General features: G+C 44.9%; 4 protein-coding genes across 7 annotated transcripts in view; 2 read left to right on the top strand and 2 right to left on the bottom strand.

Annotated features, from left to right (window-relative positions):
* The window catches only part of DNAJA2 (DnaJ heat shock protein family (Hsp40) member A2), a 12,777-nt gene extending 8,404 nt beyond the window's left edge, over positions 1–4,373 (top strand). Inside the window, exons 5-9 of the mRNA XM_075838428.1 lie at positions 1,027–1,160; positions 1,702–1,898; positions 2,175–2,319; positions 3,050–3,177; positions 3,737–4,373. Of these exons, the coding sequence (XP_075694543.1) occupies positions 1,027–1,160; positions 1,702–1,898; positions 2,175–2,319; positions 3,050–3,177; positions 3,737–3,925 (793 nt within the window). The 3' untranslated portion in view covers positions 3,926–4,373. The remainder of the gene's footprint in view (positions 1–1,026; positions 1,161–1,701; positions 1,899–2,174; positions 2,320–3,049; positions 3,178–3,736) is intronic.
* Positions 4,374–15,055: 10,682 nt separating this feature from the next.
* Positions 15,056–24,356, bottom strand: LOC142660493 (borealin-2-like). The gene is made up of 10 exons (XM_075837109.1): positions 24,218–24,356; positions 21,501–21,629; positions 20,418–20,461; positions 20,273–20,333; positions 20,120–20,205; positions 19,573–19,640; positions 18,772–18,855; positions 18,550–18,667; positions 18,084–18,170; positions 15,056–15,220 (listed from the first exon to the last, which is right to left on the bottom strand). Exons 1-10 carry the CDS (start codon positions 24,354–24,356, stop codon positions 15,158–15,160), a joined length of 879 nt encoding a protein of 292 aa, XP_075693224.1. The 3' UTR covers positions 15,056–15,157.
* Positions 24,357–28,870: 4,514 nt separating this feature from the next.
* On the bottom strand, positions 28,871–45,718 carry GPT2 (glutamic--pyruvic transaminase 2). 2 transcript variants are annotated; one of them, XM_075838426.1, is made up of 11 exons: positions 45,431–45,718; positions 41,760–41,849; positions 41,577–41,685; positions 36,812–36,945; positions 36,404–36,647; positions 36,244–36,323; positions 34,251–34,387; positions 33,247–33,421; positions 33,011–33,166; positions 31,175–31,287; positions 28,871–30,506 (listed from the first exon to the last, which is right to left on the bottom strand). In XM_075838426.1, the coding sequence occupies exons 1-11, from the start codon at positions 45,644–45,646 to the stop codon at positions 30,416–30,418; spliced, it is 1,545 nt and encodes a 514-aa protein (XP_075694541.1). In that variant the 5' UTR covers positions 45,647–45,718; the 3' UTR covers positions 28,871–30,415. The 2 variants fall into 2 exon arrangements, with proteins under 2 accessions (XP_075694541.1, XP_075694542.1); XM_075838427.1 differs by lacking the exon at positions 45,431–45,718 and adding an exon at positions 42,519–43,033.
* A 2,704-nt stretch (positions 45,719–48,422) lies between these two features.
* On the top strand, positions 48,423–60,001 carry C9H16orf87 (chromosome 9 C16orf87 homolog). Of its 3 annotated transcripts, none has more exons than XM_075837107.1 (5): positions 48,423–48,571; positions 54,152–54,248; positions 55,003–55,185; positions 56,669–56,779; positions 59,509–60,001. In XM_075837107.1, exons 1-5 carry the CDS (start codon positions 48,428–48,430, stop codon positions 59,625–59,627), a joined length of 654 nt encoding a protein of 217 aa, XP_075693222.1. In that variant the 5' UTR covers positions 48,423–48,427; the 3' UTR covers positions 59,628–60,001. The 3 variants fall into 3 exon arrangements, with proteins under 3 accessions (XP_075693222.1, XP_075693221.1, XP_075693223.1); XM_075837106.1 differs by having other exon boundaries at positions 48,424–48,571; positions 56,666–56,779; XM_075837108.1 differs by lacking the exon at positions 56,669–56,779 and having other exon boundaries at positions 48,424–48,571.
* The last annotated feature ends 12,088 nt before the right edge of the window (positions 60,002–72,089 follow it).

Below are 72,089 nucleotides of genomic sequence, written 5' to 3'. Positions count from 1 at the left end.
CTGACGGCAATCAGAGATGTAATAAAATCGTAAAGGCTTTATTTACATAAGACTGGACGAACCTATCAAAGGGGTTGGCCACTTTGCAAAGAAATTTGCAAAATGCCCAGAGCTGCTCTGCAACTGTAAATACCCCCATAACTCACCCCTGCGCCTCATTTCTAGGCCCCCTTCTCCCCCTGGAAGGGCTTAGTAAACAGAGGACTGCGTGATTATCCCATTCATAGATTTCAAATATGGCGGCGGTCATAGTTCTGAGCCGGCCCCAGAAGGGGAGATGGTCACGTGGCCAAATGACCCGGTCGTCGCCTTTGAATTCTATGGATGGAATAATGGAGCCGACCTCGGTTTACTAATCGGAGAAGCAGACCCTGATATGAAGCTCCGCAGTGAGTGATGGGGGTGTTTGCCGCTTCTGTCCGAGTACAGCAACTTAGGGTGTTTTACGAATTGCATAAAAAATGACCAACCCCTTTTATCTTCTGTGTTATCCATAATAAATATCGGGTGGGCAGCTCTGTAAGAGAGTTGCATTTGGTTACTCTTGCTGTCTAAGGGAAACCGAAAGATGAGAACCCAGTGGGAAAAAGAGCGCAAAAATTATATCACTGGGCAGTGGAAAAATGTCGCCTGGTCGGATGAATCCAGATTTATGTTGCGCCATTCAGATTGGGGGGGAAGGAGGGGTCAGAATTTGTCGCAAGCAGCATGAATAGATGAACCCTTCCGGTCAGGTGTGAACAGTTCAGGCAGGTGGAGTAATGGTGTGGGGGATGTTTTCCTGGCACACCCCGGATCCTCTGATACCTGTGGATGGATGTTTGATCTGTAGGGCGTACCTTAGCATTGTGACCGACCAACTGCCTCCCTTCATGGCGATTGTTTACCCAATAGCGGAAGGAGACTTTAGCGGCAACTGCAAGAAGCGATCCTGTCCGCGTGTGTCCAATATTCCTGCAGAATGGTTTCAATACCCAGTGGTTTACTTTACCTGCAGGGTCTGATACGTGTCTTTTCTTTCTATAGACAAGGCGGTAAGAGTGGAGCAGTTCAGAAATGTACGGCTTGCCGAGGCCGGGGCGTGCGTATAATGATCAGACAGCTGGCGCCAGGCATGGTACAGCAGATGCAGTCCGTCTGTTCCGACTGTAACGGGGAAGGTAAGAACATGAGGGCTGAGGTTATAGTCTCCTCTGGGTCCTAGTGTCTTAGGGCGCTAATGACCCTTCTGCCACATAAGACCGCATTACCACATTAGTACCCGATTGTTGGGGCAGCGTGTTCTGTTGCCTATATGGTGCTGACCTATTCCGCAGTGCTGTATAGACGTTACCATTCACATCCGTTCCTGTTCCCCTATCCCGGACACACACACACGGGTCGATGTTATGGGAAGCTACGAGTATGGGAGAAAACCGGGGGAAATTCATGCCGCCATGTAGGACCATTAATGGAAATGGCGCCTCCTATATTAGCCAGTCCAGAGAAGGATCATGACAAACATCTCATCCATTACTATTTGACACCATTCTGCCTATATTATATACCCCTTGAGGGTAGCACTGGAACACTGGAGGGGGGGGGGGAGGAGTTGCCTGCAGCAGCCAGTCCGGTCACTCTCGTGTAGTAATTGGTGGCTATAGGCGCCGCTGTTCTTTATGTTGGCACGTGAATGATCTCTTTGTATTCTTTTGTATTTAGGGGAAGTAATTAATGAAAAAGACCGCTGTAAAAAATGTGAAGGCAAAAAAGTTATCAAAGAAGTGAAAATTCTGGAGGTTCATGTGGATAAAGGCATGAAGCACGGTCAGAGAATCACGTTCGCTGGAGAAGCAGATCAGGCCCCTGGAGTAGAGCCGGGAGATATCGTCCTGGTCCTGCAGGAGAAAGAGCATGAGGTAAGAGACGTGTTCAGCCTTCCTCCCGTTATCTGTCACAAGGCCCTGCCACAGAATGGTCACTCCTGAAATGCTCTGTACTGCTGTAGAACCCGGTGAGCTCCCATCCCGCTCACATGATCCTGTCCCTATCACATGCAGTCCTGTCCTTACTAACATTACATGAGCGGAGAAGCCATAAGATCAGGTATTCAAAGCGCCGCGATTGATCTTGAAGGGTAAGTGCCGTGCAATTTTTTTTCTATATTCACGTTGATATCCTGTTTGTGTCTTCAGTCTTTTCAGAGAGATGGCAACGACCTGCACATGACACACAAGATCGGGCTCGTTGAAGCTTTGTGTGGACTCCAGTTCAACTTCAAGCACCTCGATGCACGTCAGATTGTTGTGAAATATCCTCCAGGAAAAGTCATTGAACCAGGTGATAAAATGATCCGTGTGCGGTCGGGGCTCGCATTGGTTGCACTTTTTTTTTAACAGGTTTAGGGTAGGAACACACGACGTGTTCAGAGCGGATACGCTGCATAAAGCTGCGCCGTGTATCCGCCCTGAACAGGGAACGCTGTTCAAAAAAATCGCACCACTTTGTGGTTTCGTTTTTCCAGTGGGATTTCAGCTGTGTAAAGCAGCGCCGCAAAAAACTTTCATACTTTCCCCTCCTTTATCTGTGTGCAGTCCAGCATCCTGGGATGACGTTGCAGGCCATGCGACCGCTGCAGCCTGTGAGTGTCATCCCGGGCGCCTGGACTGGAGAAAAAGCAGGGAACTCTGAGTAAGTATAACTTTTATTTTTTTTCTTGCGGTTTTTGCAGCGGAATCGCTGTGATTCCACCGCAAATGTCGCAACACACACCACTTTGTGTGTTTAAGCCCCCCATTGAATTTAATAGGGAAAACTTGCATCCGAAGAGCTGCGATTCTGCAGCATTAATTGACATGAGGCGGTTGTTGCAATTTGTTTTGTGGTTTTGGTTTTTTTCGGCGGCTTTTTGGTGCTGTGTGGGGACGAGGTTTGTTGAAATCTCACCCACACTGCTGCTACTGTAATACGCTGCGGATTTTTCGCAATTAATCCGTTGCGGAAAATCCACAGTGTTTACGCCGTGTGTGTTCGTATCCTTAAGGTTTAACTCTGCGTTTTCATTGGCCAGGCTCTGTTCGTGTAGTCCGGGGTGAAGGCATGCCACAGTACCGCAATCCCTTTGAAAAAGGCGACCTCTTCATCAAGTTTGAAGTCCAGTTTCCAGAAAACAATTGGATTAACCCAGAAAAACTCACGGTCAGTTTAGTCACATGATCACTGCTTCTTGCCGGCCTATCACTATGGCTTATCCAGACACGTGTCCTTCAAGTAAATCTCCACCTGTCAACTCCACATTGGTCATAAGTCCAAATTTCTGTGCCTGTTATTCCTTAATATCTTTATAACGTATGGAGTTCAGTTTTTCTCTCCCAGAGCTCCAAAGCCCCTGCATAGATAAATGATAATTTTATCACTTCCTGCAGCCACCACTAGGGGGAGCTTATTACACATGGTTTATTATTGAGTTCAATGTACAAACCGTATGCCGTCCGCTCCCGCCAGCTTCATTTATTGGACAGGTTTTAGACTTTCATTATGCGATTCTCTCCAACCTTCAATGCTGCCGGCTGTCAGGGCATGCTGGGAGTTGTAGTTTTGCCGCAGCTTGAGCATCACAAGTTGGGGACAATTGCATTACAATCTATAGCCTTTACTTCTCCCAAACGCAGCCATAAGATGCAGCATGCCATTATCCGTATGTATGGACGTTCCCTTATAAGAGTACGAGGTCATAGAAATATCCATTTGTCTACAGGAACTTGAAGATCTCCTTCCCGCCAGACCAGAAACCACCAACATCACCGGAGAAACAGAGGAGGTAGACCTTCAAGAATTCGACAACACCCGCGGCACCGCCGGAGGACAGAGGCGCGAAGCCTACAATGATAGTTCAGATGACGAGAGCAGCCATCACGGGCCCGGCGTGCAGTGTGCGCACCAGTAACCATTTGTATACGGAATTGCACAACAAAAAAGGATTTTCTTTCAAATTTTGTTATTTTTGTTGCCTGTTTATTTTTTTTTTGCAACCCAACGAATTGCCCAACAATTGTTCTGATATGACGGACATATCTGTCGCTGTTTGTGTAACTTTTAAATTGGTTCTATAGTATTTTCAGAGTGTATAATTTAAACCGTAAAACTAACCACAAGGCTTTACCTGCAGTTTTGACTGTTCTATAGTGAAAAATAAAAAAATCCTCCAAAAAAGGAAGACGAGACCCGAATCTGCCGCTCTTTGTACCAACCGCTTGTTTTTTATCTGTCTGTAGATTTTACGTTGCCTCTTAAGTTCAGACCTGTAAATGTGTATGTTTTTTGTTCTGGAGCTGTGTATTTGGCTGCACTTACATGACCTGCTACGTATAGAATAAACAATTTCATGGTCTGTATCTCCTGTACTGATGATCTGATTACGGTCTACCCCTGGCGGCAGCGTGACAGCCTATACAGGTGAATGGTTAGGTTTGTGTATGCAGTTCAGCCAGGGTGACCAGGTATATGATGATAGTAGTCTTCAATGTAAAATTCCTTTAGACCAGAATCACACCGTTCTGATGCAGTTGGAGTAGACCCCAAAGAAAGGAGATAAATCCGTCTTTTTTTTTTTCCTTTTGCGTACGCTTCGGCTCAAATAACAGCCAAAAACTGCCTATGAGTCTGACCTTAAAGGGGTTGTCCACTACTTAACAACTGATGACCTATCCACCGGATAGGTCATCAGTACATGATCTGTGGGGGTCCGACACCCGGACCCTGCGCCGTTAAGCCGCTCCGAGCAACGGACGTACATGCCGGAAGCTGTTGGCTCCAACCACTAAATAGTGGCCGAGCTGCAGTACTGTTGAAGTGAATAGGAGCAGAGCTGTCGCACGGCCGCTACGCTATGTACGGAGCCAACTGCTTCCATACATGGCATAATGGGCCAAAACATCCAGTGCCCGAAGATAGCCAAAGCGGCTTAACGGTGCGGGGTCCGGGTGTCGGACCCGCACTGATATACTGGTGACCTATCTGGGGGCTAGTTCATCAGTTGTTCAGTAGCGGATAACCCCTCTAACCTTGCATTTTCAAACCTAAAGGCAGCCATATATCTTCAGTGCTGGCCAGATGCTCATTCGGGTGACATCTAATCTTCCCAACGCCCCCCTGACGTACACATGCACGCCTGGCACTCCATGTAGAGAGGGGAATAAACTGCAGGCAGACACCTCATAGGAAGAAATCCAACATGCCATCCATCTGTCCCCTGACATTACCATCAGGGCAGCATCGGACACCCCCCCCATACACATTAGATGGTCTGTCGAAATGCATGGTTCAGCTGACAATGTGTATGGGCACATTGACCAGTCCGATAATCCAGCAGCTGTTAATCTTGTGAGTTCAAGTTATTTCGGAGAGTCCTGTGCTGGATAAAAGGGGCTATATGTGGGGCACTATATACAAGGGAGTGATTTGTGGGATACATTCTATAGGGGAGGCTATATGTGGGGCACAATCTACAGGGAGCACTGTGTGTGGGACACAGTGTAAGGTGCTATTATAATTAGAGGTGCAGTGTATGGAGCGATTATATTTAGGGATACAGTATGTGTCACCATGAGAATTTTATCTGTGTTTATAGATGCAGAAATGTTTCAATAGTGAGAAGCTGAAGACATCTGAGCGGCAAACTGAAGAATTGGGCCGTGGCCACGTGAAGTCATCATAGAGGTCTGGACCGGATGGAGAAGAAAACAGAAAAAGAACTAGAATCTGAGAGAGTCACTTAAAGAGGCTCTGTCACCAGATTCTGAAACCCCTATCTCCTATTGCATGTGATCGGCGCTGCAATGTAGATAACAGTAACGTTTTTTGTTTTTTTTTAAACTTTCATTTTTGGCCAAGTTATGAGCTATTTTATATATATGCAAATGAGCTTTGAAATGGACAACTGGGCGTTTTTTTTTTTCGTTGTGTCCAACTGGGTGTGTATTGTTATTAACTGGGCGTGTTTATGTGTATGACGCTGACCAATCAGTGACCAGTCAGCGTCATACACTCCTCTACATTCATTTACACAGCAGCGATGTGCAGCCACATACACAGAGATTAACGTTAATCAAGTGTCCTGATAATGAATACACATGAAATCCAGCCTGGACGTCATGTGTATTCAGAATCCTGACACTTCTGACTCTTTTCTGTGAGATTTTCAGCAAGAGAAACGAAAGCTCGTGAGATTACGGAGGTAAACGAGATTTCGTTTCTCTTGCTGGAAATCTCAGAGAAAAGAGTCAGAATTCTGAATACACATCACGTCCAGGCTGGATTTCATGTGTATTCATTATCAGGACACTTGTGTATGTGCCTGCACATCGTTCTAGTAAGAACGCTGTGCTGCTTGTAAATGAATGGAGAGGAGTGTATGACGCTGACTGGTCACGGATTGGTCAGCGTCATACACATAAACACGCCCAGTTAAAAACAATACACGCCCAGTTGTCCATTTCAAAGCTCATTTGCATATATATAAAATAGCTCATAACTTGGCAAAAAATGAACGTTTTTTTTTAAAAAAAACGTTACTGTTATCTACATTGCAGCGCCGATCACATGCAATAGGAGATAGGGATTTGAGAATCTGGTGACAGCCTCTTTAAAGGCTCTGCCACCACATTATAAGTGCTTTATCTTGTACATGATGTGATTGGCGCCGTAACGTAGATTATAGCAGTGTTTTTTATTTAGAAAAATTATCATTTTTTACAGTTATTAGCATAAATCTAAAATAGGTCATGAGTTTCTTAATGAACAACTGGGCGTGTTTTACTTTTTGGCCAAGTGGGCGTTGTACAGAGGAGTGTATGAGGCTGACCAATCAGCGTCATACACTTCTCCCTATTCATTTACACTGCACTAGCTATATTGCTATGTGCAGCCACATAAACCCAATATAATGCTACTGCAGTGTCCTGACAGTGAATATACATCACCTCCAGCCAGGACGTGATGTGTATTCAGAATTCTGACACTTCGCTAACACAATCCCGACACTACAGCACAGCAAGCGTAATCTCACGAGATTACACTGTAAACTCATTTCAAACGAGATTATGGGGGCGCATGCGCGCAGCTGAACATGGTGGACGCGTTCTAACCAGGCTCCGCACCTCGTGAGGGCATTCCAGCATATATATCGCTAACAGCAGACATCGAGACCCATAAAAGAAAGGAGAAGTACCTTAGAGGTTCGGGCATCCACCTATGGCCAGAGGGAGTGGAAGAAGGGGTAAGCAAACCCAGGCTCAGAGGTCCGTGGCAGACATGCTGATGGCGGCGCCGAACATGGCGGAGCAAGGCCTGCTGCAGCAGCAGCAGGTGACACAGATAGGATCCAGCACATCGGTGTTATCACAGGATTACCCTGTGCTCTTGCGGGAAAATAGCAGCACATTACTATCGCAGGCACAGGAGGATTTACAAGGAGAGGGCCCGATCCCAGACCTGGGACTGCCGCAATCAGAGCCCGCTCACGTGTCACAGCACTCGCCAAGGCCGCCGGCCATTACTTCCGGATTGACAGAGGACGCCATCTTTTCCTGCATATCAAGAGCCATGCAAGCTCAGATGGGGGAAATCAGCTCCAAGATAGCCGCTGTACACCAAGATTTACACAAAGTGGGGGCGCATATGCAGGCTATTGAGACCAAAATGACCTCCGTCACTGCAAGAGTTAACCAGAATACGAGATTTTTGGAGGATCTGCAGGAGCAATTAGAGGAGGCAAACACCAGAATTGAGGATCTGGAAAACCGATCCCGACGCTATAACTTCAGGATCAGAGGGGTCCCGGAATCTCAGACGGAGGTACCGGCGGTGGTTCGTATGCTACTCACTACTTTGATACCTGATATATCGGAATCACATATGGAAATTGACCGGGCCCATAGAGCATTGACGGCCATGAGGAGGGATGGACTTCCCAGAGATATTATAGTGAAACTCCACTATTATTCGATTAAGGAGAAGGTGATGGAAAGAGCTAGGAAGCTTCCGGTGATCACCATTTGTAATACAGCGGTCCAGATATTTGCTGATTTGGCCCCCCAAACCATTCAAAAAAGGCGGATGCTTCGCCCTATCCTGCAGACCCTCGAACACCATGCTATTCCATACCGGTGGGCATTCCCATTTCGTCTCCTTTTCATGCGCAACAACAGGCAATATGGCTTCTCTACGCTACAGGAGGGAGAGGATCTGTTGAGGGACTTACATATTCTACCACCCCAGGATAAAGCTAGCTCCTCCCGACTCCCCATACAGGATCCCCCGTTGTCACCAATATGGCGTACCCAAGGAGGCCGTCCAGAGTTACCTCGGGAACAGAGGGTGGAATCTCGTCGGCAACAATTGAATCCGACATGACGGAAAGGAGGCCGAATATAGAAGCAGATAGTTTCTATTTCTTTCTTTCTTTTTTTCTTTATTCCTCATATCGGCCGGAGATGTCTTCAAGCAACACTGATGCTGAGTTTCAGCCGGAAACCGCCAGTTGCAGTTCTCAGTGGACTGGGAGCCGGGGATCCATACGTTGGGGCGGATGAGGGGATTTCCTTTGTTTCTCTGGACTCCCACTTATAGTAATGAAAATTTGTTTATAAGCTGACCCGAAAAAGGCGAGGAAGGTTCTTGATGGGTCAAGGTCGCAGTGAGTTGGTACTCTGGCTATAGATTTGTTTGTTTTTAAAAAAAAATATGAAAGTTTGCTTTACCGTATATTTAACATGTGAATGCCTATTATGCTCAGAGTTGATATAGGTTAAGGGGTTGAATGTCTGGGTATATATTTTCGGAAATGCTGTGCCTTCACGACGGTCTGCTGCACCCCCTTTTCGCAGTCTTTTCTTGACTGCCTAGTCGGTAGACTATGTTCGGTACTATTGATACTTTGTGTCTGTCCTATTTTTGTTCTGTCTTTTACCCCCTTCCCTTTCCCGTCTTTCCTATTTCTGACCTTTGTCTCTATGGCGGGATCCTAATACGCACATGGTTCTACCTCCTGATCTATGATGGCGGCCATGGAATCTGCTAAAACCTTTAGCTTACTCACACATAATGTGCAGGGCCTTAATTCCCCGATCAAGCGTCGAAAAGCTTTCTTGTATTATAAATCCTCTCATGTTGATATACTATTTTTACAGGAAACGCATTTTTCTACCTCCTCTGCTCCATCGTACTTTCATAGACATTACTCACAAACATTTTTGGCTAGTGCCTCTACTAAGCACAGGGGAGTGGGCATATGGTTGTCTCGGTCGGTCCCGTTTACACCTCACAAAACGATCTCTGACCCGGATGGCAGGTACATCCTGGTCTCGGGTCTGTTACATGAATCTCCAATAACCTTTATTAACTACTATGCCCCGAACTCTAATCAACCGGCGTTCTTCCAAGGCATGTGGCGCAAGCTCCACTCATCGATAGAGGGCCCGATAATTATGGGGGGGGATTCTAATATCGCCTTGGACGCGTCCATGGATAAATCCCACGCATCCAGGGTGCGACTTATACCTCCTACGTCAACCAGCATACAAGTAGCACGTTTCTTCCATTCGGTGGACGTCATAGATGTCTGGCGGGATTTTAACCCCACAGCGAGGGATTATACTTATTTCTCCTCAGCCCATAATATTCACACCCGTATTGATCATGTTATGATGTCAACTAGCTTACTCCCTAAGGTCACGGATACTAGGATTTTGGCTACACCCTGGTCTGATCATGACCCGATTGTGGTTCGGCTGTCAGATTTATGTGGGAGACCGCCTATCTCCTATAGGAGATTGAATGAGTCACTACTATCGGATCAGGAGATAGTTAAAGAAATCCAAAGGGATTTGGACACATATTTTCTACTTAATAAGGCACCAGACACCTCAATTATGTCCAATTGGGCGGCTCACAAAGCAGTGATTAGGGGGAAATTCATCCAGATAGCCTCGCGTAACAAGAAACGGTTGAAGGAGGTTCTGGCGTTAAAGGAGAGGAAGTTTGCGGATCTGTCTAAGCAATTTAAAATAAACCCCTCAGCAGATATTAAAGCAAAATTAGCGGAAGCTAGAACAGAATTAAATTTATGTCTGACAAGTTGGGCGGAAAAAAGTCTGCGTTGGTCACAACATAAGTTTTTTTCACAAGGGGATAAAACTGGAACATTACTCTCTAGACGCCTCACGCCCCGATTTAACACTTCAACACCACCGAAATTGCGATTGGCGGATGGATCTTTATCACAGAATCCCACAAAAGTGGTAAAAGCCTTTCAGGATTTTTACTCAGCTTTATACGCAGCACCACCTCAGTTTGATAAAAATAAGGCTAGGGTCTTGCTGGAAAAAACATTCCCTACTAAACTTTCCCAAGGGGATAGAGAAACACTGGATGCTGAATTTAGACTGGAGGAGGTATTGGATGTTATTAAAAATCTGAAGGCTCTCAAAGCCCCGGGGCCAGATGGGTTTTCCTCAGGTTATTACAAACACTTTAGGGAGGTCCTGGCCCCGCACATGGTTGAACTGTTCAATGCTTATCGGGAGGGTAATAATTTGCCTCCTTTTTCGAATTTAGCTTACATACATCTTATTCCCAAGCCTCATAAAGATCATACAGATCAGGCCAACTATCGCCCGATATCCCTTCTCGATGTGGATCTTAAGATTATGACAAAAATTCTGGCGGTTAGATTGAACTCCTTCCTCGCCACATATATACATAAGGACCAGGCGGGATTTATACCCCTCCGCCAGGCGGAGGACCAGACGAGACGGGCTGTGGACATTATCTCAGCCGTTCGTTCGGGGTGGGATGGTACTTCCGGACGTCAAAGTATGTTATTAAGTCTTGACCTTCAGAAAGCCTTTGACTCGCTATCCTGGGAATATTTGTTTTATGTTCTTGAGAGAATGGGCTTCGGTTCAGGTTTTTTGTCTATTCTTAAGATTTTATATTGTCTTCCTACAGCAAAAATAAATTCTAGGGGATTTATGTCGGGAGCTTTTCCAATATGCAGAGGAACGCGACAGGGGTGCCCACTATCGCCTTCCCTGTTTGCGCTGGCTATTGAGCCGTTGGCCAACCTCATACGAAATTCTCCCGACATTAGGGGAGTGAAGGCGAGAGGAATAGAACATAAATGTGCCTTGTTTGCGGATGACATTCTGCTTTTCATATCGACACCTCTCACATCTTTGCCGAATCTCTTTCATATTCTTGATCAGTTTGGCAAGCTGTCTGGGCTTAAGGTCAACCACTCCAAGTCGGTGGCAATGAATCTTACATTGCCAATCGGGGTAGTGAAGCTCCTAAAACTTAACTTTGATTTTCATTGGGATGCACGTAGATTGACATATTTAGGTATTAAATTGACGCCCACCATAGAGTCCCTCTACGAGGACAATTTCCCTCCACTTTTTCAACAAATAGCTACAGATCTCACTAGATGGTCCCCTCTTAATCTCTCATGGTTTGGTCGCATTGCCTCCATCAAAATGACGATCTTGCCCAGATTGCTATATTATTTTCGCACGCTCCCTATAGTGGTCCCTCAGAAGGCGCTTAGACAAATCCAAGGGCTCATTATGTCGTTCATTTGGGGGTCTAAAAGACCGAGAATACAGAGACAAACTTTATTTACCCCTAAAATGGCGGGGGGTCTGGGGGTTCCCAATATACAACAATACTATCATGCAGCGCGTCTGGCGCAATTTACAGATATGTATGCGAGACCATACTGCCCCCAGTGGACGCAAATTGAAACGGCCGCATGTACCAGTTTCCCGCTGGAAACGCTACTGTGGATGGAGTCCTCGGACAGGCCTCCGGTTCTCTCCCCTGTGCTTTCTCAGATGTTACAGCTGTGGGACTCGCTTAGAAAGAGATTCCATATTAAATCACCCCATAATCCGCTCATGACCATCACGGGTAATTCTGCCTTTCCTCCGGGTCTGCGTAGAATGGAATTCCGGTGGTGGCTCAATAAGGGGTTTTACAGGATTAAGGACTTCCTTATAGGGGGGGACATCAGAACTTTGGATTACTTTAAGGACTCACACTCGATGCCCCCATCGGAGCATTTTAGGTACATCCAGATACATCATTTCTTGTTGGATTGGAAATCCAGGAGGGGGGACATCAGTACATTGACCACGTTTGAACGGCTGTGCTGGCTGTCGGGCCTACGACGTAAAATATCCACGATATATTCTGATCTGGTGACTCCGGAAGGTAAACTCCCTTACATGACTCGATGGGAACACGATTTAGGTACGGGAGTGGAATTGGAGCAGTGGCGGGAGATGGCTTGCACGACCTCGAAACTATCTATCAATACATCCTTGGTGGAAGCGGGTTATAAGGTATTAATGAGATGGTATATGGTCCCTACTCGTATAGCTCGATTTAACCCATTGGTGGATAAGCACTGCTTTAGACAATGTGGCGCGGAGGGTACGCTAATGCATATTCTATGGGAGTGTCCAATGGTTGCCACCTTTTGGAACCAGGTATACCAGCTTATTAACACAGTGATCCAAGTCAAACCCCCCAGGGATGTGATTACGGCTCTGCTATGCGGTCCTATTCCGGAGGTTCGGGCCCCCGCACGTAAATTTCTCCGATATGTGTTTTTGGCAGCTAAAATAACTATTGCTAGGGCTTGGCGAACACCCACGTTGTCCATGGATATGTTGATAGCTAAGATTTCATGGATAATGGTTAACGACCGCCTAACACATCTGCTGGCGGGTACATTAGACAAATTTGATGCCATTTGGGACCCATGGAGGAATCACACATTTTCGTGAATACATAGAGTTGGTTGGGAAACCCTTCTACCCTACACTTTTCCTTCCCCCCCTTCTTATCCTTCTTTTGATTATTGTGTGTGTTTTGTTTTTTCTTTTGTCTTTCTTTTATCTTTCTTCCATAGAGGCCATGTTAAGGTACTCTATAAAGCAATGTGATGTCAAGAATAATTACCTAGGTTAGCAATGTAGACATTTATATACTATATATTTGGCAGGAGTGTGGACATCATGACTGGTATATAATGTGAGATTTATTGGAGACCATGTTGGTCTAAATACTTTGTTTAATTGTATTACTGAAATATAAAAGTTGAGACTCTGCGAGTCTGTGTTATTAATATATTATTATTTTACAAAACTGTTTAATAAAAAACTATTGAAAACAAACGAGATTATGCTTGTTGTGCTGTAGTGTCGGGATTCTGAATAAACATCCCGTCCTGGCTGGAGGTAATGTATATTCATTGTCAGGACACTGCAGTAATGTTATAGTGTGTGTATGTGGCCACACAGTGATATAGCTAGTGCAGTGTAAATGAATGGAGAGAAGAGTATGACGCTGATTGGTCAGCGTCATACACTTCTCTCCACAACGCCCACTTGGTCATAGTAAAACACGCCCAGTTGTCCATTGGAAAACTCATTAGCATAAATCAAATATGTCATAACTGTCACAAATGATCATTTTTCGAAATAAAAAACACTGCTGTAATCTACATTACAGAACCGATCACATCATGTACAATACAGGCCACTTATAATGGGGTGACAGACGCTTTAATGTAAATGTTTATTCTGCCTCTAATCAGTAATGTAGTCACGGTGTGATCTGCAGCAAGATGATGGGTGGTATGATTTTTTTTTTGTGAAACGGCAACACCCAGCATATCCTTACCATTGTCCGGTCCATGCTGGGCACTTTAGTTTTACGGCAGTGATCACACTAAATTGAGCGCGCTTGGTGCTGGTGCCGTATCCATGTGCCGCGCTTGGTGCTGGTGCTGTATCTATCCATCCATCTATATCAAAAAAATGAGAAACTCCAATAGTTTGTGAAAAAAAAGTGGGTACTTTATTGCCCGTGCAACATTTCATCTCCGTTCACTGGAGCCTCTCTCAACTTGTGAAAGGCTCCAGTGAACAGAGATGAAACGTTGCACGGGCAATAAAGTACCCACTTTTTTCACCTAAACTATTGGAGTTGCTGCTCATTTTTTTGATTGCTGTGTATCTGGGACTTGGTCTGTCCCTCAGAGCTTGCACCCACATACAGTCCCAGTATGGTTATATTTTAGCATTGTATACTGGTATAATTTGCAATCTTTATACATCAGTATTAGGCCATGATCACACAATCAGGATTTGATTAGGACTAAGTCCCTGATTCTACACCCAAATCCCTTTCAAATCCACTAACATTCTGCATCCAGTAATAGTGAATGGGCTATTTTATACCCCATTCACATGCAGCAGAAATAAGTCTACTTCAATTGTTTTCTGTTCCACGAAAAAAAATCCTCTAGAATAATGAGCATGTTTGATTCATTGGAGTTGGAGCTATCAGGAACTATTCCTCTTTCATTTACACCTGTTTTAATAAATCTCCCCGTGTCTTGTATAGCTGGAAGGAGGTCCCATGTACTCCAGCCCAACACTGGCGGCTGCATATGGCCTGCGGTGGGCCTGTCTGCTTAAAAATGCCAGGGATGATTTTAAGTCCCAGTCCGGTCCACCAGTGTCTCCCCTTACAAAAGGGTGAACTGCCGAGGAGATGCTCCTGTTGGTCACACGTCTGGGCGATGGCGAGCGCTTGTGTACACCACTATGGGCATACTATCTGGGGACTGCTGGACTCTACCAACTGGTCGTTACTTTTTTTTCAGGCTCTACAGACCCTTTTCAATGATCGGTGCCATTTCCAGCTGGACTGCAGCCGATGGCACCATCTCTAATTTTGTGTATAGGTGGTGCCATTTTTCTCAGTCTGCGGTGTTACTACTCTGCTTCAGCACACAATTGTCTCTCTCATCCTGGGGAATGAACCACCTGTGATTGACAGAGGTCATGTGCGCATACCTAGCAAAACCATACCACTGAACGGTGCAATTGGCTATCTTTCCCACTCTCCTGCGTTTCCACAGACACAGCTGGGGCCACAAGGCCCCCAGAGCTGCACTCCCTGTGTGTGTTTCTCCTATTAGCACCCTGGGATACTCCAGACATCATTGCATTTATATTTTTATTATAAAACTTTGACATAAATAAAACATGTATAAGACAATCTCTTGGGACGATCTCCTGCATCTCCCACATTACACTCGTGACATTTACTCGTGGCCGCCTGCAAGATGCTGCGTTGTTGCTTTGGCACAAAGATTGGTTAGTTGACCCTGAGAAGACAGAAAACAATGTATAAATATATAGAGGGAGGCAATGGATACCCCTTTAGGCACCAACTCTGGTATAATGCAGATTTCTATCAGACCTTTATGGCATAGTCCTTAAATACCCTACTATTGAGATGTGGCTCCCAGCTCTGGTACCCACATCTCAAGAACAGGGTCAGGAGACTCTTAGTGCAGGTCCCACACGTCGACCTCAGACATTTATGGCATATCCAGTGGGAAGACTTTAATGTAACAAAGCGTACAGCAGCTTTTATTTTAAAACTACATCCAGACACCTTGAGAATGCTGCGCCATAAAAATAAACAATGATCCCATTTTTTAAAAACCAACAGAGGCTGAAAACCTATACTTCACAGCTGAGGGTTTGCTACAGTTGTATCCAGTAGATATAAATTTGAGGTAAACACATCAGCAACACAAATCTGTCCTGATAGTTTGTTACATGCATTTTACCTGTAGCAGTCTGGGATTAGATATAATTGTTGCAAACCTCAGCTGTCCGATCTGTACAAGTTTGTGTTAAACGGAAGCTTTTACACCCAAAAACTAAAGCTCAGATCTTGGAAATGGCGAGGAACTGAAATGCTATGAAAGACTTTGCAGACTTTAAAAAAAAATAATAATAATTATAAAGTATTACTAGAAAGGTTCAAACTTTTGGCATGTCAGTGACATCAGAAATTTAAATTGGCAACGATCCAGCACTGAGACCCCCCCCCCCCCCACCGATTGCTAAACCAAAGCGGCAGAAGCACTCGGGTGAGCGCTGTGCCACCGTTTGATTGGCTTCTCAGGAGCAGATATAGCGTGTGTACAACCTCAACGGAAAGTTTATGGGCTGGTCTACCGGCTTTCCAAAAAAAACAAACAAAGCAGCTCACTCACCCGAGCACTTTTGCAGCTTCGCTTTAGCAATTGGCAGGGGTCTCAGAAATTTAAACTGGGGGGGTCCAAATACTCACAGGTCAGAAGTTTGTTGAACGTTTACACTCAAAACAGGTCAGTGTGATTGGTGTAAATTAACCCCTTAGTGACCAGCCCATTTTAGGCCCTAATGACCAAGCTATTTTATTCGTTTTTCTATAGTCGCATTCAAAGAGCTATAACGTTTTTATTTTTTCGTCTACATAGCTGTATGAGGACTTGTTTTTTGCGGGATTAGTTGTGCTTTTTAATGGCACCATTTTTGGGTACATATAATTTTTATATTAACTTTTATTAACCCTTTTGGGGGGGGGATTATAAAAAAAAACTGAAATTCCGCCATTGTTCTATGCGTTTTTAAATTGCCGCCGTTCACTATGCGACGTAAATAACATGTTACCTTTATTCTATGGGTCGGTACGATTACGGCGATACCACATATGTAGAGTTTTTTTTATGTTTTACGACTTTTGCACAATAAAAACACTTTTGAACTAAAATTATTTGTTTTTGCATCGTCTCTTTCCAAGAGCCGTAATTTTTTTATTTTTCCATCAATGTAGTGATTTTTTGGGCTTGTTTTCTGCGGGACAAGACGTAGTTTTGAATGGTACTGTTTTGGGGTGCATGGGACTTATTGATTCATTTTTATTATGACTTTTTTGGGGGCAATGGAAAAAAATTGCAATTTCGCCATGGTTTTTTGCGTTTTTTTTTTACGGTGCTCACTTTGCGGTTTAAATTACATATTAACTTTATTAATGGAGTCATTACGGTCGCAGCGATACCACATATGTGTACTTTTTTTTTTTTTTACACTTTTACTAAATAAAACCACTTTTTATGGAAAAAAATGGTTTTATTTATTTTTTTACTGTACTTTTTATTAATAATCTTTATTTCACTTTGATGACTGATTTTATTAGTCCCACTAGGGGACTTTACTGTGCGATGTTCCGATCGCTGCTATAATGCTTTGGTGTACTTCGTATACCAGAGCATTATTGCCTGTCAGTGTAAATCTGACAGGCAATCTGTTAGGACGTGCCTCCGGCGCGTCCTAACAGGAATATGTCCAGGGCAGACCTGGGGGCTTTTATCAAGCCCCCGGCTGCCATGACACCCCATCGGAGACCCGCGATTTCATTCGCGGGCCGCCGATGGGTGACAGAGGGAGCTCACTCCCTCTGTAAACAAAGTTAAATGCCGCGGCCGCTATTGACGGCGGCATTTAACGGGTTAAACGGCCGCGATCGAAGTAAACTTCGATGGCGGGCGTTGGAGCAGGAGCTCAGCTGTCATCAGACAGCAGAGCCCCGGCTCCTGCCTGCACGGGAGACCCGTGCAGGACTTTGACTAGGCTGACGTGAAAAGGCGTCAGCCTAGCCTAAAGCCCATTAGTGACCGACGTAAAAAGGCGTATTAGTGGTCACTAAGGGGTTAAGGATTAAAAATTCTTTACTTTGAGATACAGTTGCTTTGGATCTTGTATACAGAGCAGCTGTATTTTTCGCCAAGACCGGAATCAGTCAGTTAGACGGCCCTGACCGGTTCTGCGTCTGCGGGTCCTGCGTGTCTGACATGCAGGATCCTCCTGTAATCTCTTACATCTAAAGTTACGACCTTACATGTGATGGGTAACCGACACAGGACCCGCAGTCACTGAACTCAGTCTAGTGGACCTGACGGGAACAGGATTTAGCGCTAGATACAGCTGCTCTGTATACAGGAAGCAAAGCAGCTGTATCTCAAAGCGTAAAATTGATAAAATTACAATACGGAGTCACCCATTTAAACAAAAGAAAAAAAAAACAAAGGCGGTGTAAAGCTTTGCAGGGTTTTTAAGTGTAATCGACCTGAATGTGTAGCGATCCAGCAGTAATTTATATATAATCCACACACCACAATATAAAGACCTCACCACGAGAGTGTGTATGTGCTGCACCGTGTCTCGTCTCAGCAGCTCCACATCCAGAGACTCCAGGTCGTTGTACTCCGATGATAAAGTCTGCAGGGGACATATAAGAAACATTCAGCAGTCCCGTCCTATAAATATATGCAGGTGAAGGGCGTACAGATCAAGAGAAAACCACGCAAATTCTATAGGGCCCATGGAAACGGTCCCATTCCCTTGGTTACTGGGTGTCAACCTGCACAGGACTTGTTCCTGGGGGGAACTGCATTGTGAGCCAATATGGTGGGGGAACTGGCCTCGGGGGGTCATATAATGGCCATTGTGGGGGAAACAAACACCAAGCCCTTAAGTCCTGTGTGGGAAAAATGCAGCATCATAATGAAGGGGGCGATTTTGATTCCCCGTGTGTACCACTGGCCCAGGACATGATGTGGGAATAGGACATCAGCTGATGTGGGTACCACGCCATTACCTGCCCATCCACCAGTGGTATATGTACAAAAGGAAGGCCTTCATGTAATGGCAGGTGGTCACTAATTGATGAGAAGGCTCGGGTTCTTGAGGAACGTGTGGTAAGGGTGGTCATATTTCTGTAAGTAAAAAAAATAAAAAAATACATTTAGGCAAATTACACCATCCATTGTACAACCACCAGGGGGCACCCACACTGCTCAGGGCATGAAGTCAAAGGTACCTTGAGGTTATGGATACAGTTCTGCTGGATGAAGCAGGGACCATCTTCTTGGGAGCTTTATTTAGTGGAGTTACAGAAAAAGACCTAGACAGGGAAACAGTTCGAAAGATAGACTTCACTATTCATCCTCCCGCAACACCCAGGGGTCTTCACACCACCCTGATAAATCGTTACAGGACTTGTATGAGCAATTGCCAATTACACCACTATCCATAAAGACAAGCCCTTTGGCATTTACCCGGCTTCTCTAACCCCCGGGTGATCAGAGTTTACCCCTGCAGCGGCCAAGAATGGATTGTAATTATCTGAATATTAATGGTTTTGTATATTGTAGGCTAAATAAAAATAAGTGATAACATTATCTGCAGCCACCACTAGGGGGAGCTCACTGCACTCACCTCCCATTGTACTGAAATCTGTGTACAATAAGCTCCCCCTAGTGGTGAATGTTATAATTAATGGCTGTGTGAAGGGAAGTTGGGGACTTTGAACATATTCTGTGTGGCTTAATTTCACTTTCCACCTTACAGAACTCATAGTTGCAGATACTTTATACATTTCTGCAGTATATGTTGGCGCTATATGGATGGTGTCAATATTTAGAGTGCTCCACTTGTACTAGTCCCCATTGGGCTAAGTCTGACCACTCTAATATCACATGCTTACTAGAGGCCCCCCCCTCAGTAATTTTTGATCAGTCCTTGCTGGTTTCCTCCCAGATTCCATATGCACTTGTTGCCCTGGTCAGATTTGATTCCAGGACCCCAGAGTTTACAGTGCTGACCTGTGTACTGCAGTTACCTGGCTAAAGATGTGGTGTTCTTCCCAGCATCATTAATCAATGAGATGAGAGATTTACTTTTTGGAACCTATAAAAGAATAAAAAGGTGCATTAATAAAGTAGCAGTCACAATGGGGCCCCAATTAACATAACGGGGCCACTATATGCAGGCACAATGACTTCTAGTATAGGGGTAAATCACTGGGCAACTACAAAACTATCACATACACATTGTATGTGATCCTATCCAAAGTGATGTCATCATACATGGCAAAATGCAAGGTGATGGCACCAGGTAAAGTTCTTGCACGGAGGCACAGGAGGGCTATGGAGGGGCCGTCATCATTGTGGAGATAGTTAGTAGTGCAGCTTTTGGCTGCCCTCCCTCATGACATGACCCTTTAAAGTCGTCGATTAGAAAAACATGGCTGCTATTTTTCAAAAACCGTGCCAATGTGCCACAGCTGCCCGCCAGATGTAGCGCTGTTTTTGGACTAGTGTGTCCATGTTTTGTCTAATCCTGTACAACCCCATGAGGGGTCTCTGAGGTCCTACAGTCGTGCTCACCTTTTGGACGGTCCTGTTCTTCTGCATCGGGGACATCACTTTAGAGGCGACAGGTTCACGATGGTCGACAGATGTGGACACCTTAACTGAGAGAACAGTCCGCTGGTGAATCACCCGTTATACCCGAGTCCTCCCGCCCCGGCGCACACTTACCTTTCCTGCTGTCCTTCCTTACAAGTTTGGCCTCTCTCAGGTCTTCATCCACACCGCCGGCCTGCAACAAAGGAACCTGCGTAGTACAGAGCGCAACTTAAAGAAGCCAAGAATAAAGAGGACTAATCCTCCAGGGACTCCTCACCTTCACAACAGGAGCCGACTCTGCCTGGTTTACCTGCATCAACTCTGAAACACAGGAGAAAAAAAAGCAAATGTCAATCTCCGATACTCAGGATACAGAAAAATATAGAATTTACCTACATCCACATGGAGTCACTTTGTTTCAGGCACGGTACATTAATCTTGCGTCTAAAAAAAATGCAGTTTCCAAATCAAGCTCTGGTCAGACACTAAACCAGCAGGAAATGATGGGAAATTTGAGCTCTGAAGCCTGCAGAATAGTGAGTGCAGCTCTGGAGTATAATATAGGATGTAACTCAGGATCAGTACAGGATAAGTAATGTAATGTATGTACACAGTGACTCCACCAGCAGAACAGTGAGTGCAGCTCTGGAGTAGAATACAGGATATAACTCAGGATCAGTACAGGATAAGTAATGTAATGTATGTACACAGTGACTCCACCAGCAGAACAGTGAGTGCAGCTCTGGAGTAGAATACAGGATATAACTCAGGATCAGTACAGGATAAGGAACTGTCCAGTGACAAAAAAAAAAATTGTAGATACCAAGTTATATTATGACCGCCTTTAGTTAGAAGGGCAACCCCCGCCCCCCACACAGAAAAACCCAAACAAAAGAAATTAGTGGTTTGAGACCCCTCATTTGTCAAGTTAAAAACCAACCAAACCTAAACTGCTGACATGTCAAGTTAATTCCACCTATTATTGCAGCCAGACATCCTATGCGCTGCTCTGTATATTACCCATTCTTATTTTTTTCCTTTTGCCGGGATCAAATGTTTAGTTTTTTTACAAATTTCTTTTTATTTATGCACATAAAGTAGACAAACATGTAAACATTAGACACGTCAAACCAAGTAATCTCGGCATTCAATCTACTAAGACAAGTAATGCAAACAACATGCGGGCACGCAGGCCCCGCCAACAATCAAAACCATTCGAGGCAAGTCCCTCCAAGACACGATATTACATTCAACTATATACAAAAGTGAACTGGATCAAATGTTTTTTGTCCAAAAATAGTGTAAACATAAATGACAAATTTGATGCAAAGTCTCCACCTATATCTACGATTGCACTTACTGGAATACTCGGCGACCGTCATCTGTCTCATGTACATCGGCATCTTCAGCAGCTCCATCTCCAGGATCTGGTCCGGGAGAGCTCGGAGAACCTCCAGCTCCTTCTTGACCTCTTCCAAACGTTCCTTCTCTGGACGGATGAGGGACAGACGAGAACATTATTGGGTTATTTCCATCTCAGAAAGGGAAAGCGATTCACTAGGACAGGCCATCACTTTTTGATGGGGGGGGGGGAGGGGGGCCCGAGCCACTCTCAGAGCAGACGGATCTCCTCCACTAGATGTGGGCACTGGGCTAGGGGAGTATTTTTTCATTAGGCACTATTGGGGCATTATCCTGTGTGGGGGCAGTTATGAGGGCTAAGCTGGGTGTGTATGGGCAAGGATTGGGTGGGTTAGAGGTACCATTAGCTGTTGCGCGCTACAGGCTCCTTTGCAATACGTGAAAGCTGGGAGGTATAAATGAACATTTTTCATATAAGTTGAAGCCTATGGAATTTTTCTTTGCTTGATAGACATGAAGTGAACAGGATATATGTGCAGTATATAGTAGAATAGGCTTCTGTTTATATGGCAAATGTGATTAGAGTTTAAGTTGCTTCTTAGACTTGGAAGAGTTTTTTTTTTATAGTGGACTGAACACATTTGATAGAGAGATACTGTATTTCCTGGGCTTACTAAACAGGGAATGAAAAGAGTATATGTATATATATAATAATGAGGAGAGCATATAGTGGAATGGGAAGAGCGCATATAGTGGAATGGGAAGAGCGCATATAGTGGAATGGGAAGAGCGCATATAGTGGAGTGGACAGGTCACATAAGTGGATGCCTATAGAATTGAAATTTGTCGTCTTGGCATATCCAACAGGACGTTCTATATATGAGGATATAAGTGGAATGAACATAAAATATTTCTTACATAAACAGATGCACAGAGAACGTCACATGGAATACGCAGCCGGGGGAATTCAATATTCATTCCACTATAGACTACACATATATAGTGTTCACCCCATGTCCAGCAATCAGGAGCTTCCATAGACCTCTACTTATGTGGACAGTGTTCACGCCACTATAGACGGCACATATCAAGCTCGCAGGGGTTGTCCGGGCACAGGACGGTTTTTCATACTGATGACTTATCCACAGGATAGATCAGTGGAGGTCCGACGCCTGGACCCCGCACCAATCAGCTGCTCCGGTGCCCGGAGGTTCTGCAGCGTTCAGTGTCTCGTCACAGCATAGCGGCCGTGCTGCATCTCTGCTGCTATACTGTGACTGGAGACATCCGCCAGCAGCTGATCAGTGCGGGGTCCGGGCGTCAGACCACCACAATCATATACTGATGACGTATACTGCGGATAGGTCAGCATGAAAAACCGCCCCGTGCCCGACCACCACCTCTACCATAGGAATCTCATTCCACCCTTTATAGCTTCACCAATTAGTAGGAATGTCCATTCTTTAGTACGTCCGCAGTGGGGTCCCAGCAGTCAATCGATCAGAAGGCCATGGCATATCCTAGCAAAATGACCTCATTTTCTGTGATGGGAATAACGCAGATCTTGCGCACACACAGACACGAGTGAACAGACGGATACATTTTTACCGGCACTGATACATTGTAGCAAACCATCAGAACAGGAGACAGATTTGCACTGCGGTTGGGTTTAGATCAGAGCATTGAAGAGAAATGTGCCTAGGCACAAAGTCCCAATTTCCCAGCCACCAGTCAATTAGTCGAAATGTCAGTAAAGGCAGTTAAAACATAACTTTTATTAATGTATCAAACAGACAAACGACACTGAAGGGTTAAAATTGTATCAGAAGACGGCCAGTGTGTAGCAAAGGGTCAATGTGCATGCATCCAGTACAACACTGGACGCAGTGAGAGAAACTGATTCGGCAGCTGCAGACTGCCGTGCATAGAAACAGTTCCCCCGGGTAAAGGCAATAACTGGACCGTCAGTGATATATTAAAATGGCGATAGCCCCCCCGACATGTTTCGCTGCAGAAGCAGCGTCCTCAGGGGATAACACGGGGCTAATGAGCGCGCGTTTTGAAAAATGCTCCCTATATAGACTCGTATGCCTACGTCTGCATGACGTGTGACGGCAACGATTCTCCTCAAAGCCAATCAGGTGGCCACAAAAGACAAGCCCCCACGCCAAAAAGAATGGCATGACAACAAGCCAATAGAACACCGGAATCAGGCATCCAGTCACCACGGAGGCTGAGCGCAAGCGCACATCAGTCACAGTGGGTGATAGTCATTCAGAGAATTCTGTATGCGGGGAGATTGACAGCATGGGCAGCCAATAAGGAGTGCAAAACGGCACCCAATTGGGATAACAAAATCCAAACAAGTGGATACCGTAAAAAGCCTCAATACAGGATGACAGCAAATGCATACAGCACAATATACGTGTCATGCTAGCCGCAGGGAGAACAAATTGCAGTCACACAGCACAACACGCAGAGTCGGCATACGCGAGTGCATAACAATATATTGATTTAACACAATACATCCATTCTAGTCAAATCAGATCAGAGCATTGACTCCTCAGCTGTGAGTAGTATTAGGTTTACACATATAAACAAGAAAATTCCTAGTCACTGACAGTAAGCAGAGATCTTAAAACCCACAGGCTGCAGATCACGGCTCTTCAGGCTACAACACTCAGTATACTGCAGATTTTTTTGGGTGACACTCACTTTGCTGTGCAAAGTCCTGCATGAAAAGTCGGATTTTTTCATTCTTTGGCTCCTGCAGAGAATCCACCATTCCCAGCCCAGAATCCTTGCTCACCCGGGACTGGGCTCCGAACCGCTTTCTGGTTCTTCTTGGGGGCATTATTCCACTATCCAAAGTCTCACTCAGCCCGGCCTGACCCCCAATAACTACACAAACCTCCTACCAGCACCACTGCTTCTCTATATATAACGAGGAGGTGAGGTTACAATGTAACACCTGTGCTTAATGCAGGGGCGGAGTCAGACAATCAATCAATCAAGCAGGTGTGGGTGGAGTCAGACAATCAAGCAGGTGAGGGCGGAGTCACACAATCAAGCAGGTGAGGGCGGAGTCAGACAATCAATCAATCAAGCAGGTGAGGGCGGAGTCAGACAATCAAGCAGATGAGGGCGGAGTCTCCACCACAAAAAAATCACGCCGCGATCTCCTGCGGCACTGTTGCGTTTTTTACAATCACAGATGCATGACATGCAATCCCATAGGCTATGTTCACACAGGGTGGATATGCTGCATAGACGCAGAGAATTCTGGGTAAAAAAATCTATATATTTTTGCGTCAGAAACGCAGGTTCTCCGACGCAAATATCGCAACCTCTGCTATTTGTTGTGGGATTTACCTTCCACTGAATTCAATGGGGAAAACCCACAACCGAGAACCATCGATTCCGCTACATAAATTGACATGCGCAGCTACTGTATTACGCTGCGGATTTTCATACTGGATTTTCTGTGCGGAAATGTCGCAGTGTTTTTCGCAAGAGAAATCGACGCTGCAGGTTGAGAATCTGCACCGCAAGTCGATTTCCGCACTTTTTTTTCTGCATATTTTTTATGCGGCCTGGATGAGATTTCTTTACAGCTCATCCACTTTGCAGAACATCCGCAGGGCGTTACAGCTGCAGCAATGAAATCCGTTGCGAAAAATCCACAGCTAATCCTCCCCACATACCATTACGTTGCAAGAAACCGTTTGCTGTGTGAGCAGGACTAGGTGAGAATATTTCCATCTTTGGATGTAAACAAGAATGTTGCTGTTCACTGACAGCAAGCGGAGACCTTGAAACTGATGAGGATTTACCCACTAAAGTTGCTGCATCTGTTGGTGCGGCAGCTCGTAGTATCGGGCGTAAATGATAGTGATTTTGTTGTATAGCGAGTGACCCCCCCCCCCCCGTTTCTGGTGCTTGGTAATTTCTGCAGCAAATCTGCCGCGTGTGAATATACCCATAAAGGTGGCAGCTGTAGCAGAAGATACCTGGGATTAAGCGTACAGTAACGGTGCAGGATTCACGTATCCTCTATACTGGGATCTTCCATATAATATTCTGTATACAAAGCAAATCCTCTATATGGACAGCCCTGCCGACAAGAGCCGCAGTCATCGTACGGTGTACACAGCGCCGCCGCATTCCTCCATAGACTTTGTTGGGATCTTAAGGGTATGTTCACACGCACTAATTACGGACGTAATTCGGGCGTTTTTGCCCCGAATTACGTCCAAAAATAGCGCCTCAATAGCGTTGACAGCAATGGGCAGACGTTTGTCTGTTCACACAAGCCGTATATTTACGCGCCGCTGTCAAATGACGGCGCGTAAATAGACGCCCGCGTAGAAGAAGTGACCTGTCACTTCTTTGGCCGTAATTGGAGCCGTTACTCATTGACTCCAATGAATAGCAGCGCCAATTACGTCCGTAATGGACGCGGCGTTCAAGCGCCTGCACATGCCGTTACGGCTGAAATTACGGGGATGTTTTCAGGCGGAAACATCCCCGTAATTTCAGCCGTTACGGACCCCCGCCGTGTGAACATACCCTAATCTGTTTTTGGAGCTGACATTTGCAGTCAGCGGCCGTATATAAATCTCCTAACACTCAATTTTGTGGATGATAGATCTGAAACTCCAGCCCGTTACATCCCAGACTGCGGAGAATTGCCGGATTGTCAGGATTCAGGGGACAATAACCGCCCGGGATGCCGGATTATTGCAGATTTATGTGCCGCTATAATATCATAATACTGGGAGTAATACAACATAGCACAGGCAGGTGGCAGCAGCGAGCTGCAGGGACAGAAATAGAAGTTTTCCCACATTTTTTGTGTTTTTCACATTTTTTTTCTAAGAACAAATCCAGACTGGACTTCACAGAACGCAGGTTTATAAACTGGTATTATATTCTTCCCTTCCGGCGGCCGTACAATCCACAGTTTAGTACCTGCATCTGGTCCCTGTCGTTTTGGACCCCGGCAGACAGTTCTATTACTTGATAATAGAAAGTATTAAAGGGGGGTGTACATTCGGGACCCCCTCTGTATTTGGCAGAGCAGTTCTCGCTCAGGTGTCACGTGTTCGTCTACGGATGTAAGCGTGCGCTGTGTAATATTATATTTCTCCTGGGGATCGGCTCTCCGTCAGGAGTATCCTATTTACCGAACACGTCGCCACATCAGATATTGCAAATTCAATGCGTCAGATTTACTAATATGGCGTAAAATTCAGACCAGGCAGAAAATGCACAAAACTTATCACAGTGGCGCAGCTTGTCTCTTCCTTGGCTGGCTGACGTTTTGTTTGGCGCATTTTAAGCCACGCCCATTTCACCGCTAAGCTCCACTCTTTTCTAGACACTTTTGGCTAGGGAGGCGCAAACATCCAAAATGCGGTTCAGCACATTCTCGACAGCAGCCTGAGGGGATGTTCACACAGCTTAATTTCAGCCGCTTTTCGGGCCGTAATCGCCCCGAAAAACGGCTGAAAATATGGGGACTGAACGCCTCCAAACATCTGCCCGTTGATTTCAATGGGAAAAACTGTGTTTCGTTCCCACCGTAAAAAGAATTGCATGTCACTTCTTGAGCCTTTTTTGGAGCGGTTTTTCATTGCCTCAAAAGAAAAAAACGCATCAAAAAACGGCCGTAAAAAATGAATAAAAAAACGTGTGATGCAGAAGAAACAGATGGAAATCAGAGGCTGTTTTCGCTTAAAAACAGCTCCATATTTTACATCCGTTTTTGGTTTGCCGTGTGAACATCGCCGGAGGCCTCACGCACACGACCGTAGTGTTTTTTCTGGTCGGCAAATTCCCGGACTGTGGTCCGTATTTTGCGGATGAAATGTCATCCGCAAAATGCGGATCATAGAAAAAAAAGTGCAAGGAAAACAATGATGCAACTTCCTGTCGTCGCTTAGCAACACCCACAGATCACGGATGTCACACGGAGGTTTATCCGCAGTTTCCACGGGCCCATTGACTTCTATGGGTAAGTCCGTAGTGAATTTGCGGGCCGTAATAAGACATGTCCTGAGTTTCTGCGGCTCATATTTACGCTCCTGGAAGGAACCGGGAAAACCACGGGGGTGTGCCTGGCGCCGTAGCAATGAATGGGTCCGCAATTCACCCGCAGACTTGCGGATGCAAAAACATTAGTGTGCATGAGGCCTCATTTACACAGCCGTGTTTAGTCTGATATATGGGCTGTAGCTCAGCAGTAATTCCCGGACCGAACAGTTTGGGGAGCCGGACTCCCAGCATCAGTTACGTATGACGCCAAGTGTCCCTGCGGGAAAACTGTCCCATACAGAATCCATGATTACAGTACGGGACAGTATTCCCCAGGGAGGCAGGGACACCTAGCGTCATACATAACCGTCATCCTAGGAGTCCGGCTCCCTGCACTCTGTTCGGTCCGGGAAACGCCGTCCGTATCTCACGGACCAAACACAGCCGTATGAAGAAAGGTGTGATCAGAATAGCGCCATGTAAGGTTGCCTCCCCCTCCCCCACTCTGTAATGGGAAACGATAAAGCCGGGACTACCCGTGACTTTGGGCACACGGTTTGTGTCAGTGCCGAGCAGTGGTGGCAGCCGTGACACTTCACAATGTCCGCAGCTCAATGTGACTGCAGCCCAGATGTGTCAGGCTTCATGCACACGACCATATTTTTGCAGTCGCAATTTATCCGAGTTTTTGCGGACCCATTCTTTGCTATGGCCCCATGCGCACGGCCATGATTTACACGGATCGGTGCAGGGGTCGCAAAACCGCAAGATGAGACATTTTACAGTCCGGATTTACCAATACTGGTGAATTGTTGTGGATCCGCGAGTCCTGATGACACAAGGGTGTTTTGCGGTACGACGGATCCGTGGTTTTGTGGAGCGTAAAACCAACCCGGTCACGTGCATGAGGATTTATACTTTAATATAAGGGAATGGGGACAAAGATTTGCCACTAAATCCCCAACTAGACGGGAAGGTCACGCCATAGCACGGTCCAATCTCCATCTCACCCTTTTCCCGGGACGGCCGCGGTCTGCGTCTTGCACTGGGCCTTATGACTTCATTGTCTTCTATGGCGGGTAAATGCGGTGGTGACGGGGAGGGGGGGGGGGGGGGGGGGAATCGGAGCGGAGGGGGGCTTTCTTATTAGACACCATGTAAACGATGGAGGGTCCAGATCATATCATATTCATCTTCCCTCAATAAATACGGCGCAATTGGGACAAAGCTGCGGAAACCCTGTAACGGCCGGAGATACTCAGAGCCGATCGTATTAAAACGCAGAGCAAAAAGCAGCCGCAGCGATCATCAAAGAAGACGCGGCCCCTCCTCCTCTGATAAACCACGTCCCTGTGAACAGTTTTATTCTTTGATAATGTAACAGACGCTTAAGGCCAAGTTATTATAAATCGTACAATGTAAACATCAGATTAGAGAACCAACTATTTCCGGGGTGAGTCAAAAGTGAGGAAAAACCCAAGTTATGTCCAAGATGGCGGAGAGCAGCGTACGCCACAGGTCTGATATATACCGGCAATGATGAGACCAAATCTAACATTAAGTGACGTCTGGCGGGTGCCGCGCTGATCATCAGAATAGAACCGATGCGCGATACCGCCGTCTGGGCATTGTATGGTTGCCATGACAACGGGAGGTCCCAGCGGGCACCCTGCAGATCACGGCGCTCAAGAGATGATAACAAATAAGATGTTTCTTAAAGGGTGACTAAACGTTCAACAAACTTCTGACGTGTTGTAGTGACATGTCAGACGTGTTGATCGGTGGGGGTCCGAGAACTGAGACCCCCACCAATCGCTAAAAAGAAGCGGCAGAAGTGCTCGTGTCTGTTCAGCTTTTTTCTGGAAATCAATGTATCGGAGTACGGACTCAATAGAAAGTCTATATATTCCGATACACCGGCACCCGGAAAAAGCCAAACAGAAACGAGGCGGGGGAGCGCTTCTGCCGCTTCGTTTTAGCGATTGGTGGTTGTGGGGGGGGGCGGGTCTCAGCGCTCGGACCCCCACCGATCCAAACTTCTGACATGTCACTATGAGATAGAAGTTTGTTGAGCGTTTAGTTACCCTTTAATTCTCTTACTCGGGACTTTTCATATCTTTCTATGGCCGTCCAATGATCCAGAATATCTGATAATGGTCGATATAGATGCCGGATAAAAGGAATTTTCATGTATTTGGGGGCTCCTCACTTCGGACTCACCCTGTTCGTAACATTCTTATATATTTTTTTTTTAAATAAAAAGAACATTTTGTAAACTATTCTAAAAATCAAAAGTGTATAAAAAGTAACTGCAAGAAAACATTGTAACAGTTTATAAAACAAGCACTTGTATCCCCAGACGGTCCCAAGAGGAGGGATGTAAGGCCCTGTTCACACGGCCTGTATTTTGGCGTGTTTTAGGGGCTGAAATACGAGTCAAAAAACACTTGATTAAGCTTCTTGGTGAAAATCAATGAGAGCGCGCGCCGTTAGTTTTTTTTTACGCAACCGTAGTCAAATTACGCGTCACATAAGAAAAAAAGCATCGTGTCAATTCAAGTCCCAATTACGTGCCCAAAAAAAACCACACAAAACTCGTCAAAAACACCTGTATTTTAAAAAACACTTCCCAAGAAACGCTAGCGTATGTGACTCGTTCACGTGTGGGTTTTTTTTTCAGCACCGTGTGAACACGCCCTAACAGTCAAGTAGCGCAGAAGCAAAGTCGGGGGGGGGTCACACATCAAGGGTTAACATGTGACCACGACCTTGCCCTCAATCCCTGCATAGTTTTCACCCTTTTCCTGCGGTCAGGTGGCAGATCCCCGGTACATGAAGGGAATGTCATGGTTTATATTCATTAGTCTTCACTGAAGCTCAGGAGAATTCCTCCAGGAAACGGACGTGAAAATCCTTCACGCTCTGTAACAAACGCCGCAGCTTCTCCACCGGCGGAAGAATCGTCATTCTGTAAAGCAAAGGGGACGCTGGTCACTGAGGAATACAATAATCCCACATCCTTTACTGTACAATGTAATGTATTGTTCTCTGTTATCAGCCATTTCAGGCCTGATAGAACGATGTGCTGCCGACACGATGGAAATGCATAGGGACGAGTGATTGCAGTAACGAGCGCTCGTCCCCATCCATAGCAAGCGAGCGCCAATCAGCGCTCGTTTTTACGGCCGGTGTAAAAGTAACCATAAGGCCTTATTCACACGAACGTGTCCGTTTTGTGTGCGTAGAAATAAACTCAAGGAGGTGGTTTTCGTTTTCTCATAATTTCTTTAGCAACTGTTGCGAGAATCACGCACAGCACACGGATGTGCGTCCATATACTGTCCGTGATTTTCACGCACAAGTATAGGACATGCAGTGAGTTTCACACAACGGACACACGACGCGTGATAAACACTGAATGTCTGAATGGCCCCATTGACTTGCATCGGTCCGTGCGACGTCCGTTGTTTTACCGCGCGTAATACAGACGTGAAATACGCTGGTGTGAATAAGGCCTAACTGTAGGACTGGTGAAGACAATCTATTGCTCCCCGTCAACTTCCCTTAGCGTTGAACATAAACCGCAAACAACCCCCACCCAGGGCGGCAGTAAACGGGGTATCAGAAATAATTTACCTAAAGTGATAAGTCCCCTCCCGCTGTCCAAACCCGCTCCCAGGAACCACGCAGATCCCGGTCTCCTCCAGCAGCCGCATGCAGTAAAACATGTCCGGGGCCGTCTGCAACTCCTGAGGACAGAAAAACAGTCATCTTATGCTTAACAAGTCTCATATTTAACCCCGTATCGAAGAATCCAGAGGAATTTACAGCCCTCAGGGTCCCTTTAAATGACACATCCCAATCCCAGGAGGCCGGAGATATTTCTGCATCAAACAAAAGATCAAACCTTTAATGGTCCCAGAATTATTCCCCAATTCTTCCCAACGTGTATCAGATCGTGCGTGACAACTTCTGAGCAGGGACATCGGGGAGATTCTGAAGTTTCGGGGTTAACGGCGCGGAAATTCTTCTCTTGTGCCGCCCATTTATAAAGGAAACTCCTCCCAACTAGTGCATGTGACCCACGTTTATTAACTACTTAACGACCGCCCACCGTCTTTTGACAGCAGGTGCCAGATCTACAGCGACGTCTTTTGGCGTTGTTGTAGAAGAGGCTGATGAGCGCTCCTGTAACTTACAGCTCCTGATCTTACAGCAGCCTGCTAAATACAGCTGGGGGTGGGGGGGTCGGGAAACATTCGGACCCCAGCTGTTTAAGCCTTTGATCAGTGACCGCGGCAAGATCAATGGGGACTCATCTTTGATCGCGTCACCGGAAACCCGGTGATGTGATCAAAGACCGGGAATCCCTCTGTAGTCAGCCCTGGGGACAAGGAAAGGACCCCAGGCCTATATGTATACTGTCATAGTGACATTGTGTAATGTATCAGTATACAGGAATATGCTAATACATTAGAAGTCAAAAATAGAGTTGTAAATAAAAGTTATCCCTTAGTGGGATTAGAAAAAAAAAAGTAACAAAAAAAAAGTCATTATTTTTCATTATATATAGGTTATTGCCCCTACATTAAACAAAAAACCTCCACATATTAGGCATCTACACGACAGTAATAACCAAAATAATTCATGTAACAGGTTATTTAGTGTGAAACGTGAATGGGATAAAAAATAAACAAGAAAAACGATGCAGAGAATTGATTTTTCCTATATTCACGCCGTAAAAATATTATTTTCTACCCCCAAACTGCGAAAATAAATAATACAATTCCTCCCGGATAAAACGAGGCCTCATACGGCCACGTCAATAAAAAAAAAAAAAAAGTTATGGCTGCTGAAAGACAGAGAGGTAAAGACGGAAAAATTTAGCTGCTCATTAAGGGGTTAAATTCCAAAATAAAAAAAATAAAAAACACAAAACCTAAACTAGACTCTAAACAAATACAAACCCCAGACCAGATTTCTAAAGAAATACACACCCCACATCTCATAAATACAGATCCCAGACAGCCCCCTAAACAAATATAGACCCCCAGACCAGTCCCTATATAGGGACCTCAGACCGGTAGATACTCCCCTGCCGGTTCCTGCAGTCCTGTTCACTCCCGGGCGGCACTGCAGACAATGTCCTGATACCGGTCCCAGCTGCACCAAGGAGTGAAGGGACCATTCTGGGAGAGTATAGCTCACATGCCATCTCCATACTATATATATATTCTAGACTGTATATATACGAGAGACTTTCCGGTTATTAATATTACATTGTGACTTTCCCGGGCTGTTGCTGCAGAAGTGTCTGAATGTCTGGGACTCACAATGGCACCAGCAGCACCAAAAATGGAATAGTATTTCCTCGCTATAACCACCAGGTGGCGCTTTGGTCGCTGCAGCCAATCATCTACTTGGATCTGAATACAAAGTGTAGAACATGGTGGTAAATGATTTGACACTGACCTCTGCCTTTTCTATAGCACGGGGAGGGATAAAGATCCGGGGAAAGGCGTACATGGCGCCCTGCAGAGGATTACACTGAATGCCAGGAACCTGGTTAAACAATTCCTCCGTCAGCTCGGCCTTGTGAGCCAGGGTGGAGAGCACGGCTTCCTTCTCCTGCAAGGACATTACAGTCAGAGGTCTTTACTGGTCACACGAGGGTCACGTAAACACGCCGGGGGCCACGCCGGACGTACCTGGATGAACTGCTGGTGAGACTCCTCGTCCGGCTGCGGAGGGTTCACAACGACATCCATGGCGGCCTGTCCGGACACCGGAGGGCACAACCGCACAGAGAGCATCTTCACCAGCTGCGTTTTAATGTCAGGATGCAGGTTCAACACCTCCATGTACCCCCCGCGGTATCCACACCTGAAACACACAAGTATCCCCTGTAACATATAACGGTAAGGGTTAACATGGCGGCAATTTAAGCCGTATCGGAGGGCTGATAACACGGTCTACGGCAGTGGTCTCCAACCTGCGGCTCCTCCAGCCCTTGAAGAACTACAACGTAGGTTGGAAGCCACTGTCCTAGATGAAAACTAGACAACCCAGCATGTCAGAGCATGATTAGAGTTGTAGTTCTGCAACAGCTGGAGAAGCGTAGGATGGAAACCACTGGTTTAGTGGAAAACTCCTTTCATTAAAGTGACCCTCCGGTCCCCACACAAAAATAAATTAACGATCGTAGAATGATTTTGAACTCATCCCTGTTGCTGCGTTCTCGGTTTCCGATGTCTTCCATACAAGATGGCCGCCGCTGTCTCAGACTTGCATAGGGAGCGTAGTCCGCAAATCTGACACACACCCCCTCCACTGCCCTCTGGTGGACCAGCACGGATGACGTCATCGTTTCTAAAACTTCAGAGGGCAGTGAAGGAGGTGTGTGTCAGACCTGCAGCTCCATGTGCATGTCTGAGACAGCGGCAGCCATCTTGGATGGACAGCGGGGACCGAGAACGCGGCATCGGAGAGAGAAGAACCAACAGGGATGGAGATCAGAAAAGTTAGAAATGATTCTACGATCGTTAGTTTATTTTTTTGTGGGGACTGGGGGTGCTTTACGTCCTATTAATGAATACGGATGACATAGAAGAGGGTCCCAATTTCTGGAGCCCCTCGATTAACCAGAGCAGACAGCCCAGCAAAGGGGGACTCGGCACAGCTGGATTATCCCCTCGGTTTGTCCGGCACTTACTCTCCCATGTAACCCTTAGAGGTGGAGTGGAAGGAGGCGAGCTCCACGTTGTTGCTGTATTCTGGGCCCATCTCACACAGGACTTTTTTGAAGGAATGGAATTGACAGTCCTTGGAATAGACATTGTCCTGATAGACCTAGAAACAGACAAGATGAGAAGGACTGAAGACGGACAAGTAGTCGCCGCCGGGCAAGACGGACAAGCAGTCGCCGCCGGGCAAGACGGACAAGCAGTCGCCGCCGGGCAAGACGGACAAGCAGTCGCCGCCGGGCAAGACGGACAAGCAGTCGCCGCCGGGCAAGACGGACAAGCAGTCGCCGCCGGGCAAGACGGACAAGCAGTCGCCGCCGGGCAAGACGGACAAGTAGTCGCCGCCGGGCAAGACGGACAAGTAGTCGCCGCCGGGCAAGACGGACAAGTAGTCACCGCCGGGCAAGACGGACAAGTAGTCGCCGCCAGTCACCAGAGCCATTCATTTTTATGGGCTACAGATACCTTTCCGTTTTTTTACGGATGGGTGTCTGTGCCGTAGAAATGATAGAACATGTCATTTTTTTGTCCGTATTTAGGCCTCATGCACACGGCCGTGCCCCTAATCACAGCTCAAAATTGCGGGCACGGCCGGCGCCCGCATTTTCGCGCCATGCTCTCATACGAAGTATGGGAGCACGGCCCGTAAAATCAGAAGTGAAGAACATGCTCCATAATTCCCGGCACAGTTCTACGGCACGAACACCAATCCGAAGCGCTACAGAAAGGCGTCTGCTGCCAATAGAACCGGGCGGGTCTGTAATTGCGGACCGTCTTGTGGTCTGAAATGACAGAGTTTTTATTACGGTCGTGTGCATGGTGCCTTACGGCACAGACTCCCCATAGAAGTCTATGGGCGCTGCCGTAATTACGGACATGGATGTGCATCCGTAGCCGTCTGTACTTACGGAAGCATTACTATGCAATGCCAGGGGATTACCCAAGATTCCTCCCTGTTTTTTTTGCAGATCCGATAATACGGATGCATTACGGGCACTGTTCCATATATGCGATTATTTACGGATGGATGAAATCTATGGACATGTGCATGGGGCCTTTAGTGGAAAGAAGCACAACGAGCAAACGGATACACTGTGTTATACCTAGTGCAGGGTCTGGGGGTGGAGCATGACACAAGGACTCAAACACCCCCAGAGAGAGAATCTGAGTCATGCCCCGCCCCCAGCACCTGCACCAGTCATAGGCCAGTGTATCCGTTTTGTCCGGAGTGTTCCTTAAACCCTTTCATTGCCAAGGATGTACGTCTAATATGTCCACTCTTTTCTTCAGGGCTTCACCCCTCTTAGCAATCAGAGAGGATATGTGCTTCCTGACTGTCATATTGAGGGGGTGTCACTACAGGGGTGAGAAGATCGGACGTTGCACATGTAATCACCGCTTTGGCGTGTATGGACTCCGCACAGCTTCTATTTTTTAGCTACAAACATGAATTTTTCTGTATTTTTTTTTTACAAGATGTAACGCTTTGAAGTAAAATTGTATGACGGCGCACATGTGTTTAAAGTTTAGGGGGGCATTTTCACAACGGGTCACGTATCTACGTCATAAAATATGTCCAAATGCGAGTATAATATGATTTTTCTAACATTTCTAGTTTTTACTTGTGTGTGGAAAACGTTTGCAAACTGTGGCGGCAGCGAAAGAGTTAATGGATACTATGCCACTGCTTAAGCCCAGTTCCACATGACAGAGTGCCACTCGGGCAGTTTTCACGGCATCCGAGTGGCACCCGATAGTTTTCACGGACCCCTTCACTCCAGTGGGTAAATCGGGTCCGTGAAAACAGACCCGTCTCTCCGATCCGTGTAAAGGTAGAACGTGTAATAACTTTCCAGGGATCACGGACAGGACTCGGGCGGCACACAACGGTCGTGTGCAAGAGCCCTTAGTCAGTGGGGCTGCTACAATGTGTCACAGCCATAACCTAAACCGTGTCCTCACCTCGTCCGCCAGAAGAAACAGCCCCTCCTCCCAGGCAAAATGAATGACTTCTTCTATACAACGCCTGCTCTGCACCTGTCCTGGACGAGGAAGATACAACGGCAGTCATGACATTATATATACATACATACGTAAACCTGTGAGCCTCCAGCTCACTCACCTGTGGGGTTTCCTGGGTTAATAATACAGAGCACCTTGGGATTGGCGTATTCCTTGGCCTGGTATAACGCTCTCCTCAGCTCGTTGACATCCAGCGCCCAGCAGTGCTCCTCATCCAAGTAGTAATTCACCTGCACCGCGCTCAACTCGGATATGGCTGCGGAGTATAAAGGATACTGAGGGATGGGGATCATAATCCCTGTCCGGGACTTACCCTCCCCCGATACGAGGATCTTTAGGATGCTCTGAAATACACAAAGAACACAGACTGTACACGGGACTATAATATATACAAGACTTCAGGTTATAATCTCCTGACATGCTGCAGGCCACAGCAATCCATCCATGTATCTATCTATCTATCTATCTATGAAGATGATATATAACCAGGTAGATGAGCAGTACTTACAGCGATGCCATCACTAGCTCCAGTGGTGAGATAAATATTCTCGGGGTCCGCAGGAACACCTTCATCCCGCCGCTCGATATACCGAGCAACATCTTCCCGGATACAGGCGACACCCTGGCTGGCACTGTAGGATCCTGGAAATTAAAAGAAAATTAAGACTTAGATCACCCGGGTCAGCTGGATATTTTTGCAATTTCATAAATAAAATGTGGCACTATATAAGTAATGTATCCTGATCACTAGTACGGGGGCCCCCTATATAAGTAATGTATCCTGATCACTAGTACAGGGGCCCCCTATATAAGTAATGTATCCTGATCACTAGTACGGGGGCCCCCTATATAAGTAATGTATCCTGATCACTAGTACAGGGGCCCCCTATATAAGTAATGTATCCTGATCACTAGTACGGGGGCCCCCTATATAAGTAATGTATCCTGATCACTAGGACTGGGGCCCCCTATATAAGTAATGTATCCTGATCACTAGGACTGGGGGGCCCTATATAATTAATGTATCCTGATCACTAGTACAGGGGCCCCCTATATAAGTAATGTATCCTGATCACTAGTACAGGGGCCCCCTATATAAGTAATGTATCCTGATCACTAGTACAGGGGCCCCCTATATAAGTAATGTATCCTGATCACTAGTACAGGGGCCCCCTATATAAGTAATGTATCCTGATCACTAGTACAGGGGCCCCCTATATAAGTAATGTATCCTGATCACTAGGACTGGGGGGCCCTATATAAGTAATGTATCCTGATCACTAGTACAGGGGCCCCCTATATAAGTAATGTATCCTGATCACTAGTACAGGGGCCCCCTATATAAGTAATGTATCCTGATCACTAGTACAGGGGCCCCCTATATACTTAATGTATCCTGATCACTAGTATAGGGTCCCCTATATAAGTAATGTATCCTGATCACTAGTACAGGGGCCCCCTATATAAGTAATGTATCCTGATCACTAGTATAGGGTCCCCTATATAAGTAATGTATCCTGATCACTAGTGCAGGGGCCCCCTATATAAGTAATGTATCCTGATCACTAGTACAGGGGCCCCCTATATAAGTAATGTATCCTGATCACTAGTACAGGGGCCCCCTATATAAGTAATGTATCCTGATCACTAGTATAGGGTCCCCTATATAAGTAATGTATCCTGATCACTAGTGCAGGGGCCCCCTATATAAGTAATGTATCCTGATCACTAGTACAGGGGCCCCCTATATAAGTAATGTATCCTGATCACTAGTATAGGGTCCCCTATATAAGTAATGTATCCTGATCACTAGTACAGGGGCCCCCTATATAAGTAATGTATCCTGATCACTAGTACAGGGGCCCCCTATATAAGTAATGTATCCTGATCACTAGTACAGGGGCCCCCTATATAAGTAATGTATCCTGATCACTAGAACTGGGGCCCCCTATATAAGTAATGTATCCTGATCACTAGAACTGGGGCCCCTATATAAGTAATGTATCCTGATCACTAGTACAGGAGCCCCCTATATAAGTAATGTATCCTGATCACTAGTATAGGGTCCCCTATATAAGTAATGTATCCTGATCACTAGTATGGGGTCTCCTATATAAGTATTGGACAGTGATCACTAGTACGGGGGCCCCCTATATAAGTAATGTATCCTGAACACTAGTACAGGAGCCGCCTATATAAGTAATGTATCCTGATCACTAGTACTGGGGCCCCCTATATAAGTAATGTATCCTGATCACTAGTACTGGGGCCCCCTATATAAGTAATGTATCCTGATCACTAGTACTGGGGCCCCCTATATAAGTAATGTATCCTGATCACTAGTACAGGGGCCCCCTATATAAGTAATGTATCCTGATCACTAGTACAGGGGCCCCCTATAAAAGTAATGTATCCTGATCACTAGTACAGGGGCCCCCTATATAAGTAATGTATCCTGATCACTAGTACAGGGGCCCCCTATATAAGTAATGTATCCTGATCACTAGTACAGGGGCCCCCTATATAAGTAATGTATCCTGATCACTAGTACAGGAGCGCCCTATATAAGTAATGTATCCTGATCACTAGTACAGGGGCCCCCTATATAAGTAATGTATCCTGATCACTAGTACAGGGGCCCCCTATATAAGTAATGTATCCTGATCACTAGTATAGGGTCCCCTATATAAGTAATGTATCCTGATCACTAGAACTGGGGTCCCCTATATAAGTAATGTATCCTGATCACTAGTACAGGGGCCCCCTATATAAGTAATGTATCCTGATCACTAGTATAGGGTCCCCTATATAAGTAATGTATCCTGATCACTAGTGCAGGGGCCCCCTATATAAGCAATGTATCCTGATCACTAGTACAGGGGCCCCCTATATAAGTAATGTATCCTGATCACTAGTATAGGGTCCCCTATATAAGTAATGTATCCTGATCACTAGTGCAGGGGCCCCCTATATAAGTAATGTATCCTGATCACTAGTACAGGGGCCCCCTATATAAGTAATGTATCCTGATCACTAGTACAGGGGCCCCCTATATAAGTAATGTATCCTGATCACTAGTATAGGGTCCCCTATATAAGTAATGTATCCTGATCACTAGTGCAGGGGCCCCCTATATAAGTAATGTATCCTGATCACTAGTACAGGGGCCCCCTATATAAGTAATGTATCCTGATCACTAGTATAGGGTCCCCTATATAAGTAATGTATCCTGATCACTAGTACAGGGGCCCCCTATATAAGTAATGTATCCTGATCACTAGTACAGGGGCCCCCTATATAAGTAATGTATCCTGATCACTAGTACAGGGGCCCCCTATATAAGTAATGTATCCTGATCACTAGTACAGGGGCCCCCTATATAAGTAATGTATCCTGATCACTAGTACAGGGGCCCCCTATATAAGTAATGTATCCTGATCACTAGTACAGGGGCCCCCTATATAAGTAATGTATCCTGATCACTAGAACTGGGGTCCCCTATATAAGTAATGTATCCTGATCACTAGAACTGGGGCCCCTATATAAGTAATGTATCCTGATCACTAGTACAGGAGCCCCCTATATAAGTAATGTATCCTGATCACTAGTACAGGGGCCCCCTATATAAGTAATGTATCCTGATCACTAGTATGGGGTCTCCTATATAAGTATTGGACAGTGATCACTAGTACGGGGGCCCCCTATATAAGTAATGTATCCTGATCACTAGTACAGGAGACGCCTATATAAGTAATGTATCCTGATCACTAGTACAGGGGCCCCCTATATAAGGAATGTATCCTGATCACTAGTACAGGGGCCCCCTATATAAGTAATGTATCCTGATCACTAGTACTGGGGCCCCCTATATAAGTAATGTATCCTGATCACTAGTACTGGGGCCCCCTATATAAGTAATGTATCCTGATCACTAGTACTGGGGCCCCCTATATAAGTAATGTATCCTGATCACTAGTACTGGGGCCCCCTATATAAGTAATGTATCCTGATCACTAGTACAGGGGCCCCCTATATAAGTAATGTATCCTGATCACTAGTACAGGGGCCCCCTATATAAGTAATGTATCCTGATCACTAGTACAGGGGCCCCCTATATAAGTAATGTATCCTGATCACTAGTACAGGAGCGCCCTATATAAGTAATGTATCCTGATCACTAGTACAGGAGCGCCCTATATAAGTAATGTATCCTGATCACTAGTACAGGGGCCCCCTATATAAGTAATGTATCCTGATCACTAGAACTGGGGCCCCCTATATAAGTAATGTATCCTGATCACTAGAACTGGGGCCCCTATATAAGTAATGTATCCTGATCACTAGTACAGGAGCCCCCTATATAAGTAATGTATCCTGATCACTAGTACAGGGGCCCCCTATATAAGTAATGTATCCTGATCACTAGTACAGGGGCCCCCTACATAAGTAATGTATCCTGATCACTAGTACTGGGGCCCCCTACATAAGTAATGTATCCTGATCACTAGTACTGGGGCCCCCTATATAAGTAATGTATCCTGATCACTAGTACTGGGGCCCCCTACATAAGTAATGTATCCTGATCACTAGTACTGGGGCCCCCTATATAAGTAATGTATCCTGATCACTAGTACTGGGGCCCCCTATATAAGTAATGTATCCTGATCACTAGTGCAGGGGCCCCCTATATAAGTAATGTATCCTGATCACTAGTACTGGGGCCCCCTATATAAGTAATGTATCCTGATCACTAGTGCAGGGGCCCCCTATATAAGTAATGTATCCTGATCACTAGTACAGGAGCCCCCTATATAAGTAATGTATCCTGATCACTAGAACTGGGGCCCCTATATAAGTAATGTATCCTGATCACTAGTACAGGAGCCCCCTATATAAGTAATGTATCCTGATCACTAGTACAGGAGCCCCCGATATAAGTAATGTATCCTGATCACTAGTATGGGGTCTCCTATATAAGTATTGGACAGTGATCACTAGTACGGGGTACTCCCCAAATCATCATTACCAGTACGTTCGCAGTGAGGAGGAGTTGAATGCAGTGGCAGTCGAGCGTGCGCACTACGACACTATGGGACATATAGAAACCTAGAAGGAATGGGGCCGGCACTCCCCAAGCGGACATAATGATACCGGAGCAGTGTGATTAGTGGAGCGCTTAGATAAAGACCCCAGTGATCTGAGGGAGAACCCCAAAAATCAGAGAGATTCTGTAACTGGGAATGTAATAATTTTTCAGAATGAATGTCACTCACCGAGACTTTGTCCTCCACACGACTGCAGAATACGCCTGGCCCGGGCCTTAGCGTCACACGGAAAATGTGAGCTATCCAAGAGCTCAGCGTACGTGCAAAGAGCTACGACCTGCAGTAAGAACAGCCGGGGGTCAATAAAAACACACCCCCGAGGGGCAAAAGTGTAAACGATTGGCTGCTTACCTGCCGAAGAAACGTGATTGGCTGCTGTCCCATGGCGTGGGCGTCTCCGATGTTCGCCTTGATGACCTCACTGAACGGCTTCTTGATTCCCTATAGACGATAGAGGGAGCACTTCACTATTATATGACCTGGTCCAGGATCTACAGGGTTACTGCCGCTGATCTCTCATCCATCTCACCAATTACTCATTTCAGTCTCGTCCCGTGTACTGCAGCACCCTCAAAAATCGAGGACCCCCCCCCCCCTACCATGGTTCATCCTGAGCTTCCTGGTTCACGAATAGAATGCCAGAACCACAGATCTACAGTGACACTTCCACAGGAAGTGCAGTCAGAACATCGTATGAGGACTCTGCAGAACAATGCATTTTTCTCTGCCGTTCAGAGTCTGTGGAAAGTTGGGTGACAACCCATATGGGCCCAGTAGTTCTTTAAAATGTAGACTAAAGGGCTATGGGGGGGGGGGGGTCACATGTTCTATAATGATGCTGCCCCCCCCTCTCCACAACGCAATTTGCTTGTGTATCCGATATCTGCGGTGCTGCGGGCGTTGTCATGGTAACTGAATTTCCTACAAAGAGTCTATTGTGGAGCGGCAGAGACGACAGAAATACTTGATTTTTCTCAGATCTTGTTCCATGTCAAATCATTTTATAAATACGAAGTCACAGGCGATTCAGTAACATTCAAAAGACCCCAAAATATTACATTTAAAAAAAAAAAAAAAATCGATTGCAGACATGTTGGAAATTATGTTTACCTTTTTCGTGATTGTCGTGTCGCGGTTGCATCACGTTGCGCGCAGTAACGAGATCACATTCACAAGCATCTATGTCACATGGCAACCTTGTGATCTCCGTGCCGTGTGACCAAAGTCGCCGTGTAGCCTTAAAATCGAAACTCGTCCCCGAGTCGTCCTATGTCTATTATTTCCTTCATCTGCTTCCGAGTTATCATGGACGCCAATGAGGGTAAAAGAGGCTGACGGCCACCGTGACAGCGCAACCCAGCTTTCCACAGACTCTGAATGGCCAATACGTCTACATTGTTGTGCAGGGTGACATCCCCTCTTGCTGCTCTGCCAGTTTCATGAGCCAACAATACGTGTGACACCGACCTAAGTGTCAGTCTTCACTGCAGTTCTGAGATTTCATATCCACATTGTAAGGTAATTCCGAGTTAGTAGAGGAGGGTGGGGGTCCTCCATTCAGGACCCTTATCTATAAGCCGGGGTGAAAAGCGGCCACGTAGAGCGTCTCTCGCTGGAGGACCTGTCCTGCATTACACAGATATCACATTGATATGATTGGACACTGTGTAATGCTTCATTTCCCCTGTGGTGGCGCTGCAGGGAAACAACATTTACTGTCAAGAACATGCACATCTGATCGCTGGGGGTCGTATCAGCTTGGGCTCTATTCACATCTGAATTGCCGCTTCAGTTTATAACGGAAAACCTGACACAACGACGGACCAGTCTTACGATGGACACCAAGGGCGCCCGACAGAACCCATGACGAGTCCATATTTTTCCAGTTAAATCTGAAGGTATTTAAAGGGCTTTGCCCATCAGGGACATTTGTGGCAGATCAACAGGATGTACCATAAATGTCAGATAGATGCGAGTCCCACCTCTGGGACCTGCACCTATCTCTAGAACGGGACCCCCTAAACACTATTCTACCTTTCTCATTTCCTGCTGCCTCTTGTAATTTCCGACCATTTAACCAGAAAACCGCGTGAAAGGTAGAACTGGGTTTAGGGGGCCCCGTTCTAGAGAGAGGTGCCGGTCCCAGAGGTCCTTGTTTACATACTGACCTAATACTTCTTACGGTAGAAGGTTTGTTACAATTATTTGCGGCTTAGACAACCCTCTGTGAGACGAACCGCTAGTACTCCAGACTGATACATTATACCTACACTGATACATTGTAGCAAAATATCAGGACGAGAGGGATCTGTACTGCTGATGACTTCAGCTCACAGAAGATTGTCTAATCTGAATAGAATTGTAACAAACCCTCAGCTGTAAGAATAGGTCTTTTTTGCAAACAAGAATGTTCCCATTCACTGACAGCAAGCACTCATTTTTAGAAAAGGCGAGAACTAAACACAAAGAACTTTTCACAAAACAATGATTAAAAGGGTTAGTAGCGAGTACAACCCCGGCCCGTATATCCTATCAGGGACTATAGACAGCAGGGAGCGGTCCAATACTCGGGGGAGGGGCCCATTCACAGTATACAGGCCGCTGTAAATGGGTCTATAGCTGGTGGCGTCTACAGGGAATATCTGGGGGAATTGGATTTTTATTTCCTTATAGGAGGAAGTGCTGCAAAAGCAAAAACTTTATTATTAGGGAATTTCTTAAAATGACAGATTAAGGCTTGTACTAGCGCAGGACGAGCACTGGGGACAGCAGGAGGCTGACATTATTGACAGTAGGATGGCAGTGACAGGGTGGCAGGCATTCGTGACAGCAGGCTGGCAGGAGGCGGCTGGCATTGGGGACAGTAGGGTGGCAGGAGGCGGCTGGCATTGGGGACAGCAGGGTGGCAGGAGGCGGCTGGCATTGGGGACAGCAGGCGGCTGGCATTGGGGACAGCAGGGTGGCAGGATGTGGCTGGCATTGGGGACAGCAGGGTGGCAGAAGGGGCCTGGCATTAGGGACAGCAGGGTGGCAGGAGGCGGCTGACATTGGGGACAGCAGGGTGGCAGCTGACATTGGGGACAGCAGGGTGGCAGCTGACATTGGGGACAGCAGGGTGGCAGCTGACATTGGGGACAGCAGGGTGGCAGCTGACATTGGGGACAGCAGGGTGGCAGCTGACATTGGGGACAGCAGGGTGGCAGGAGGCGGCTGGCATTGGGCACAGCAGGGTGGCAGGAGGAATTGGGGACAGCAGGGTGGCAGGAGGCGGCTGACATTGGGGACAGCAGGGTGGCAGGAGGCGGCTGACATTGGGGACAGCAGGGTGGCAGGAGGCGGCTGACATTGGGGACAGCAGGGTGGCATTGGGGACAGCAGGGTGGCCTGACAGGCATTAGTGACAGTAGAGTGACAGCAGGGTGGCAGGAGGCGGCTGGCATTGGGGACAGCAGGGTGGCAGTGACAGGAGGGTGGCAGGAGGCAGCTGGCATTGGTGACTGCAAGGAGACGTTTATTGCGTTATTATAACATTACTTTGAGGACTGATCCATGTTTAACCCTGTAGGTGCCAGCAGCAGAATATAGGATTAACCCTGTAGGTGCCAGCAGCAGAACACAGGACTGTGGCGTTATTTGATACCACATAAGCGCCCTGTGTGACCCCAGTACATGAGGAATGCCGGGTAAGCAGAATGTAGTGGAGAACGCGGCACTGCACACCCGGCTGATGTAACCGCTCCTGACATGTAGCAGAGCCGAGGTCTACACACAGCACAGTGACGCGCTCAGCTCTGCTACATCTGCATGTACACCTGGATGCTGGGAGATCCAGATGTTATATCGCGGAAGGTGCGACCAGTCCTGACAATTTTTGCCCAGAGAAAGAGCCATGCTGGGAGTTGTAGTTCAGCACCTTACTACACAAGCCATGCTGGGAGTTGTAGTGGTTATACCCAACTTTTAGGGGACTTGTACATAGCAACCCGGCAATGCTGATACCTGTAGTCCCCGCACTGTCTCACCTGCTGCAGCTCCCTCTCTATCTCCCCGGCTTTCATCACGATGGGTCCCCGAACCGCATACTCCACTGCCCGGACCTGCGGGTTCATGGACTGCAGGGTGAGGATCCTTTCCCGGGGAGGGCGGACAACCGGGGCCTCGGCGGCGGAGCTGCTGTAGTGACGAGGAGCATGTTCCCGTACTAAGTCCCGGAGCACGGAGCGCAGCCTCCCCCTCATGTCCTGTCAGCGCGGTCACTAGATCTCCCGCACTCTGCCTCCATGACGTCACGGCCATGTGATCAGTCACGTGACTGTACTGTAAACATTTGCCGGGTATACGAAAGATAAGTGTCTGGAGCGCCCTCTAGTGCTAATACGTAGAAACACAGCGCCTGGTACAAATAGGCGTCGCCTGTGGTAACCAATCACAGCTCAGCTCCTGTGAACTTCCTGATCAGTTGCTATAGGCAACAGCTTCACTTCCTGTCTAAAGTAAATAAATAACATAACATGTGGCGTAAAGAAATAAAATATTATAAATGTCATCACATCTTCGGCCATGTTCACCTGTGGATTCTGTCCGGAGTTAGGCAGAGATTCGGTGACTAAATCCCGAAAGAATTCATAGCAATTCCACCGCCAGTGTCTGTAAATGTGGTATTTTATGTCCCATTCACATGCTCCCGACAAATCTGCGTAGAATAGTGACCGTCCCGCCGCGTTTATAATCCGCAGCATGTTCATTATTTTGGTGGATCCATGCTGAAAAGTTAGATTAGTGCCCTTGAACTTCAATAGAGCAAATCCACAAGTGAATTTGCGGCAAAAACTGAGTTTCAGCTCACTACTGTTCAGTCTTAGGCTATGTTCACACAGGGCGGATACGCATAAAAGTAAACAGAGTATTTGCCCTGGTTCCCACAGGGAATTCCACCCCGAAAAACCACACCAAATTGTGGTGCATTTTTCGGCTGGCCGGCTAGAAAGAAAAGCCTATACTTACCCGTAGTCATGGCGATGTGTCCCTCTGATAACATTTCATCCCATGTGACCGCTGCAGCCTGTGATGTGGACATACCCTTGTTCAGGTGAATGGGACTGATCTGCAATACCAGGCACAGCCACAGCCAAATGTACGGCGCTGTGCTTGGTAAACAATCAAGGGCACGCAGCATCTTCAATCAGCTGATCGGTCGGGATGCCTGGAGTCGGACCCTCGCTGATTTGACATCATCCAGAGCCGCTATGGAAACGTACGGCGCTGTGTCTGGTAAACACTGAATAGGCCACGGTGATGAACGCCGCGGCCCCTTCAGTCAGTTGATCGGTGGGGGTGTCGGGAGTCGGACCCCCACCGATCTGATATTCATGACCTATACTAAGAATAGGCCATCAATAGAGCATTCCCGGACAAACCCTTTCAATTTAAATTTTATGTAAAACAATGTTTTTGGGTTTTTTTAGATTTTTTTTTTAAAATAATTTTTGGGATAAGGAGTAATAATCCTGCAGAGATGTTTTCTGCAGGTCCGGGGTGATGTGGTGATGACTTTCTCCTCTTCTTCCTAAACATTATTTCCGGGTCCCTTCAGGGCGCATTGCATTGACCAGTGATGGAGGCCGTATCCAGGCTTGAGGGTTCCCATTTTGCCCGTTTGTTACAAGCAGCTACACCCTCCCTGTATATTTTCTATAGGTGTTTTTATATCTTGTGTACATATGTGATTTCTGTTATATATTGGATTTTGATACCTCCTCGTGAGCCATGTTGTTTACATGCAATGAATTGTTTTTTCCCTGTATACTGCATGGTTGTCACAGCTGGACGCCTTCGGAGGATCACCGGTTTGGATCTAACAGCCCATGCTGCGGCCTACCCCCACCCATTAAAGGGAACACATTTGTGTCGGTCTTTTTATATATATTTTTTAGTTGAGTTAAAACTTTGTTAGAGGGGAAGGTTTGCGGATCCACAATTTACACCTGCAGTCTATTTTGTAATGTTTGTTTTCTATTAATAAAGTTTATTTGTTCAAGCATTGCGTCTACTACTGCAGTTCGGAAGATCCGTTTTTTATGTTCTTATTGAGGAATTTGATCCCACTCGTCTTTGCAGAATTTCCTTCATTCAGCGACATTGGAGGACTGAGAATGAACCGGAATCTTAATGGAGAATATCTACTACGCTAATTAAGAAAACAATAAAAAGGTATACCAGTCCGACGGAGGCAAAGGGAACACTCTTTTAGTCTCCGTCCCGATAATGGAGCCCTATGAACCCGTTTATCTTGTACGTCGAAAGCTTTCATTACGTACACGGCAAACATAGGGCAATAACGTGATGTGAATGGGGCCTAATCTAGGAAACCTGTTCTAAAGAGCGTCTGGGGGAGGGAAAGTTTTGCTATGGAGCCGTAATGATACTTGTGACTAACCAGAAGTCACATACTATGGATCTAGTAGACTTGTACCCTGCAACATGTCAAAATGTAAAATCGGTCAGTCTGCTCTCCACCGCCGGGGTCAAATAAAGGTGGAAGTTCTGCGGTGTGGACCCCCTGTAGTAGCCGGAGCGGAGGGCCACTATTAACTCTTGCTGATCATGGTGGGAGAGGGGTCCGGGTAGCGAGTGCCCCCACAACTAGCACATTGTTGGGAACCGCTCATATGAACAAGGGTTGTCCATCTAACACATACCAAGATTTTAATTGACCAGAATGGGTTGATTTGGAGGGTCACAGTTCGCATCCATTATTTATCAGTGAATAGTTCACATGGGCCATCATCAATACTATTGCAACAAAATGTATCAGGCCAACCAATCAGATTCCAGCTTTTATTTTAACTGAGCAGGCTGCAAAAAGAAAAATAGAATTTGATTGGTCGCTAATGACAACTCTGATTTCACTCTCTATTATACCAGTCTTATACACGCCCCTACCCGCCCACTCTAAGCCATTTCTGATTGGAAGCGCTGGTGGTAGGCGTGACTTCAGGCGTCGTCACTGATGCGCGTCCATGAGAGGCGGGGGAACCGTCTATACTGGGCGGCCAGGTCGGGAGCGAGCGTCGTGGACGCGCCTTATAAGAAGGAGCATGTCCGCGGCCAGAGCCAAGAAAGTGAAGATGGCCACCAAGTCCTGCCCGCAGTGCGACCAACAGGTGAGGGCTGCCCACTGCTCCAGAGGTGCCCACAGCCCGGCTGACCGTGCCTGCCAATCCTGCAGGGGGGTGGGCGCTGCTATGATGGGTCTGTATTATTATCCGGTTATAATGAGGCAGACAGCTGCTATTCTGTATCGTTCTCAGCATGGTGTTATTATATTATTACCTACAGTGGGGGATGTAAAATGTTACTCTGTAGCCTTATGTCAGCAGTGGCCTGGTGCTAAGGCATTATATATATATATATATATATGTCACTTATTATATGTTTCAATGTATCATTTTTTCACCCATTATTTTCTATTATAAGTGGATATTTTTATTATAACCTTCTAGTTATATAAACCTTTTGAATAGACATTTGACATTTTCATAATATTATTTTGTGTAAACCTCATTGTGGTAACATACAGGAAACAGTTGATTGTCTTAATGCAGGAATAAAGGGGTTAATCGGTGACTATAGATATAGGAGGGGGTTTATTGATATATTGGTTCTGCATTGGATTCATTTTAATTTTGGTGCTGGATGTTGGACTGGTAGAGAAAAGAATGTCGTATAGTGTTCACAGCCCCCATGCTGAGGGGTTAAAAAAAATAGAAAATAAAATCATAAATCGTATGTGTGTGTGTGTGTGTGTATATATATATATATTTTATTTATTTTTTTTCCTTATTTTGAGATTGATTTTAGTGTTGTTCTCCATACTCCGGGGGTGTAATAATTGTTGGACGGTTTCTCCTGTCCATGGTGTAGTGTGGCGCTGAGTGGCCTCCTCTGTACCATGGGGGGGGGAGCTCATGTTTCAGGTCTTGGCTCTGTGAGAACAGTTAATAATTACTGTATTCGCCTGGAGGAGAGGGAAGTGAGACTGTTGCAGGGAGGGAGGGGTTAACACATGGCGGCCTGCATTGTGTGAGCAGTCTGGGCCTGGTACTGTAGCAGAGGGGATATTATTATATGGGGGGGGGGGGGGGATTAGAAGTTTTTGTTATTTTTAGAATCCAGTTCTATTTCTTGTTTTGATTGCACATTTTTGCAACATATTAAAAATAAAGAAATTCCGTGTACAAATGTTTATTAAATATGCAGAGTCTCTATATCGTAGGGCCAGAATATTCGGGTAATGTGCAGCTGCCATTCACCGATAGGATTTGGCCCCCCCGCAGCTGTGAATTTTTCCTATATTAGATAACGCCGGGGTTAATATGGGCTGAGGCTGCGGTCACGCACCCCGGGTCACCAGATTGGAGCTTTTCTTTATATCTCTTTCCCCTGTTCGATATAATGGCAATTATGTCTTGAAATTCCTTTTATTCCACCATTAACTGGCCATTGAGACTATTGTTTTTGCCAGATCCTGGATTATCAAGCTTTCTGGACCATTGGGTGCCGGATTAATGGAATGTAACAGTATTTTAAACCTATTGAATTCCCAAATTTGGAGAAGTTCCGACCACTGGATGAGTACCATTGAGCCCTGTCGTGACGTACTATAGACTAGAAAGCTCCTACGTTCAGTTGCTGCGTAGTGTCTACATGTCTCTGCTATTCAGAACTGCGATAACGGACCAGCATTCCTGCAGTAAAGACCTTCGGAAATTTTACAACTATTTCTTTTCATACTAAACTTCTTTATATGTAAATCCGTCCTAATGTCTATTCTTTGTTTGGCCACTAGGGGCAGGGTACAGGTTTCAAATAAAGAAATCTATTGTTCTGCTTTGTTATAGATTTCAAGGGGTTTTTCCAGGACTTGGTCTGTTTTAAACTAATAGCGGGAGCCTGTAGGAGACCAAAAACAGTTTGCAATATACTTCTCGTTAGAATTACCGCCTGGTGTGATGACTGGGCAATAGAGATGTTGTGTCCATAGACCAAGTCTTATTAACCCCCTTTTAGGAATTGATTTCTGCTTTTAAAATATGGCACCCCATTTTCAGTGACAGTGAAGCAGGACATTCATGTTTTTAGAATTCCCAAATTGGAATCGGATAAAGCTTTACAGTGTATGTCCACCTATGAGCACTGTATTACAGTTCATAGTATTGAGTCACTCTGTACATACATTACTTTACTGATCCTGAGGTACATCCTGTATTATACTTCAGAGCTGCGCTCACTATTCTGCTGGTGCAGTCACTGTGTACCTACATTACATTACTTATCCTGTACTGATCCTGAGTTACATCCTGTATTATACTCCAGAGCTGCACTCACTATTCTGCTGGTGGAGTCACTGTGTACATACATTACATTACTTATCCTGTACTGATCCTGAGTTACATCCTGTATTATACTCCAGAGCTGCACTCACTATTCTGCTGGTGGGATCACTGTGTACATACATTACATTACTGATCCTGAGTTACATCCTGTATTATACTCCAGAGCTGCACTCACTATTCTGCTGGTGGAGTCACTGTGTACATACATTACATTACTGATCCTGAGTTATACCCTGTATTATGCTTCAGAGCTGCGCTCACTATTCTGCTGGTGGAGTCACTGTGTACATACATTAAATTACTTATCCTTTACTGTGTGTTTTGTGCAGAGAACACTGCTAGTCTGTTGGTACCCATATAGGGGATGTCAGGTTTTTAGAAAACCTGTTTTGAAACACCCTCTTAAGGAATTTTACCTGTTTAGCCGTAGTGCAGACCCGTACCCCTCCGCGGTGAAAGTGGACCGACCTTAGATCATCAGGGTTTTATGGTACTCTTAAGTTCGGTTCACTTGAAGTCCACGTGTGGTACAAAGCCGCAATCTAAAAAAAAAAAAACATCTTAAAACACTTAGGCTTTTGTCAGGACGAGAACTGTGGCCACCATGGTTGGTACTGTGGCTGGCACTGGTATGCGAGTATTGTGGTTGGCATTGTTATGGGGGCACTGTAAAATTCCAGGCAAAGCTAATACACTGAGTTATGCCTAATGGTGATTATAAGGGATAGGAGCAAGACACACTGATTGTGTCCTTGTCATGCTCCGCCCCCACAGTAGGCATTGCACTCTGTTTTGTCTGGAGTGTTCCTTTTAAGATTCTAATTTTTTTTTTTTTTAATGTCTCAACCAAGTACCTGGGATATAGAAGAATCTCTGCTCATATCTTGACAATGTAAATACAAAAAAAAAATCTCTCTCCCTGACACTTCACAGCTAAATGTTCCTCTTTTCCACAGGGTAGTTAAATTAAAGCTATAGGACCCCTGTAACGCTGTCTCTGTACATAGACGCCCCACAGCGCCTCTCTGTCCCGGCTTCTCTCCATGTTCCTGGCTCTTATGCAAGAACTTACTACGTTTTTTTTCCAGAGCTCTGGAATTTGTTCCGTCCGCTGAGGTTTGTTTTCTCAAATCCTACGTTTAGTCCTGATCCTCCTCATCCCGCATTCCAAGAAACGACACTTTTCTCCGTACGCCGAGTTTAATCACAGACCAGGCGCCAATTTTCTTTAATTCAAGCGCTTCATGTTGGTGCAAACCCCCCCAAATCATTCATGGGGGTACAGGACATATAACATCGCAATAGAGGGCAGCAGTCGTCTACGCAGTATATGATGGGGGTGAAAAATGGCGGCTTCCAATATTTGTAGGGACAGAATATGTGTCTGCAATTAAATTCCATTAATCCGGCACCTAAGTTGAGTATCTAGAAATTCCAATATTCTGGAATTCTAAGACGAGTCAGGCACTGACAACAGAAAGTGTCTGGGGGTGAGTCTGAAGACCCCAGAATTTCTTCCTCCAATGCTCCTTGTCACCTGAGGAGCCGGGACCTAGACAGGGTGGCATCAGGTTGCTGTAGGGTAAGTATACGCAGTATTTTGGATATTCCAATAATCGGGCACTTTGGCGCCCCCGGAGGACACATATGTAAACTGTACGACCTAAATAAGAGACTTTTCATAGCCGTCTTGTGACTCGGAGCCCCTGCTCATGACCTACTTCTCTCCTACCCGGAGCACTGTGCAGCTGTCTTATGTGTTACTCTACATCAGGCCGTGTCTGCTGCTCCAGCTGCTGTAGGACTACATGTTCCAGAATACCCTCCCATCTGGGTGACGTTCATTATTGGCCCATATGAGTGGTCTCCTGACTTTCCCCGAATGGCAGATCTGCTTAGTAATGCCGCTTTATATTTAGCCCTCTATTTTATCACTACATAACTAGGCATATTTGCCATTCAGGAATGTAAGAAAGCTGGGTGAAAACCCCTGTGGTCGCCATTTTTCTCCACCCCCATCAGGTCAGAGGTGGTAGCTGCAGGCGCTGTTATTTCCGTCCTTGACCTGAAATAAAGAAATCCCCATTCACCGCAGCCTGTCTTCTGCGCTCGGCCCCTCGAGGACGCAGCATGAGCACACACTATGCAATAGTCAGCCGTTCTTGTGAGCGGCTCGGCCCGCGCCTGGGGGGTGCTTCATCTTATTGATGCCACTAGTCGATGCAGTGAAGGAAACGCTGGTCATCTGAGGCTGCGTTAGTGGGAAATAATAGATTATGAGCATGATGAGAGTCATCCATAAATATTGGAGCAGGCACTGACAGGGCAGGGGTCAGGTATACATCTGGCGCAGGCAGTTGGCCGTTTTAGTTTGCACCCCCTCTTCGCTCATACATTGTGTTTTATGCTTCATTCCCTTCTAATTTATTTAACCAAAAATTGGGCGTGGATCAGAGGGACGGAGGAGAGACGTTTTGGCTTTGGAGACATTTGTTAATTGCTGTTGGGGACTGAAATAATTTGCTTATTTCGCATTGACAATTGTGCCATCTAGTGGTCAGATGCAGTTATAGCTCTAGGACAACTTCACCCAAATCTGAAAAGTTTTATATTTAGGATTTTCTAAATACAAACTGAGCATATTAACGTCTCAAGATGGGAGATGTAGTCCTGTGTGGTACCCTGAAACAATATCACACATGATCGGCTTAGATACACCAGCTCAGCGGACAGTATCACACACGAAAGGCTTAGATACACACTGTATCCGGATATGATTAGATACTCCAACTCCGCAGACCGTATCACACATTACAGGCTTAGATAAACAGTGTCATGATCGGATTAGATATAACCTCTTGGCAGACAGTATCAATCATGATGGGCTTAGATTCACCAACTCAGCAGACAGTATCCCACATGATAGGCTTAGATACGCCACCTTTGCAGACCATATCAGACATTACAGGTTTAGATAAACACCGTATCATGCTTGGATTAGATACAGCACCTTGGCAGACTAGCACACATGATAAGCCTAGATACATCAGTTAGCAGACCGTATCCCACATGATAGGTTTAAACACAGTATCCTGATAGGATTAGATACAGTAGCACACACAAGCTTAGATACACCGTTTAACAGACTGTATCACATGACAGGCTCAGATACAGTATCACACATACTTGGATACATTGGCTCAGCCGTACACCTTGATTGATCCTTTAATACACAGGACTAGCTACATTGTTTTTGTGAAGCCCAGAATCCGTCAATCATACAGGGAATGTTTGCTGGAACTTGTAGTTCTCCTCTGGGTTCTTACTGCTTTTCCTTGTGTCTTCCAGGTTCCTGTTGCCTGTAAGTCTTGTCCTTGTGGATACATCTTTATCAGCAGAAAACTTCTACACGGGAGACAGACAGACAGAGTGCCCCCCACCTCAGGTACATGTCAGACGGCCGCCGCCTTCTGTCAGTCCAGTATTATTGACATTTACTGCGCCGCCGTGTGCGGCATTTCACCGGAGACGCGCACCGTTCATCTGTGACCTTTGTTGTCTGACTGGCTGGAGACTGAAATCTTTAGACAGGACAAGACATTTGGCGAGAATGCAAGTATCTGATTCCTACTTCCTTACTGAACTAGAGTTTATGCAGAAAGTGGGGGTGGGGGGTTATCAAAATGATGAGAATCGCTGCTGGTTCACGTCATCCCATCCTCCACCCGGGGACAGAGGGACCCCCTTTCTTTGCCCGTCTCTTGTAGGGGGAGGAGGCAGGTATAAGATTTGGGGTTTGGTACTTTTTGTAGTGAATTTGGAGTATGTAAGTATTCACCCCCTTGGGCAAAGTCCCCCCCCCCAGCAGCTCCCGTTATCTTTAGGAAGACTTCAGGAGATGTTTACATTTCCTGCAACAGCCCCCCCCCCCCCCCACATGTGACCCTCATCCAACTTTTAGTCTCAGGGGCGCAGGAGCACCAACATTTGTGACGATCTGATTGGTTGATAGCACTCGCTATGGGGTGAGGCTCTGCATCTGGGGGCAGCCCGTCAAATCACACTTTTCTTTGGGCCGTTGCAGGTGCAGCTTAGCTTTACTACCCCAATGTACAGACCAGTCCCTTTTTTAATAGTTATAAAATGAGCTTTAAAAGTAGGGACCCCTTGTGAACCCCCCCTCTCTTCACTACATACAGAAAACCGCTCCGATCCCAAGAGACGGCGAACAGAGAGAATCAAGAGACAAAGGATAAACTTCACGGTCAGCAGAGACTTGGAGAACAGGAGAAGGTCCCGCACCAACAGCCAGTCGGACCCGATACGCCGCGGCAGGGGCCGGCCAAAGACCGCGGCCACCAAGAAACAAGAGGAAGAGAAAGGTAAATGGTTAACTTAAAACGGCAGAACCCTCGAATCTTTGTTGTGGTAAATAAAACATTCACCATTGTCGTCATGATGGAACTTTGTTTTCCTCCATAGTGATTTTATTTCTTTCGTTTATCGCGCCAAACTTCATTTAGCCGTTAGGGAATGTTAAGACAATGGATACGATTCATACGGAGACAAATTATTTTGCAAGTAGGTAGATACATTCTTAATAAGGCAACATCAATACCCCCCCCCCCCCCCCCCCCCCTGTAAACTTTCCAAACTAGAAATACCTCCTTTTCTCAAGTTCTCCTCTTTATTTACCTTCAGAGCTGGATTCATAATTCTGCAGGTTAGTGTTTAGGTTGTAAGGTGCTGCATCACTGCTGCCCCTGCTGGTTAAAGATCTGTACGGGGCATGATTTGCTGTTGTACTCTGCATTCACTTCTGGATTTTAAAGGGTAACTACACGTTCGACAAAATTCTGACATGTCAGTAGTTTGTATTGGTGGGGGTCCGAGCACTGAGACCCCCACCAATCGCTAAAACGAAGCAGCTGAAGTGTTCGTGTGATTGATCAGCCGCTTCGTGTCTGTTCGTCTTTTTCCAGAAAGCCGATGTATCAGAGTACAGGTTCATAGACTTTCTATTGAGGCCGTACTCCGATATGTTGATTTCTGGAAAAAGCCGAACAGACACGAAGCGACTGAGCGATCACACGAACACTTCAGCTGCTTCGTTTTAGCGATTGGTGGGGGTCTCAGTGCTCGGACCCCCACCAATCAAAACTTCTGACATGTCACTACGACACGTCAGAAGTTTGTCGAACGCTTAGTTACCCTTTTTTAAGTTTAGTATTTTTTTTTTAATTTTTTTTATCCTCATGTCTTTTTGGCCAAAAATGACGACTGATTCCATTATAGGAAACTCTTTTCCGAAGGCTCTTTGACCAGGCACTGTACAATAATGTGATGTACTTTACCCAGAATGCTACAGTGCAATATAGGAGGAAAGTTTTGAGTGCAGCTCTGGATGTGAATAGAGTATAAGACAGGATGTAACTAAGAAATTAGAAAAGTAAAGCATTAAAAAAATGAAATAAAGGTGCAGTGAATGAATGACCCAATGGCTCAAATTCAATGTGGTGGAGTTCACCGCTGGATGTGTGCAGGTAAGGGCATCCCCAGCATAACCCTCCCTTACTCCTACCCACAACTCACTCCTTGCTGCCATACCCTCACTTTACCTAAACTACTCCATTTGCAGCTTAACCGTGATGACCACCCCCTCCCCACCCCCCTTCCTGTTTTTGGATAGGGCAGCCACCAGGGACACAATTAGACCTGTATTTAGGTTGTTTTCCATTCGCCGCCCTCCACCGTTTCTCTTGGGCTTCTAACCCATAGCATTGTCTAACCCCGCACCCCATCACATGTCACCTCTCCTCCCCTCATGCTGCTTAACCCTAACCCATCAGTCTTGCTCGGCAGCAGGGAGGAGCAGCAAGGAATCGGGAGCTGAAGGGACAACGGCAAGATACGCCGAAGACGTGAGAGCGCAGCGGGGAGACCGGGGGAGCAGGAGGCAACAGTGGATGGGAGAAGGTAATGTAACGGATTGTGAGCAATTGTACTGGGTCGGCAATTGCTCGGTTAAGCACTTGTTATTTGTGGGTTATATTTTATTTTTTTGCAAACTAAATATTTTGAATACTATCTTGGCTGTTAGGCTTGCACTTCGTTCCATTCTGCCCTCATCACTCACCCCCCCCCCCCACCACCCCCACACAAGGTCATTGCTGCTTTTACACTAGTATTACGTATGTTATCAGATGCCATGTTCATTTCTTAAATTGCAGCCTGCCCCTAGTGTATCTGCAGACTGTGCTACTTCAGGTTGCCTAGCAACCACATGACTTCCTGTCTAGGTGACCACCTTTTAAACACATGTAATGAAGTGGTCACAGGAAGTCCTTTCCATCCTCTCCGGGCTTCAGACTTGTTTCCGGTTCCAGCCGCGCTCCCGAGAGAGAGCATGAAAGTGGACGAATAAAAAGCCATGGGGGAAAAGGTGCAGGAGCAAGAAACATTGCAAGATCTGTGCACGGAGGTGTGGGGGGAGGGGGAGGGGTTTTAAAGGTGTTTAACCATCATTATTTATCACCTATCCGCAGAATAGGTGATAAATGTCTAATCCATGGGAGTCCGACTCGTGGGACCACCACCCGTCACAAGAATGGACTTGCTTTGCTGTTCCTGGGTGCCCCATTGTGCACGCGCTTGACCACCGCTCTGTTAGTTTCTATGGGGCCATAGAAACGAATGGAGCGGTGACTGAGCATGTGCACAATGGGGCACCCAGGAACAGCAAAGCAAGTCCATTCTTGTGATGGGTGGAGGTCCCACGAGTCGGACCCCCACCCATCAGCTATTTATAGGTGATAAATAATGGGAAAGCCCCTTTAAGGGCTAGTTCACACTGCGTTTTTTGTCACGGAAACTGCTTAAAACAGCCCATTGATTTTAATGGAAGGCAGAGTTTTCCCACGCGCGGAAAGAAACGCTTGCGGGGAAAAAAAAAAGCGTCATGCGTTTTTTTTTTTTTTCCCCACGTTTCCGTCTCGGACCTCACACTCACATCAATGGGAGGCAGAGAAAGTGTTTTTCGCTTGCGGACGAAAAACGCGGCAAGAAACTGCAGGCAGGTCAGGAATTTTGAGGCAGATTTTTTTTTTTTTTTTTTTTTTTCTTCCTGCAAAAAATAACTCTGTGTGAACATACCCCTAACTGTGCTGCAGTCTTATTGGAATCTGTCTCTTCAATTCTTCAGGGTTTTTTCTTGTTAGGAGCTTTGATCCATGTAATAGCAGAAAATTCAGGCAGTAGTTAACCCCAATATCCCCCCTGCCTGCCAAGTTACACTCCCTACGGTCCTGGAAGCCTAACTCCACTAAAAAAAACTGAAAAATTGAGGCAGGAGTACAGTGAACCCCCCCAATATCCAAACTCATAGGGGGCAAGGAAGCTGAGATATGGGGCCCTGTTTGCAGGGTCAAAGAGTCAATAAAAAGAATACCCTGCAGAGCCGCCATTTATTAGCTCAGGGACAGCTAAAACGGCTCTACAGGGATGACTCTGCAAACAGCTCCCAATATCTCAGCTCCCTAGACCCGTGTGAGTGTGGATTATCGGGGTTCACTCATTAACTTTTTTTTATGTTTTAGGAAGTGGAAGATAAGACGGGTGCAACACTGTCATTATAAATGTTTGTCATCCTGTAATCCTGACATTGGAAACTCTTGTCTTCTATTATGTCTCGTGTTTTTTTTTTTATATATAATTTCTCATAAGATGCTATAATGTATGAGTGGGGTCATTGTGTAGATGTCTTGGTCTGATATTCTATAAGACTTCTCTAATATTTGACATTTTCTTGTATCTGATCACTCTTCACTTAGACATAATGGGGCTTCTCTATAATTGTCATTTCTGGCCTCTGAGTTACATCCTATCTTATACTCCGGAACATACTTTGCAGAGCTGCATTCAGAATTCTGCTTTTTTGTGTTTTTTTTTTTTTGTTTTTTTTCCTAGAAAGTAAATTGTGGGAAAAAAATTGTCAGCCCATTCTAAGGACAACCAGTAGAATTCTGGTTGCGGATGGAGAAGAGTGCAAATAGGGGCATTTTTAAAACTGGGATTGGTGGGGGTTCAGCCGGCCCATGTAAACCAGATGAAATCGAGGTTGATAAACTACTGGCATTATCCATAAAAAATCCCATTTAATGTCAATAGGTCCATTAATAGAAACTTTTTGAAAAAAAACAATGAACCAGTAGAACATAAAGAAAAAACGCCGGTGTGGAGAGTTTTCAGAAACTCTAAGGAAAACCTCCTCTACAGCATGTGGAATCTGTAAAATAGCCAACCCCTTATGTTAGAATTTATCAAAGGGATTGTCTCATTTTGACCACCTCTTCGATGGCATCAATCTGCGCAGGGGTTGTCTAGATGGAAATACCAGTTAAAGGAATTGTCCAGTTTAGAAAACCACTTTTCTTATATCCTAAGAGGGAATTGAGAGTTAATAGAGGGGGGGGGGGGGGTGTCCTCTGTTTAGGACCCTCATCTCTTGACTAGAGTGAAGAGTGGTTATAAAGTGCATCTCCCTCTCTCTCCACAGACCACACATTGATTTTAATGGGAACTGTGTAATTCTTAATTTCCCCTGTGGAGGCGCTGTAGAGACATTGAACACTTGCTTCTGGGGTCCTCCACAGGTGCTGTTTCTTAAATCAATATTAAACCTGATTTCATTATTTTTTTTCTTCTAGAGAAACAGGAGAAGGAGGTGGACATGTACGCCAACCTCTCGGATGAAAAGGCTTTTGTGTTTTCAGTGGCGCTAGCCGAGATTAACAGAAAAATCCTCAACCAGAGGCTCATACTATGACCGGAGGGAGGACCGCCGCAACCACCACCACCACCGCTAATGAATCCACGTGACTGTCAATACCAAAATCCGGACCTCGGCGTCTCCAGGAAACGATACAAGGACGACCCTGCACTAAAGACTTTTTTTTTTTTTTTTTTTTTAATTTCCATTTGTTTTATTTGTAGAGCAATATCATAAGATTTTACACATCAGCTTCTTTTTTTTTCCCTTCCTTTACACATGGTGATTTTATTCTGTTTTTAGAAGAGAACTCATCATATATTTAAATGCTTGATAAAAGAAAATATATATTGCAATTTTATAAATTAAAGTGTCTGACAAATGTACAGTTTTATATACCCTTTATATATTAAACAGGTGCTCTCATCGCAGCGAGGCGTCTATTTTTATTGAATTTCTAGAAACTTAGAATGGAGACAAAACTGATTTAAAGAGGCTCTGTCACCAGATTTTGCAGCCCCTATCTGCTATTGCAGCAGATCGGCGCTGCAATGTAGATTACAGTAACGTTTTTATTTTTAAAAAACGAGCATTTTTGGCCAAGTTATGACCATTTTTATAGTTATGCAAATGAGGCTTGCAAAAGTCCAAGTGGGTGTATTTAAAAGTAAAAGTCCAAGTGGGCGTGTATTATGTGCGTACATCGGGGCGTTTTTAATACTTTTACTAGCTGGGCGTTCTGACGAGAAGTATCATCCACTTCTCTTCAGAACGCCCAGCTTCTGCCAGATCACGCTGTGACGTCACTCACAGGTCCTGCATCGTGTCAGACGAGCGAGGACACATCGGCACCAGAGGCTACAGATGATTCTGCAGCAGCATCGGCGTTTGCAGGTAAATCGATGTAGCTACTTACCTGAAAACGCTGATGCTGCTGCAGAATCAACTGTAGCCTCTGGTGCCGATGTGTCCTCGCTCGTCTGACACGATGCAGGACCTGTGAGTGACGTCACAGCGTGATCTCTCGAACACGCTGTGTCTGCACTGCCAGAAGCTGGGCGTTCTGAAGAGAAGTGGATGATACTTCTCATCAGAACGCCCAGCTAGTAAAAGTAGTAAAAACGCCCCGATGTACGCACATAATACACGCCCACTTGTACTTTTACTTTTCAACACGCCCAGTTGTACTTTTGCAAGCCTCATTTGCATAAATACAAAAATGGTCATAACTTGGCCAAAAATGCTCGTTTTTAAAAAATAAAACGTTACTGTAATCTACATTGCAGCGCCTATCTGCTGCAATAGCAGATAGGGGTTGCAAAATCTGGTGACAGAGCCTCTTTAACACCTAAATTGATTACTATGTACAAGAATATAACTACTATAATACTGCTCCTATATACAAGAATATAACTACTATAATACTGCCTCCTATATACAAGAATAGAACTACTATAATACTGCTCCCTATATACAAGAATATAACTACTATAATACTGCTCCCTATGTACAAGAATATAACTACTATAATACTGCCCCCTATGTACAAGAATATAACTACTATAATACTGCTCCTATATACAAGAATAGAACTACTATAATACTGCTCCTATATACAAGAATAGAACTACTATAATACTGCTCCTATATACAAGAATAGAACTACTATAATACTGCTCCTATATACAAGAATAGAACTACTATAATACTGCCCCCTATATACAGGAATATAACTACTACAATACTGCCCCTATATATAAGAATATAACTACTATAATACTGCCCCTATATACAAGAATATAACTACTATAATACTGCCCCTATATACAAGAATATAACTACTATAATACTGCCCCCTATATATAAGAATATAACTACCATAATACTGCTCCCTATATACAAGAATATAACTACTATAATACTGCCTATGGATAAGAATATAACTACTATAATACCGCCTATGGATAAGAATATAACTACTATAATACTGCCCCTATATACAAGAATAGAACTACTATAATACTGCTCCTATATACAAGAATAGAACTACTATAATACTGCTCCTATATACAAGAATAGAACTACTATAATACTGCTCCTATATACAAGAATAGAACTACTATAATACTGCTCCTATATACAAGAATAGAACTACTATAATACTGCTCCTATATACAAGAATATAACTACTATAATACTGCCCCTATATACAAGAATATATGCGAAAATCACGCAGCCGTGCATCATACGGGGCTGATACGGAGATGTTAAGTACCTTTTGCGCGCGCAAAACGCACACGCTCGTGTGAATCTGGCCTAATACTGCCCCCTATATACAAGAATATAACTACTATATTACTGCTCCTATATACAAGAATATAACTACTATAATACTGCCCCCTATATACAAGAATATAATCACTATAATACTGCTCCTATATACAAGAATATAACTACTATAATACTGCTCCCTATATACAAGAATATAACTACTATAATACTGCCCCCTATATACAAGAAGTACTAGAATACTGCCCCTATATACAAGAATATAACTACTATAATGCTGCCCTCTATATACAAGAATATAACCGCTATAATACTGCCCCCTATGTACAAGTATATAACTGCTATAATACTGCCCCTATATACAAGAATATAACTACTATAATACTGCCTCCTATATACAAGAATATAACTACTATAATACTGCCCCCTATATACAAGACTATAACTACTATAATACTGCCTTCCTATATACAAGAATATAACTACTATAATACTGCGCCTATATACAAGAATATAACTACTATAATACTGCGCCTATATACAAGAATATAACTACTATAATACTGCTCCTATATACAAGAATATAACTACTATAATACTGCTCCTATATACAAGAATATAACTACTATAATACTGCTCCCTATATACAAGAATATAACTACTATAATACTGCCCCTATATACAAGAATATAACTACTATAATACTGCCCCCTATATACAAGAATATAACTACTATAATACTGCCTCCTATATACAAGAATATAACTACTATAATACTGCCTCCTATATACAAGAATATAACTACTATAATACTGCCCCCTATATACAAGACTATAACTACTATAATACTGCCTCCTATATACAAGAATATAACTACTATAATACTGCGCCTATATACAAGAATATAACTACTATAATACTGCCCCTATATACAAGAATATAACTACTATAATGCTGCCCTCTATATACAAGAATTTAACTACTATAATACTGCCCCCTATGTACAGGAATATAACTACTATAATACTGCCCCTATATACAAGAATATAACTACTATATTACTGCTCCTATATACAAGAATATAACTACTATAATACTGCCCCTATATACAGGAATATAACTACTATAATACTGCCCCCTATATACAAGAATATAACTACTATAATACTGCCCCTATATACAAGAATATAACTACTATAATACTGCCCCCTATATACAAGAATATAACTACCATAATACTGCTCCCTATATACAAGAATATAACTACTATAATACTGCTCCTATATACAAGAATATAACTACTATAATACTGCTCCTATATAAAAGAATATAACTACTATAATACTGCCCTTATATATAAGAATATAACTACTATAATACTGCCCTATATATAAGAATATAACTACTATAATACCGCCTATGGATAAAAATATAACTACTATAATACCGCCTATGGATAAGAATATAACTACTATAATACTGCCCCTTTATACAAGAATATAACTACTATAATACTGCCCCTATATACAATAATATAATTACTATAATACTGTCCCCTATATACAAGAATATAACTACTATAATACTGCCCCTATATACAAGAATATAACTACTACAATACTGTCCCTATATATAAGAATATAACTACTATAATACTGCCCCCTATATACAAGAATATAACTACCATAATACTGCTCCCTATATACAAGAATATAACTACTATAATACTGCTCCTATATACAAGAATATAACTACTATAATACTGCTCCTATATAAAAGAATATAACTACTATAATACTGCCCCTATATATAAGAATATAACTACTATAATACTGCCCCTATATATAAGAATATAACTACTATAATACCGCCTATGGATAAGAATATAACTACTATAATACCGCCTATGGATAAGAATATAACTACTATAATACTGCCCCTTAATACAAGAATATAACTACTATAATACTGCTCCCTATATACAATAATATAACTACTATTATACTGGCCCCTATATACAAGAATATAACTACTATAATACTGCCCCTATATACAAGAATATAACTACTATAATACTGCCCCTATATATAAGAATATAACTACTATAATACCGCCCCTTAATACAAGAATATAACTACTATAATACTGCTCCCTATATACAATAATATAACTACTATTATACTGGCCCCTATATACAAGAATATAACTACTATAATACCGCCTATGGATAAAAATATAACTACTATAATACCGCCTATGGATAAGAATATAACTACTATAATACTGCCCCTTTATACAAGAATATAACTACTATAATACTGCCCCTATATACAATAATATAATTACTATAATACTGCCCCCTATATACAAGAATATAACTACTATAATACTGCCCCTATATACAAGAATATAACTACTACAATACTGTCCCTATATATAAGAATATAACTACTATAATACTGCCCCCTATATACAAGAATATAACTACCATAATACTGCTCCTATATACAAGAATATAACTACTATAATACTGCTCCCTATATACAAGAATATAACTACTATAATACTGCCCCTATATACAAGAATATAACTACTATAATACTGCTCCTATATACAAGAATATAACTACTATAATACTGCTCCTATATAAAAGAATATAACTACTATAATACTGCCCCTATATATAAGAATATAACTACTATAATACTGCCCCTATATATAAGAATATAACTACTATAATACCGCCTATGGATAAGAATATAACTACTATAATACCGCCTATGGATAAGAATATAACTACTATAATACTGCCCCTTAATACAAGAATATAACTACTATAATACTGCTCCCTATATACAATAATATAACTACTATTATACTGGCCCCTATATACAAGAATATAACTACTATAATACCGCCTATGGATAAGAATATAACTACTATAATACTGCCTATGGATAAGAATAAAACTAACTGCCCACCTGTGGAGAAAAATGGGATGACTATTATACTGCCCCCTATGGACCTGAATATAGATGTTCTGAGCAGAGGAGAACGTGAGATTTTAAGTGATTTTTTTTTTCTGTGAGTGATGTCTATTCCAGGTTTGTGTTTTCTACATTGCAGCTTGTCGTAAAAAAAATATATAAAATGCTTTAATTATAACACTGGGTGCAGGGGCGGTGGTGCGATGGTGCGATGGTTGTTGTACAGCACTATCCACTTCCCTTTTCTGCCACTGGGTGGTGCTGCTGTTATAAGAACAGAGGACACTGCTGTACTGTCAGGCTGTTCAAGGTCGGCGCTGAAAGATTTAGAGGCCATTGTTGTGCTATTTAATTAGATGAAATCCGTGACTTTTCTCTCACGGTAGTCGGCACGCCGTCTTATTACGCCAACTATTTTAAACCACCTTCCTTCCTCTGAGGCCCGTTTACTCAGATGGCTCGTGCCAGCCACAGCCATATAGTGCCCGTGGCAAACATTCAAGTGATGATGGGTGTAATTTATCATGAAATAAAAGCGATCGCTTTGGGTCATTTACACGATGTGATTATGGCTACGTACGGTTGGCGTGAGATTACGCACATATAGACTCACCCTAAACACAATACTTCAGACACCTTCTTCATATTCGGGGTTATCAGCCAGACCACCAGGGCGGTATGTGCTATAGATTAGATTATCTATACACTGAAGTCCCAAACAATGCAGGATATGCTGGAGAAACACAATGCTCACCAACAGGGGGCAGTTACCGAGACAAAAAGTAGGGGGAATCAGGTGTGAATAAGAGATTAGACAATCGCTTGAATGACAATTCCCCCATTTACTGTTTTATTATCCGAACTATTGCCAATAGCATCCTCCTCTTAAAGGAAATCTCACAGGGTTTTGGCAAATAAAGCACATTCACTGTTTAAAGAATAGCTATTTTCTGATGTTTTGTAGATCCGATCTGCCATTTAAGATCTCGGCTTGCTGTCAGTGAATGGGAAAATTGTTTACAACCAGGGGTTGACCATCTGATTGGTCATGTGAGATTTCATGCGGTGCACAGCTTCTTACAGTACTCTTTATTGCAACAAGTCGTGCACCTCTGTGATCATCACATGACCGCAAGCAAAACTCGAAAAACGCGAGGAATCGATACAAAAAAGTATATTAGAAAACGGAGTCCTATAGACACTACAATGAATTTTTTTATTTTTGTAAGTGTTGTGTTTGATAGGCAGTGCCCAAAATGTTGTGTCGTGCTCCGCCAGGAGGTAACGCTCAGAATCTGCTTTCAGTTCAAAGCTTTTTTTCCCGGATCCGATTGATTGCATTGTGGCGCTGTTCCTTTTAGGCCGGGTTCCCACGTAGCGTAAAATTCTGTGCGGAAATTCCGCAGCATTTACAGTGGCAGCAAAGTGGGTGAGATTTAGTAAACCGCAGCGTAAACGTTCATAAATTGACTGGTGCGGAACTTAATTTCACAGCATGTCAATATATGCTGCGTTTTTTTTTTTTTTTTTTTTACAGAAAGCCCAGTGTTGCGACTTTTGCGGCAAAAATCGCAACTAGGGAAAACAAACAAACCTACTTACCCAGAACCACCTTCTTCCTGCAGTCAGGCCTCCTGGCCTGCAACGTCATCCCAGGGGCCCGGACTATGCGCAGAGAAGAGGGTGGGGGGTAACTATCAGCGGACAGAATGTACTGCGGGTTCCAGGCCGGGTACGCTGTGTGATTTTTACGCAGCATATCCAACCCATGGGAATCCTGTCTTAGTATATAGCACTGTTCCTCACTGTTGTCACCACTAGGGGGGCGATCTGTACACAGCTTCTTTTGAGGGTAACAGGAGCCTCATACAGTTGTATATAGAGCGCCCCCTAGTGACAACAGGCATCTGAGATTTTTTCCACTAAGTGTTTATACAGTGGGAACAGGAACAGTGCTTTGTATTAAAGTGTAACTGCACTTTGAAAAAACTTTTGACATGTCAGAAGTTTTGATCGGTGGGGGTCCGAGCTCTGAGACCCCCAGCGATTGCTTAAACTGAAGCGGCAGAAGAGGTCAGGTGAGCGCTTTGCTCATGTTTCTTTGGAAAGCCGGGCGAGCGGTGTACAGACTCAGACTTTCGATTGCGCCCGCACACCACTGCAAGGAAAGCCGATCAGAAACGAAGCGGCACAGCGCTCACCCGACGCTTCATTTTAGCGATCGGTGGGGGTCTCCATGTTTGGAACCCCACTAATCAAAACTTCTGACATGTCAAAAGTTTAGTTACCCTTTATGGAGCGCCACAGCCTCATGATATAAAGTATCTTAGGAAAACGCTGCTGGTTGTTTAGAAAGAGGATTGTAATGGTCGGCACCAGCCATATGGACAGCGCATGATAAACTTTGCTACATCTCCTATAGTAGATGCTGGAGACAACAAGTCACCACAACTGGGCACCAGCAACACCAGGTACCTGAAATAACGTAATGATGACGCCTCGGCTGGCGCTATTTTTATACTATACAGTTGATCTACACTTTTGGCCGGGACTTGCAGGGAATGACCTTTAATATTAATCTTTGCAGCGGCTGCCAGGACCTTCTCCCAGAGATGCCCAATGGGTGAGGGCTGCTGGTGCCACCACTGGAATGACTGTTATATCCACGGTCAATTCTGGGTTTAACAGATCTCGGACATTCCCAGCTGGGTGCTCATTCCTCTCCATTGTGTCCTGGTGTTAGAACCCGTGCTGGGATTGATGTTGGTGTTAAACTCTGGATGTCTCCATGGCTGGTACCGAAGACCAAACGTAAGTGAAGATTTGTTGGGTGAGAGCTGTGTCACCGATTGAAATGATTTTTTTGCGATGCCATAAAAATTCCACATTGTATCAATATAAATTCTTTACCATTTTAAAGACCTCTGCTTACCGTCAGTGAATAGGAACATTGTTTGAGCAGGGCGCGTTTCCAGCTTTTTTATGTGGACAGGAATGTTTCTATGCCCTGACAGCAAGCAGGAACGAATACAAGGTATGTTAGAAAAATGTCTGCGACAAAGGGAAGGATTTTCGGATATCGATCATGTATGTATCGCTGTGCCCCCTCTGTAGTACTGCTTTAATAGGACTGGTTTTAGTTTTCTTCGTGCTTTATTTTCTATTATATCACCGGCTCGTGGCACCTGCCGGAGCGCTGACTTGCTGCCATAGTGTGGGCTGGATTATGTCTTTTGTTCTACAATATGGAAAAATTCTTCTAAAAGATGAATATTTTATATATGGGATTAGGAGGTGTTATTTCATGCGCTTGGTTTCTTTACTAATGCATTTATACATAACAAAGCCTTTATATATTGGTCGTCTCCGGCTGGGGTTACCTGTGGCTGGCAGGGCATGCTGGAGCGTGTAGTGCCCGATAACTGGAGATTCACAGGTGTTCCAGGCAATTGTCTCCCGTGCATCATCCTTCTTCAGTACAAATCTCTATGGAAATACATACATTAAATGCTACAAAGTAGCAGGATCTTCAATAAGGGGTGGTCCAGTTTGCAAAACCCATTTCTCAGAAGGCTGTTACCACAGCAATCTTATAATCCTGGAGCGGGAAGGCCCACTGCTGCAACAACCTGCAGCCCCCTTTTTGCCATTTTCCTACCGGTCGGATATGCAGCGTAAAAGTACATTGCGTATCTGACCTAGTACCTGCAGGGAATTCCGGACAAAAAGACGGACCAAATTGTGGTGCGGATTTTTGTCTGGAATGCGGAAAACAAAGGTGAAAAGAGCAAATACCTCACTGGCAGTGTCACGGTGACGCATCCTTCTGTTCTTCGTGCAGCCCGGCTTCCTGTGATGACGCAGCCACCCATGTCACCGCTGCAGCCTGTGATTGGCTGCAACGGTCACATGGGATGAAACGCCATTCTAGGAGGCCATGCTGCACCGAGAGCAGCCAGAAGGCGACATCGCTATGACAACACCAGGAGGGTAAGTATTTAAATTAGATGCAAACAAAAAGTTTTTTTTTCCCCGATTTACAATTTGCAAGGAATCGCAGCGTTTCTGCCACAAAAATCCCATTTACTATTTGAATTCAATGTGGAAACCTGCAACAAAAGTTCAACGGAATTGTGTGCGAAAAATCTGCAGCATTTACCGTAGCAGCAAAGGGAATGAGATTTTAACAAATCTCATCCATGCGCGAAGGAAAAAAAATCAGCGGAGAAAACGTTCATTAATTGACCTGCGGTGCGTTTTTTTTTTTTGAATCCTAATTTATTCTGCGGATTAAAATAGCGCATCATAGGACAATTTATGAACGTTTTCTCGTTGACTTTTCCCGCAGTGTGCGGATGAGATTGGTTCAATCGTCATCCACTTTGTGGCTGCTGTAAATTCAGCAGATTTTCCGCGCAGAATTCCGTAGCGTTTACGCTGCGTGAGAACCCGACCTTCAGAAGTTTTCTCTAAAAGTTTGTCATGAAAAAAAGTTTCAAATTCTACTATAGTGCCCATAGAGTTCCTTCCATCCCTCCCTCCTCTCAGTGCCCGGTCTGGGTACCCGCTGTAGGGGTTTGATACCTCTGTATTGTATATAATATTATATCCATGCACCAGGAGGCTCAGGATGAACACTGCTGGGAAGACACAGAAAAAAGTATATGAATTATTGGAGTAATGCGGTGTCCACATTTATGGGGGGTCCATCAAATATAGATTCAGCGAGGGATTCCTACAAATATGGGATCTGGACAGGACTGGCACATCTCGAGCTCGCTCCAGCCTGTAGTGACGCTATCTCCCCTGCAGGAAGCAAGATTCCGCTCGGCAGGAGATAAGGCGGCGACGCCTGGAGCGCAGTCTGATAAAACGAAATTCCAAACACAAGATCCAATCCTACTGGAAGCTTCTTTTTTTTTTTTTTTCTTAAACCCATCACGGAGAACTTTCGGCTTCTTGGTTGGATCCCATATGGAGAAAATGGGAACTTTGTACCAGGACTCCACTCTCCACAGATCTATCCGTCTGGCCACGGGAGGATTCAGCGTCTCCGATTATATCAAGAAGTTTGCGGTAACCGTTTTCTATGTATTCCTACGTCTGTCATTGTAGAACTACAAGTCCCAGCATTAAGAATGCTGGGAAATTCAGAAGTGTCAGGTGAAGGTCCAAGAGTTCAGACCTCACCTCGTATCCCAAGAGAAGGGGCCATAGACCTCTATAGAGAACCTGAACCCCCTCATAGATTTCCATAGTGTCCGACAAAAGCTTCGCTGCGGACCCCAGAATATTTCCCCTTTAATGTCCTAGAGAAGCTTACATGTATTTCCAGTTATATTACTGTGCAGGAGCTTAGATAATGAATATTATTAAAGTGGTGCACGGTGTGAGATATACAGATGTAGCAGAGTTGAATTTGTTGTCTATCTCTGCACTGCGAAAATACTGACTTGTGATAATGTAGTCGTAGGTAACACTGTGATAGTTGAGACCAATTCGGTTCTGCTACAGCTGACAAATTGAACTCTGCTACATCTACTTATCTATTTAATGGATTCTGGGTAATTTCTGGGCCTGCTCAGCAGACATTGGTGAACTACAACTCCCAACAGACGCTGACATGGTTCAATAATAATGTATTTGGAATTGACACTGTTGCAACATTTCAGATGATGGGATATTGTTTCATATTGTACCATGTTTACCCCTCCCCCCAACCCACGGTTTTGGCCTCTGTCATAAAGGGGTCCTCCTGGAGAAGGTAAATTAGACTTATTTAAAGGGGCTCATCCAATTTAATATAAATAAATCTGAATCGTATAATTAAAAGTTCTGCAACTTATATATACACTTCATGTTACAATTCTTTACTATGTTCAAGATCTCTACTATCGGTCAATGAGTGGAAACCTCCTACTGACCTAGGTGCCAGACTCGTAAGGGTATGTTCACACGGTAGCGTCCGATACGCTTGAAATTACGGAGCTGTTTTCAGGCGAAAACAGCTCCTGAATTTCAGAAGTTTTTGCAAGTGCAGCCATTTTTCGCTGCGTCCATTACGGACGTAATTGGAGCTGTTTTTCCATGGAGTCAATGGAAAACGGCTCCAATTACGTCCCAAGAAGTGACAGGCACTTCTTTGACGCGGGCGTCTTTATTACGCGCCGTCTTTTGACAGCGGCGCGTAAAAAACAAGGCCGTCTGCACAGAACATCGTAAAGCCCATTCAAATGAATGAGCAGATGTTTGCCGACGCTTTGGAGCCGTATTTTCGGCCGAAATTCCAGGTGTAAACCGCCTAAATTACGTCCGTAAATAGGGTGTGTGTACATACCCTTAGGGTATGTTCACACGACAGCGTCCGTAACGGCTGAAATTACGGGGATGTTTCCGCCTGAAAACATCCCCGTAATTTCAGCCGTAACGGCATGTGCAGGCGCTTGAACGCCGCGTCCATTACGGACGTAATTGGCGCTGCTATTCATTGGAGTCAATGAATAACGGCTCCAATTACGCCCAAAGAAGTGACAGGTCACTTCTTTGACGCGGGCGTCTATTTACGCGCCGTCATTTGACAGCGGCGCGTAAATTACGCCTCGTGTGAACAGACAAACGTCTGCCCATTGCTTTCAATGGGCAGATGTTTGTCAGCGCTATTGAGGCGCTATTTTCGGACGTAATTCGGGGCAAAAACGGCCAAATTACGTCCGTAAATAGGCCGTGTGAACATACCCTTACCCTGTGGATGTAAACAAGAATGTTTCCATCCACTGACTGCAAGCAGAGATTTTGGTGAGGAATAGAAAGAAAGAGTATATTCGAAAACTGCAAAATGTTATTATATAATGAATAAGATTTATTTACATAGAATTTGAAAACTACTTTTAAAAGACATAGGGGGGGGGGGGGGGGGGTTACATGGGCAATTGTCCTGCGGGCCTCCACCATTCAGGGGACTCCACCATTAAGGGCCCCCCCCCCCCACCATTCAGGGGCCCCCACCACCCTGTCCCCATCACTCTAGCCTGGACCTAAACCATCTCCCTGGTGGCTCATTGTGAACATATCACAAGACACTAGTTGTGCTATTATTTATGCACGATATAGCGGTATTACTGCGGCATTGTCTGGCGCTATAATGTAGGTAACGGACGGCGGTGCTGTTATTTACCACCATATGACATGATTATTTGGGATTGTGAGCGTTTCTCGAGCCTCCATCCTTCCTCAGAATCTAGGG

This window comes from Rhinoderma darwinii, chromosome 9 (assembly GCF_050947455.1).
Source record: "Rhinoderma darwinii isolate aRhiDar2 chromosome 9, aRhiDar2.hap1, whole genome shotgun sequence".
Lineage (NCBI taxonomy): Eukaryota > Metazoa > Chordata > Amphibia > Anura > Rhinodermatidae > Rhinoderma > Rhinoderma darwinii.
This window is presented reverse-complemented; position numbering and strand designations above follow the sequence as displayed.

Excerpts from the sequence above, each read along its gene's own strand:
- LOC142660493 (XM_075837109.1), bottom strand. The coding sequence starts at position 24,356 with ATGCCCCCAAGAAGAACCAGAAAGCGGTTCGGAGCCCAGTCCCGGGTG. Across the intron at positions 18,171-18,549 it reads TACCACTGGTGGATGGGCAG|ACTTTATCATCGGAGTACAA; the intron begins GTAATGGCGTGG and ends TGTCCCCTGCAG. Across the intron at positions 15,221-18,083 it reads AGCACATACACACTCTCGTG|GGTCAACTAACCAATCTTTG; the intron begins GTGAGGTCTTTA and ends CTGTCTTCTCAG.
- GPT2 (XM_075838426.1), bottom strand. The coding sequence starts at position 45,646 with ATGAGGGGGAGGCTGCGCTCCGTGCTCCGGGACTTAGTACGGGAACAT. Across the intron at positions 41,850-45,430 it reads TAGAGAGGGAGCTGCAGCAG|GGAATCAAGAAGCCGTTCAG; the intron begins GTGAGACAGTGC and ends TATCGTCTATAG. Across the intron at positions 33,167-33,246 it reads CTCACCAGCAGTTCATCCAG|GAGAAGGAAGCCGTGCTCTC; the intron begins GTACGTCCGGCG and ends ATGTCCTTGCAG.
- C9H16orf87 (XM_075837106.1), top strand. The coding sequence starts at position 48,428 with ATGAGAGGCGGGGGAACCGTCTATACTGGGCGGCCAGGTCGGGAGCGA. Across the intron at positions 48,572-54,151 it reads GCCCGCAGTGCGACCAACAG|GTTCCTGTTGCCTGTAAGTC; the intron begins GTGAGGGCTGCC and ends TGTGTCTTCCAG. Across the intron at positions 56,780-59,508 it reads GCAACAGTGGATGGGAGAAG|AGAAACAGGAGAAGGAGGTG; the intron begins GTAATGTAACGG and ends TTTTTCTTCTAG.